Genomic DNA, 58,107 nt, shown 5'->3' with positions numbered 1-58,107 from the left:
GGCTTTTTAGTATGTGTAAGTAAACTATGAACTCTTGAATTATTTCTGAGTAATCCCTGACAAATCAGGGCCCCGCCCTATTTGGGCACGGGGAAGACTAGTTCTTGGAATCTTTTTCAGTCTTTAAAGCAGCAACTCAGGCAAAAGAGCATCGACTTGAGAAGGCATGATCTGAAGAAGCCAAGTTTCCCGGGCAAGACAGGAAGCAGCAGCTTCCAGCTACTTTTTGGGGGGCTTCCTGATGTGAACGTCCCCCCGAGAAAGTAACTCTACGAGAAGTATCACGGGTATCCCACAAGTTCAAAACTCCAAACCAACGAGAAAGGAGACAAACTCTGCTTGTGAAACCGTAAGACCCGCCGCTGGTTTTACTGGGGAAGACTCGGCCAACTTCTAACCAGTACCTTAGGAGGAAACGAGGATCTCCTCTCAACCTAGATGCAGTGGAGAGGCAGGGAAGGCGCTTTACGCGCTGGGGGCGGGAAGAGTCCCTGGACACCAGCAAGGGGGCGGGGGAAGGGTCCCTCCCGCCAGCAAGACCCTCAGGAGGGGGCGGGAAGGTGGGCAGGATGGCCCCGGGGCCGGAGGGAGGGTCCCGGGTCAGGTCCTGCACCGAGGCTGGGGGAAGGGGCGCAGAGGGCTTGGGCACGCTTGGGTCCCCGGCCCCCCCGGCCCCCCGCGGCCCCCCCGCGGCCGACCCACCGCCACTCACCCCCAGCAAGCACACTTTGAGCTCCCTCAGCGCCATGGCCCGGGAGCCAGGGGCGCGGGCCCGCCGCCGCCCTAAGTTGAGGGAGAGGCCGGGCCCAGCTCGAGCATCCCCCGGCGCCGCCGCCGCACGGCTCAGTCCCGGCCGCGGAGCGCGCAGAGGCGGCGGCCGTCCGCTCGCCAGCCTTCGGCCCGGCCCGTCCGCTGCCAGCTGCGCGGGGCCCGCCTCAGCAGCCGGGACGGTGCCTCGGCCTCTCGGGCGCCAATACCGCCGCCATCTTGGGACGCCGGCCGGGTCACCTGACCTCCCCGCCCACCTCGGCAGCCACCTTCGCCGCGAGGGCGGGGCCCGGCCGGCGCCGCGAGGCTGGCGGGGAGGGGCCGGCCTAGGGGGCGGGGTTCGGAGCCTGAGGCCCCGCCTCACACCCACCGGCCCCGCCCTCCCGCGCGGACCCCGCCTCCTGGCCCATCCCAAGATGGCGGGTGAGTGGGGTTGGTTCCCTGGGCGCAGAGGCGGACCCTTCCCCGCCCCCCCCCCCAGCCGAGACCACTCCTCAAGGCCCGGGGACCCCCGCCCGCCCCTGAGCCCGCCTGCCGCAGTCCTCTCCTTGCGTGTAACTCCTGTGTGTTTCTTGGTTTTCAGAAATCCCTCTGTACTTTGTGGACTTGCATGATGACTTAGATGATTGTAAGTAACAGTTGGGGCGCCCCTGCCCCTCCCTGGGAAGCTCTCACAGAATTCGGGGTGCACGGGACGCCCGGGGGGGAGCTACAGGCCAGGCCCTCCTTGCTGGGACAGAAGAGCGGGGCCCCCAACTGCCTGGATGCACTTGTGGCAGTCCCTCCTCACTGGGCGGGGCGGGCCAAGGACGGGGAGCCCTCCCCTCCTGGGGGAGGATTTTGGTCGTTGTTAGGAAACTTCTGACTTCCGGTCACTTTCTTTTTCTTCCTCCTCCTGCTCCCGCCGTGGCCGGGGAAGGGCAGGAGGGCTCCTCCCGAGTCCTGGTGATACAGGGCAGGAAGAGGCACGGCCCCGCGGGGCTGGGGGGACTTTGACCTGGGGTCTCCACTTTTTCTGTGGGACTTTTCAGAGTGAGGGGGGTTTTGGAGTTTGGGAGGTCCGGCCCTCCTTGTGGACTCCTCACGTGTTCTGGCCACAAGCCCAGCTCCATCTCTCATCCCAAGGAGCCCTTTGGGGCCGGCATTCCTTGGGTGGTTCTCCCTCACGTGTCCCTTCCTGCCCTCTCTTTTTCTTTGGGGTCACTTTAAGGACTGCTGGCTCGGGGAGGTGTCATCCCGTAAATGCAAATTCGCATTTGTGGTAAATGAAGCATTTCCTTTCCATTCGTTTCTTGAGCACCTACTTGTTCTGGGCCAGGTCGTGTACAGCGCCCTAGACCTACAAAGAGGAACCAGAAACAGGGGCAGCTTTCTAGGGGTTCACGGTCAGGCAGAGAGCAGACTTGTTCACAGAAAATGACCAAACCCTGGGGTGCTTGCTTGTGAAGGAGGCCTGTACAACCATCAAAACAGCTACCTTGATCAAGGCTTGCTCTCTTCTTTCCTTCCCCGTCTGCAGGTTCCTCATCAGAAGAGCTGATGTTTATCGAAAACTTGCCACGCGTCAGGCACAGTTTTAAACTCTTTGTAGGCACTGTCTCCTTTAGAAGGAAGCAACATTATTAAAGTAGGATGGCAGTTGAAGGGGTAGTAAAGCCAGTGGTTAGGAGCCAGGTGGCCAGAAGGTCAAGGAGGTCCTGTGTAGCTCTTCACTGGCCGTGTGATCTTGGATCAGTCACTGCACCACTTTGGGCCTTGGTGGCCTCATCTGCAAAAGGGGCACAATAGTGTTCCACCTCAAAGGTTTTAGTGAAGGTGAAGTGAATGAAAGGTTGAGTGTGAGGCCCTCTGTACGTAAACACTTGGTAAACATTAGCTGCCATTGCTGTTGTTATCAATGTGATCATATTTTTTTTTTTTTTTAAAGATTTTATTTATTTATTTGACAGAGAGAGATTACAAGTAGGCAGAGAGAGAGAGGAGGAAGCAGGCTTCCTCTGCTGAGCAGAGAGCCCGATGCGGGACTCGATCCCAGGACCCTGAGATCATGACCTGAGCCAAAGGCAGCGGCTTAACCCACTGAGCCACCCAGGCGCCCTCAATGTGATCATATTTATGTAACCCTGTTGAGCCAGGTCCTGTATGATCCTGGGTTTACAGAGTTAAGTGTTTCAGCCAATGGACATCCTTGAATGAAAGGAATGTAGCATTTCCATTGGTAAACATCAGTGAACTTCTATGCATAGATTGGGTATTTGGCCTGGTGGGAAAGGCAGATTGCTGGCTATTTTATTTATTTAACACATTACCCCAAAACTTAGTGGCTTAAACCAACAGCATTTTGTTATTATTATTTATTATTTTTTAAAGATTTTATTCATTTATTTAGAGAGAGAGGATGAGTGGGAAGAGGGGCAGAGGGAAAGGAAGAGAGAGAATCTCAAGCAGACTGGCAGAGAGCAGGGAGTCGGGAGTCTGAGGAGGGCTCGATCTCACGACCCTGAGATCATGACCTGAGCCAAAATCAAGAGTCAGACGCTTAACCGACTGAGCCATTGAGGTGCCCCCAAACAAACAGTATTTTATTGCTAACAATTCTATGGGTTGCCTGGGTGATAGAGAAGCTTCAAGTGTTCGCATTTGAACTCTGGGAAGGTGAGAAGGTCCAAGATGGCTTCATGCACAGGAGTTCTGATGGGACTGTTGGCCAGGACCTCAGTTCTTGTCCAAATACCTTTTCTACTTGGCTTGGTTGGGCTTCTCAAACTGTCATGGCAATTGGAGCTTTTTCCTGGTGGCTAGCTTTCTTCAGTCTTTTTTATATGTATGTACTAAAAGAGAGTAAGAGATTCTATAGGTAAAAATAATTGATTTTACTTTGGCCTTGTTTGAACAAGTATTGGGTGTTTGATACCCAACTACTGGGTATCTTCTCATAATAGAGAAGGCCTTAAATACTCTGTAGCAGACAGCTGAAGACTTGCCCCAACAAGGAAGGAAACCACCATTATGGCTCTGACTATACCCATGCCTTGGGATTGCATCTTTGGGAGTCTTGTGGGGCTTCCTGTTTGAGCAGGGGTGGGAGCTACGAGGTGCTCTACTTTACAATGTAATACAAATAATGACTTACAATATAATTGGTTTAATAGCTATAGTAGGAGGGCCTTCTCCCCACCCCTGCCAGACTCCTTGGGTCCCACTTTTACTCCTTATTGTGGTGGCATTTGGGAGGCATTATTATGCCATGATCAATAGCAAGAACCCTGAGGTCCTGTGACCCACTTCCTGCCTTTAGCTGTGTCTTATTAGACAAGCAGATCAATCCCTCACTCATTCTGTTCAGTTTCTTCATCTGGAAAGTTACATAAGAATAAGAGATGCCTCATAAAACAGGATTAGATGAGATAGTACACATACAACATTTTAGCTTAGTGCCTGGCATAAAGAATCTTAGAGTTAATTGAGTTTATTATTTTCCTCATCATTACTAGTGTGGGCTTTCATGTAGGATTTTCTGATTCAGTGTTTATGGCTGCTCCATGAGGTAGGTGAGGTTATTCCCATTATACAAATAATAAAACTGAGAATCAGAGAGCTTCAGTAACTTACCTAGTGTGGCTCAGAAATGATAGAACTAGCAGTCACACTCTTTCTTTTGACTCTTGTTTTCTTGTCTGCCACCCAGATCAGCCTCACCAATATTCTTAACCTAATGGTGGAGGTGTGGATGTCAGTTTGGGTGGTTTTAGGTCTCGTCTTCCGTGGGTGTTTTGTGTAAGTGATGTGATAACTGCTTCATTTAGGCTGTAAGTCGCTTTGGGCAGGGACACAGGTCATCCTTTTTATAACCCAATGTCCTGTTTGAGCTAGGTGTTTAATTAATGTTGTTACTCGTAACAATAATGGATTACAAGGCTTGTCTGATTTACTTTGTGATTCTTGATTAAATTTGGCTGACTTAAAAAAAAAAGCCTTAATGAATGTATGCCTTGTTTTTTTTTTTTTTTTTAAACCATTCAGAGTCTTCAGGCCATCGCAGCACAGAAAAGATTTAATTTTCGAGAATTAGATTGCTGAATTCCTTCTCTTGAGAGCAGAAAGTGTGTGGGGTAGCCTGGCGTATTGGTTCCCGTGGCAGATTGCTCTGGAAAGTAGAGCTGTGTGAATCTGTGCTTATGGGGCCTATGCGTTTGCTTATAGCAGGTGCGGCCTGAAGAGATGCTGCCCTTGGTGAGGTTTGCTTGGCCAGTTAGCATCTAAACATATGCTGGTGGTAGTTGAAAACAAGAATGAGGGTGATGTGTCGTGGATGAGAAGACACCTAAATGACCAATCACCAAAATACTCTGTGGTCATACTTGGGCTCTTAGCTGAACAAACCAGCTTTAATAAGACGGGATGGCAACAGTGGGGGAAATTGAGGTTGGCCTGGGTAGTAGATGTTAAGTTAAATGTTAAAAAGTCTTAGGAAATTAAAAAAAATAATAATTCTTAGGAACTTTGTCAGATGTGACAGTGGTAACCACAGCTTTGTTCAAAGGGGAGGGGCCTCATCTAACAGGAACAAACAAGCATTTATGGGTGAAGTGATTTGACGAGGGAGATCTGCTTTCAGATTTTGCAACAAACAATAAACAAGCACAAAGTTGGGAAGAAGGATGAATGGGGGGAAAGGCAGAATATTGAGACTTATTGAGGCTGGCTGTTGGGGACATGGGGATTTACAATACCGTTCTCTATTTTTGCATGTGCTTGGAAATTTCCGTAATACGGAGTGTTTGAGAAAGGAGGTAAAAGTTTCATATGTGATCCAGCATCTGTACAAAGAGTTGAAGAGCTGGATCCCAGTTCCGAAGTCCCTGCAGCATTACTGGAGGGTGCATCTAGCTTCCAAAGACAGACGGGTAGAATATGTTAGCATTTAGGGAATAAATCGTTTTCGAATGTTTCGTTTTTAAGAGGTATCTATGAAAGAAGTTGGAAGAGGGCATACTTCTGTTGATAAGAAAGCGTAGCTGCCAGCCAGTGATATCTGAACTTCCATAGAAAATAGGATTAGCTGGGATGGAGGAATACAGACTCTTCGGACCTTGAGCTGGAAGGGGCAGGGTATACGGTTAAGCTGGGATGAAAGACACCCTTTGAGCAGAAAGAATTCCATTTCACCTGCCTGCTTTGTTCCAAGTTTCTAAAAATATTCTGTTCATGGACCACAGCCAGGCTGTGTGCCCCCAAAGTGAAGAAGCTATATTAATTTGAGCCCCAAACCAAACCATTGAGCTTTTTCTCTGAACTGTTAAGATAAACTTGAATCGAAGATTGTCAATTAAAAACAACAACAACAATCTCTCTCCCCCCCTGAAGTGAACTAGCTTGACTAGGAACAGGAACTTGAGTATGCTAATACTTGGGAAATGGAAAAAAAATCCTGATATTGCATTATTCTCTAAATCAGAGATGGGCATATTCTCCCCGCTCCCCGCTTCGCATCGCTTCGTGGGCTAGAAGGGCTGATGCAGCCAGTCCAGTCTGCTGTTGTAGCCTGGAAGCACCCACAGACATATATAAATGAATGGGTATGGCTGTTTTCTAATAAAACTTTATTTACAAGCACAGGCAGTAGGCTGGATTTGGTCCATGGGCCATAGTTAGCCAACCCCTGTTCTAAATCAAACTTGACTTCATTCTGTCAGAGCCTCTAAGTTTGTCTATTAGCTGAGCCAACCTTATAGGCTGTCTTTCCTGCCGGGTTCAGTTTGAAGGGCTGAGCTTTTTGCTAGCATCACCTCTGTTTTGTTACGTAACCCTTGACATATTGGTCAAGGTTTGTGTCTCATTTATCCTGTAGTATGTTGGGGATGAAAACATGTATCTCTGTCCTCCCAGCAGGGTGAGGTGGCAAGGAATGAAAGAGTCAGAGTGGTGGACGCAGAAGCAACTTTGCTTCCCTTCTCCGATCATTATAATGTATTTTACTTTTGTTGCTCTGTGTTTTCCATTTCCTATAACACAAAACAGATGAACATCAGAGATTCCCTGAAGTTGTCTTTGTTTAAAAAGAGGGTTTTAGATGGCTTTCTACATCACAAATTAAGATCTTTTTATTTTATTTTATTTTATTTTTTTAAGATTTTATTTATTTATTTGACAGAGAGAAATCACAAGTAGATGGAGAGGCAGGCAGAGAGAGAGAGAGGGAAGCGGGCTCCCTGCTGAGCAGAGAGCCCGATGCGGGACTCGATCCCAGGACCCTGAGATCATGACCTGAGCCGAAGGCAGCAGTGGCTTAACCCACTGAGCCACTCAGGCACCCTTATTTTTATTTTTAATTAGTTAATTAATTAATTAATTATCTTAGGTAGGCTCCACGCCCAATGTGGGGCTTGAACTCATGACCCTGAGATTGAGTTGCCTGCTCTATTGACTGAGCCAGCCAGGCGCCCGACAAATAAATAAGGTATTTATTTATCTACTTATGATTCTTTAAAGATTTTATTTATTTGAGAGAGAGAGACCACGCACAACCGGGCTTGGGGCAGAGGGAGAGGGAGAAGCGGATTTCCCACTGAGCAGGGAGCCTGATGTGGGGCTCCATCCCAGGACCGACCTGAGCTGAAGGCAGTCGCTTAACTGACTGAGCCACCCAGGTGCCCCAGAGTAAGATCTTTTAAACAGAAAATTTGCAACAAAACCTAGGTAATAAAAAAAAGTGGTTTTGACACTCAATATACTTAATTCAAACCCTGATGGGAAAAAATTAAGATGAGGGCAAGTGGTTGCTTTACATGTTTGGAAAGTCATTCATCCGGTAACAGGTGTCTCTCCAGTCCCTTCCAAGGGCTGGACTGCAGGAGGTGCCGAGGACAGGGGGCTGAAGAAGCCCTGGGCTCCATCCCAGGATGCTCCTGCCTGGTGGGGAGGTGCATGCTAGAGGTGGTGCAGAAGGCAGCCCGCTTGGGGCTCCAGCAGGCGGGGCGGCAAGACAGAGCCACGCGGCTACCAGGGTTAGGAGGGGAGGTGGCCTTCGAGTTGGGTCAGGCCAAAGAAGGGGAGGGGCATGCCAGGGAGAGGGCCCACGTGTGCAGAAGTGGTTATGTGATGAGAAGGTTGGGGACTTGGGGGCAAGGGGTGTGCAGGGCCAAGGAGTGGGAGAGAGCGTGCAGGTAGATGGGGGGCCCACCCATGAAGAGTAAGCACCTGTCTTCCCATCGTGGGGTTTAGACTTCCCCCGAGAGGTGGTAGAGTCCGTCGATGTGTTGCTGGGACTTAGGTTTTAGGTAACCCAGGCAGTGGTACAGGAACTGCCGTTAGTTAGGGCTGATAAGTGCCGAGTTCTGCTGTGAGCGCTTCTAGTATTTAACTACAAATACCTTATGCAGCAGGTATTTTTAACTTTATTTGTGACCAAGCAAGGCTCCCAAGGGGCACAGAAAGTCTAAGGAACTTGCCCCGATCAACGCAGCTTGTGAAAGTCAAACCAGGGAGTCTGGCTGCAGAATTTGTACTTTGCCACCGTGCCTTGGCAGACTTGCTGTTCATTTTCTCCATCTGTTGGTGGACATGAGTAACAAATTATTCAGGTCCTACTAAGTTCCAGGCACCACACTGGGCCTTATGGACACAGAGGGGAGTGAAACAAATCTGATTTCGATTCTCACGGAGCTGTCAGTCCAGTGGCAGAGACCACCATTAAGAAGCCAACACAAATGAGCGAGTGGTGGGTGTGGTGCAGAATGTGGGACCGGTGAGTGTGATCCGAAGGGCCCGGCAGGGCTGTTGGTGGGATGGAGTTGCTGTTCTACCCGGTGGCCAGAGAAGGCTTCTCTGGAGCTCTGAGAAGTGCTCTAAGGTTTGACAAGATAGAGATGTTCCTCCACGGAGCTGGAGAAAGCCTCTGGGCCCAGCAGACATTAAGGGGCACAGACTCTGAGGATGGAGGGGCTCGTCGTTGTCCAGGACCCGTGCATTGGGAGCACAGTGAGTGCTGGACACAGAAGTTAGAGCAGTGGGGGGTGGGGGCTGGCTACCACATGTGGCCTTCAGCCCCTCACAGGATAAGGGGTTTGCCTTTTGTTCAGGGAGCCCATGGGGTGCCACTGGAGGATTCTAATCAGGGGAGTACTGGAGCTGAGTTACATTGTAGAGGGCCGACTGTGGAGAAACAAGCCAGGGATGGAAAGAGTGTTGTGATCCAGGGACCCAGGCAAAGGTCTCAGTGGAGGAGGAAGGCGGCAGAGCAGCAAGTGGGGCCCAGAGCTAGTCCCGGCGGGGAAGAGTCAGCTCAGAGACAGACCTGTGGCAGCACTTCTGCTTCCCGCCACCCAGGCTAGGCGAGGTTCCTCTCCTCCTCCTTCCCGAGCCCTGTGGCAGCATTTAAGCCAGGCGTGGCCAGAGACCTGCTCTGGTCCGTCAGACCCGGTCTTCCCCATCTTGGACCACCAGGGTCTTGCCTGCTGAGCGGCACGTGACAGACGCGCAGACGTGCGCACTGACTAAGCCCGGCAGTATGCAAGGAGGTCATGCTCTCCATCTGGACAGTTGCTTTTGCGGCATGTTTAGGAGATCCTGGGGGCACAGTCCAGGAGGCCACCGAAAAGCCCCCTTGTAGGGCTCTGGAGCAGAGTTAGGACTGGAGGGAGTCATTAGTGGTGGATGGAAGCCGAAGCCAGGAGAGTGGATAAGAGCAGCACGGGGCGGGGGCGGGGGGTGTGGGCAGGAGAAGAGGTGAAGGCTGGTGCCCCCGGCAGCAGAAGCTTCTAGTAGTGAGGCCTGGAGAACAAACATCCCAGAGGTGAGAAGGCAGGGGACCCTGGAAACCAAGGTTTTGTTTGGGGTGATTGTTCCTGCCCAAACTTGCCACTGAATGGTCAGGGAGAATGAGTCCTGAAGACAGGCCACGGGCTTTGGTAGTTAGGAGGTCTTCAGTGAGCTTTGTGAGGGCTCTTCTGTGGCAGTCGAGGAGCAGAAGCCAGACCAGGATTAGCTGGGAAGGCTTTAGGAGTTACGTGGACTACAGTCCACGAGCTCAGGGCTTGTTTATTGAGTACCTCCTGTATTCTGGGCACTGGCTGGTAATTGGATACTTTTGGGAACGGTCACTTCATGCAAGCCCACAGCAGAGGAAAGCAGACCCTTTCAAGGAGAAGCAGCTGGAAGGATTGAGGTCAATTGCTTTTCTTGGATAGAAGAGCCCAGAACACATTTGCATTATTTATATTTATTAACTCTGGAAACCTTAAAAAAAAAAGATTTGAATGGCTCAGTAATCTCTTCATGGTTATATGGCCAACAAGATGTGAACGTATTATTCTCAAAAAGGCATGGTCATAATAGCACCATTCTTTTTTGTTTGTTTCTATTTTTTATTTCTAAAAAATTTTTATTTATTTATTTATTTATTTGTTAGAGAGACAGAGAGAGCATAAGCAGGGGGAGTGGCAGACTCCTGCTGAGCAAGGAGCCCAATGTGGGACTTGATCTCAGGACTCTGGCCTCATGACTGAGCCGAAGGCAGATGCTCAAGCAACTGAGCCCACCCAGGCGCCCCTGTTTGTTTGTCTTTAATCTTTGAGCGCCTTTTATGGTCTTGGAGCCTTGTTAACTTTATCCATAGATGAAAACTTCAGACATATTGAGTAGTTAGGGGGAAAAATCAAGTAATAATTATGTATTGACTGTGTACTATTACCAGATATTGTATTATGGGCTCAGGGTAAATTCTCTTAGTACTTCTGTAATTAATCTTTTTTGTCTCCAAATGCTATCTATATCTATATCTAGATATAGATACATGTATATACACATATGTATATATGTATATATTGCGTGTATATCACATATGTATTTATATTTATTATATTTGCTATTTTAAAAATTTTTTATTGAAGTATAATTAACATACAGTGTAATATTAGTTTTAGTTGTATGATAAAACAATTGAACAATTCTATACATTACGTACTGCTTTTCATAATAATTGTATTCTTAATCCCCTTTATCTGTTTCACCCATGAAATAATAGCACTATTCTTCGTAGTTGAAAACTGGAGCCTAACCACATGTCCATTGTGAGTACAATGGATTATGAATTGTGGTTCCATTCACACAATGGAAAACTGTGCAGCTGTAATGGTGAATGATTTGCAAGTCTACCCAATAATGTGGATCAACTTCACAAATGTAATGATGAGTGAAAGATGCCAGACACAAAAGGGTACATACTGAGTGATTCTGTTTATATGAAGTAGAAGAACAAACAAAGCTGGTGTCATCCAGGCTGTTTGAAGGTCACCCTTGGGGTAGGATAGTGAGCAGAAGGGATCTTGAAGGGCTTTTGGAGATGCTGGTAAAATTCTCTTTGTTGAGCTGAATGTTAGCTACAACCGTGTGTTTGTTTGTGAAAATCTGTCAGGTGGGACAATTGTTATCTATACACTTTTCTGAACAGTGTTATGTTTTGATTTTCTGGAAGGTACTGATTTTTTAAAATCAAGTTACGGAGGAGAACATAACCATGGACTGAGGGGAGGGAGTTCGTGAAAAGGGAAAGATGACATACTGACTTTATTTTGTAAAGCTTTTAATTAATTAATTTAAGTAACCTCTGCACCCAACCTGGGGCTGAAACTCCTGACTGCAAGAGAGTCTCATGTTCTCCCGACTCAGCCAGCCAGGTGCCCCCTAAAGGGAAAGATGACAGCAGAAAGAGAGGGCAGAAGGCAGTGGGGGTTGGATTGTATGAGACCGGGTTGGAGCAGGATGCACCCATGGAAGAGTTTGCTGCTTTCCAGAAGGAGGAGGGCAGGGGGCCTGGGTGGTGCAGTTGATTAAGCTTCTGACTCTTGGTTTCAGCTGTCATGAGCTCAGTGTTGTGAGATCGAGTCCCCTGTCAGGCTCTGCGCTCAGAGTGGAGTCGACTTGAGAGTCTCTCCCTCTCTTCCTCCCCTGCTCGCACACATGTTCTCTCTCTCTCTCTCTCTACCTCCGTCTCTCCAATAAATAAATAAAATCATTTAAAAAAATAAATAAAGGAGGAGGGCAACCCTCCTAGCAGTTTGGGCAAGGTGGTCAATAAAGAAGGGACTTTATGTTGGTCATTGTCACTTGATGGTTTCAAATATTTGGAACAGTAGGAAAATGGAGACCCATGGGCACATATACTTACCCCAAAGATTGTTGGTTTTCTTTTACAGCCTTTTTCCCCTTTCAGATCTGCCTCAAGTCTGGCTGGAGAAGTCACTGCATATTTAAGTATTATCTTTGCGTTCGTTAATACTGTGTAGACTCTAGCACGGTCACTCCCATCTCCTCTAGCTCTGTCCCCAACCTGGTGAGTCGGCAAGAAAATTGAGATGTGTAATATCAAAATGGAGCACACGAACCGCTTTGAGCTGCAGAGTTCTTTCCTATCAGGTAACCGAGTAAATGTTTCCCGCTGACCGTCAGTGTAAAAGTCAGAGTCGTAAATAATGACAGGTTTTGGAAGCCATGATTAAAGCCACAAATCAAAGAGGAATTTCCATGTATGCATGGTGTAGAAAGGACGGCTGCTCATGAATTAAGTTGGTCTTTTCAGCCAGCCCATTGCGTAGTGCTGGTAATAACCATCAGTAGCCCTCAAAGATTTGCAATATAAAACATTATGCATTGGACGGATCTGCTCATACAAGAGCTAATAAATCAGCATGGGTCTTGTTAGAGAATGGCATTTATATAGAGCAAGTTAGCTTGTGCAACTTGCTGTTGAAATTTAGTTAAGTCAACAAGGACCTGCAGTGTGTGGGGATCAGATTCCCCCCAAAAGCCAGTGAAGAATCAAGACCATTCTTTATCTTTTAGATTGGCTAGGCTTGTCTAGTCTAGCTATTAGAAATAATCCCAATATAGGAATCTGCATTCATACTTACAAGCCCATTAGCAAGAGGAATGAAGCCACTTGAAATAACACACTAATGGATGGGTTACTGTTGTTCCCCCCAAATCGTGTAAGGCCTTACAAAGAGTTAGTAATTGTTCATTGAAGAGTGGCTAATGAGCAGCTCTATGAAATTGTTAATTATGTGAGTTCAATATTGATACATCCTTCTGGGTTTTTATAAAGTACGAATTTTGCAAATAGGGCTAAACTCCTTCTTGGACATCACCAACCAATATTCTGATGTTTTGAGATGGACATAGACAGAGCGGGCCACATCTATCATGTTCGCCCCACCAGTGTCCCCTAGTGCTGTGTCAGAGACAGAATATTGGATTGTATGGATAAGTGGGCTGGCCCAGGGTGGCATATCTCACATAGACTTATAGTGACAGGATGACATGTTGAATGGGGAATCGTAAATATTGGGTATGCCTGGAGAACGGATTCTTAATGAAAATGCTTGCTGGGATAGACATGCTCTAACGTCCTGCCTCCATCTCTACCTCTGTTCACGTCTGGGCCAATAACGGTAGCTCATTGGGTATGTTTTATTGTGTTTATTTTTTCTCACCTTTCCACTTAAAGCCAATTCGAGTGTGACTCTTCAGTCAGGTTGGTGGCTTTGTGTGAAATCTCTGACTTCCCCAAACTGCTCAAAGGCAGCAGACACTCGTGTACTTTACTCTGCTTTTCTCTTCTCTTCATCTGGAATGTTCTTTTTCCCTTTCCCAGATTCTTTCTCTCTTCCTTTGTGGTGAATTCCTACCTGCCGTTCAAGGCCCAGCTCAAACATCATTGTTGGAGGGAAGCATCCTGTCTCCCCCTCCCTCTTCCAGACAGAGCTGGTTTTTCCCCGGTTTGTTTATACCCGTATCCTATGGCTCTTGCCACCTGAGTATTGTGGGTTGTTATGTATGTGACGATCTTTGTTCCCTGGGGAGCTTTGGAGTCCCGGACCATGTTTTTCTTGTCTCTGGATCACCAATACTCTGTCGAATATTGAATGATGGTTTACTTTTGTCACTTGAAGTTAACCACAATGGGAGGAAAATATGTTTGAGGTGGGTTTGCTGTTAACATGCTTTCTGTTTTGGTACTAGATCATTTGATCTTTTTCTTAATGTAAAATGGACTGCAACATTTCTTTGTTTTTCTTAGATTATATGTACTTACTTTGAACCTGTAAAGCACATTCACCTACCAACATTAATTGAAACATTAATTCGTGCTTAGCCGTTTTAAGACAGATTGGTGTCTTGTGAAAAGCATCAACGCACAGGCGAGTGCTCGAGGATCCATTGTGTTTCCGCTAGAGCCTCCTCATCTCATTTATCTCATGCCCCAGATTGTTTTAAATGATGAATATACTGGCAGTGTTCATTATTTTTAGTAGATGACCCTTGAGTTAGCATAAAAGAGGATAAATCCTTTTTTTCCTCAGAGTCGTAGGTTCTAGAAATACGTTTTTCTGGCGGAACTTTAAATCAAGGAATAGGGTTTTATTTTATTTTTTGAAATTTTTATTTAGTTACCTATCCTCAGGTTAAAGGATTCTAGATTATGTGACTCTTTGTTAATTGATCAGGACCTTGTCAAAGAGGAACCAATCTCATCCTGGGTTGTATGGGCGCAGGGCTACTGCTGCAGAACCACTTTGGTTTTGGTTGGATGGTGGAGGTAAGCTGCATATCTTTTAGCTGATTAGCTGGGTTATTAAACTTGGCCTGTCCCTCCGCAGGGCAGGTGGAAGCCACAGCCTCTGCCTGGATTGTAGCAGAGCCTCTGGGATACTGGCCATACAGTTCAGGGAGTCATGGTGGCACGTGGATGCATGGCAGCCTGGGGGCAGGGTGCTGAGCATAAGATGATGGGAGAGGCCACCCATCCGGATGTAGCAAACTAGCAGTTCTTCCAAGCCATTCCCCTACTGGTCTTTGTTAGCTTTAAATTTTTACTCATTTTTGGTAAAGGGTCAGTGATGTTCTGTGTAAACTTGCCAGTGAACCTGATGTGTGGCAGAATCCCAGAGAGTGGCCATGGCTCAGAAGTCCGTCATGGCAGAGGTGGCAGATCAAGGCAGTCGGGGTCAGTCTTGGTTTTTAGATTTTAAACTGAGCCAAGAAGGCTTGAAGTTACTATTAGAAGCTGTTTTGATAAGAACACTTCACTTTTCTGCATTAAGCTTTCATGAATGGAGTGGGCAACTATTTATTTAAATATAAGAAAACAGAGAAAAAAATTGAACAGGAATTATTTATTTGCTACTTCATGTTTCATTTCTAACTTGAAAGCTTGAGATTCCTGATGCTTGTGGGTGACCTGGACTTGTTGGGTCTGAGAATAATCGACTGCTCATGATATCACCATGTAGACCTCAGTTCTTATTCCTGTGAACAGTTCACCAGACAACATGCCCTCTTAGCAGTGGCTAGAAATGTAAATTCTAGAAAATTCTTTATCAGAGCAGGAATCATTTTATGTGCTGCTGCCACTGTCGGGCACAGCAAGCTTGCTTGGCAGATCTTCATTATTCATTCATTTAGTTGTTCAGCAACTTCAGCTGAGTGCCTACTGTGTGCCAGGCATATCAATGAGTTAAAATTTTTGGTGGGGGGGGGTTGGATGGGGGAGTGAACCCAGCTGATAAACAGTAAACATAGGAAGTAAACACTTTATGTGTTATAAGGGGATAATTTCTCTGGAAAAATAGAAAAAGAGATCATGGCAGGGTGGGGTATAGGTGGGAGGCTAGCTTCAAAAGGAAACTAGGAGCAGATGAATGAGCAAATCTTAAAGAGGAGAAGGAGGGGACACCTGGGGGGCTCACTTGGTTAAGCAACTGCCTTCGGCTCAGGTCATGATCCCAGGGTACTGCATCAGGCTCCCTGCTCAGCCTGCTTTTCCCTCTGCCTGCTGCTCCCCTGCTTGTGCTTGCTCTTTCTCTGACAAATAAATAAATAAAATCTTAAAAAAAAAAAAAAAAAAAAAAAAGAAGAAGAGGAGAAAAGAGGTTGTCAGGGAGGACACTCTGGGGAGGAGAGTTCCAGGCAGGGGAGTCATCCTGCAGTACAAAGGCCCTTGGAGTGTTTGGGAAGTAGCAAGGAACCATGTGGCTGGAGGAGAGGGCAGTGAGGGGGAGAAGGAGTAGTGAGAGAGCTCAGAGAGGCAAAGGTGGGCCAGATCTTCCCTGCTGACCCCAGACCCGTCCCCTCCTGGGACCAGCGATTTAACATGGGCTGTTCAGGTGGTAACTCCTGATAGTCTTTCTCTTTTACAGTGTTTCTCAAGTGGGGACTTATGGCAGTGTCTGGAGATGTTTTTGATTGTCACAACTGTGGGAAAAGAAGCTCCTGGCAACTAGCGAGATGAGGCCAGGACTGTCACTGAAAATCTCTTGATGCACAGCCTCTGCCCCAGAATGAGTATGTCAGTTGTGCCGGGGCTGAGAACTCCTGCTCTGTTACTATGTAGTTTATCAGCTGTTGCTTGATTTAGTTTGTCTTGGAAGACTTAATGAAAAAAGCATTAAAACATCATGGGAAGAGGTTATTAACCACAGTACCTGGTCCAACGCCTTCACAAGTGACATTGAAGATACTGCTGGCTACTTTCATTCACTTTGTGGAAAAGGGAGCCAATCCTTGCTTGCATGTACATTTTAATAAACTCTGGTGCTTTCATGAAATAGTTTTAAAAAATCTAGTATATCATTTGTAGGTTAATAGTAATAATCTCAATGATAATCTCATTAATTTAGCCTCAGGTAGGATCTTCTAATTTTGAAAGGGGCCAGGATATTGATCCACACAAGAGAAAAAGTTTACCTATACCAAAAAAAGAAAAAAAATTTTTTTCAGTACTTGAAATAAAAGGCATTATTATTTGCACATGAATATGATGTCATTAGTGGAAATATTTTCCTTGGATTACACTAATCCATTATTTTTCAGAAGTCAGTCATTTCTGAGTTCAGTTTTTCTGTTTTTGCTTTATTTGTTTATCATCTATATTTTTCTTTGTATCAATAACTTCTTTTTTGGAAAACTTCAGGTTTGGAAAACCTGTATCAGTTCCTCAACATGAAACGTAACCAAAATATCGTAAGATAATAAAATAACCTTAAATTCTAGATAGACATAGCTGCCTGCCCAAGCTTCAGAGCGTGAGGTCTGTACTGTATGAAAAAGGAAGATGAGCCAGTTTTACTGACTTAATAGCACCTGAAGACAACTGTGTTGATGTCATTAGAGAATTGGGTGGGAAGAACTTGCCCACTTTGTGACTTAGTGATACTTACTTAATGTACCTTCCCTGAGCCACACTGGGGGGACATGATGTCCCAAGCTGTACTCTGAAGTCAGGTAGCCGCACGGACGGGGTCGGAGCTGCAGTCAGAGTGTGTGGGACCAACTTGGGGTGCTAGGGAGGCTAGTTCTCTGGCTCTGAGTAGCCACCAGCAGCATATTCATGCACACTGCCCCCAGACCCCAGGACCAGCCACATTTACGTAACATGCACCTTTGTTCTGTATAAGAGGAAATACATAGCTTCAGTTCTTTTAAGATTTTATTTATTTATTTGACAGAAGGAGATCACAAGTAGGCAGGGAAGCAGGCAGAGAGAGAGGGGGAAGCAGGCTCCCCGCTGAGCAGAGAGCCCGATGCGGGGCTCAATCTCAGGACCCTGGGACCATGACCTGAGCCGAAGGCAGAGGCTTTTAACCCATTGAACCACCCAGACGCCCCCATAGCTCCAGTTCTTAAAATGAAACAAAACAGAAATCCCTGCAGCTGAGATCTCTTACTGGTTCAGATGTGCTTTACACATCCTCACTCCCTCTGCCCGTCCTTACATATTTACTATGAATCCCCCGTTTCTTTCTACTATACTCATTGTTAGGATGATTGTGTACTTTTGATTAACTCATGCATTTTATACTGAATACTCCAGTTCCTTCCTTCCTTCCCTCCTTCTTGTATTTACCTGTTGTAGGGTAGTTTTTGACCTGCTTTCTTCCTTTTTGAAACTCAGATCTCTCACTTTTGCAAGCAGGAGTGAATGAATGTCCTGGTTGCTTTGTAACTCAGGTTGTGGGGGTGGCTGGCCGCCACGTCTCACGTTCGTTGTTGTGGAAACTAGATTTTCTCTGCTTTCTCAGGGGCTGCTGGACTCCTGAATTGAATCCTGGTAATCAAAGTCTCGGGAGACTGACTTCTACAGAAGCCAATATTTATTAAGTGTCTGCTGTGTGCCAGGCATTATATGACACGGTCCCAGGGTTTTAAAGGGTCCCCACGTCTAGCTGTGGAGACAGAAACCATCTACTTAGAGTTAATAATGCAGCACTTTATGTAAAACGGTGAAACCTGACCACTGTAGAGTTCCATTTATTACCCTTCTGCTTTATGTTATTGTTTTCATTATGTGGTGTATCTGCATATGCTAAAAATTCCGCAGTACAAAATGATCATTTTTGCTTTGCATCACTCCAGACTATCAGACCTATTTTTGAAGAAATTAAGAGGAGATACAGTTTTTTAAAAATTTACCCACATATTTACCATTTCCAGTGTTGGAGAGTCCCTTGGAAGATCCAGTTTCAAAGTGGGATCCTTTGTCCTTAGCCTGCGAGCACTTCTCCCCCCTTTTCCCAGAGTCTGTGTCGGCTGGCTCTGCTTGAAAGGGTGTGTGACAGATAAACTCTTTGTTCCTCTTCATGGTGATCCAGCATTGTCTTTAGTTCATCATTCTTCCCGAGGGCGTCTCAATGGCTGTCTCCTCCTGGATTGCCAGTTTCCCTGCAGTCCTTCCCAGGGGAGGCCTCCTGTGTTCTACGTTGGCTGTTCCTGGTGCGACGCTCCCTCGCTCCAGGCCTTCAAATCCTTCTCGGTGCGCAGTGGTCGCTTTTGTCTGCTGTTTTCAAGGTCATGGGCAGTTTGGCTTGGGTGTGTCTAGGTGTGGTTTTCTGCACGTGTTTCTTCTGGAGGTTTGCTAAGATCCTTGATAAGGTACACTTGTTTCTATCACCAAATTCGGGAAATTTGCTGTTATTTGATGACTCAGTTAAGTCTGCCCCTTGAATTTCTAAACCGCAGATATTGTTTGAGCTTCCGAGTTTTTATTCGGGTGTTTTAGTAGGTAGCATGTCATGCCAGGTGTACTTCCTTCGTGTCCATGAGCACTTTTTTTTTTTTTTTAAAGATTTTATTTATTCATTTGGCAGAGAGAGAGAGCAGGAGCAGGGGGAGCGGCAAACAGAGGCGGAGGGAGAAGCAGGCTTCCTGCCAAGCAGGGAACCTGACGTGGGGCTCAATCCCAGGACCCCAGGATCATGACCTGAGCCAAAGTCAGATACTTAACCACTGAGCCACCCAGGTGCCCGCATGAGCGCTTTCTAAGCGTTGCTTTTACATCCTTGTCTGTGTTTCTAGCATTTGGGTCCCTTCAGAGTCATTCTTTTTTAGCTTTCTTTGTTTATTGAGTAATTTTGGATTAAAACCTGAATATTGTGACTGTGATGCACGGTACAGTCTCTGGATTCTGTTACATGCCTCCAAAGAGTGTTTCTTTCTTTGTTTTGTTTCGATACTTTTCTTTTTTTTTTTTAAGATTTTATTTACTTAAGAGAGAAAACTATTTGGGGGAGGGGCACAGGGAGAGGGAGAAGCAGCCTCCTTGCTGAGCCGGGAGCCCAGTGTGAGGCTTCCTCCAGGGACACCAGGGTCACGACCTGAGCGGAAGGCGGATGCTTAATGGACTGAGTCACCCATGTGCCCGTGTTTCAGTAGCTCTTAAATGAGGTGCCATCATTAACTCTGTCCTGTGACAGGTAGTCTCCCAAATCTCAGCTCAGTTCTCTTAGCCTTGGCTGTGCTGTAGAGTTTGCCACAAATGTGTATGGCTTAGGAGTCAAGCTCGATTTCAGGCCAAGTTTAATAGAGGCTTCACCCTCTGTTGTTTCTCTTTCTAGAACCTCCCTACCCCACCCACACCACACACAGTTTGTAGTGGCTATGGTTGCCTTTCTGAAGCCTCGAAACAGAAACATCAGCAGTATTAGTAATATAATGTGCTCAGCGACTTAATCATAACAGCAGCTGATCTTTTCAAAGTTCTGGTGTTTCGGATGCTGTGTAACTTTATCTGACCATGTGATGTCCTTTTTTCTACAGGCAGCCATCATCTGAGGCAGGTGTCCATTTTTCCGGGGAGGGAACTGAGAATCAGAGAGGCGGATGTCTACCCAGAGTCCCATACCTGGTTAAGAAGCAGGTGGGATTGCAGAACTAGGTCTTTTGACTCAAGACCCCACACCTATTGGTTATAAGTAATACACCTCTAACATCTTTTAAGGAAGAGATCCGGGATTTAATTTGTAATCTTTCTCTGCTTTTTTGGTTTGTTTTTTTTGAGGGTTTTTTGATGCTTTTCTTTGCCATGGGTATTCTGCAGTGCACCCAAGGCTGGATTTGTTATTAATCCCTCATTCAGGGTTTGTACTTCTTCAAATTAAATATGCATTTTTCCCCATTCTGGAAAATTGTTAGCCATTATCTGTTTGAATATTGCCTTTTCCTATTTTCATTAATCCTGCTTTGAGAATTCTCACTGGACTTACCTCAGACGTCAGCCTTCCATTCTTCCTGTGCCTTAACTGCCGTCCCCATATTTTTCAGTTCCTTTTTCCTCTGTGCAGTGTTCTGGGTGATTTGTCAAATCAGTCTTCCAGCTCACTAACTCTCTCTTGAGCTGTGTCTAAACTGCTATTTAAGCCAGCTACTGAATTTTTAATTAAATTGTCTCTCTTTTTCATTTCTACGTGGCTTTTTCAAATGCGCCCTTTCTTCCCACTCATATTTTTATTTTGCTTTCATTTTGATATCTATGTTTTAAGTCCTACTAATTCTATGCATAATTATTTGATAATCTATTTTAGATTTTTCTAATATTTTTAATCCTAGGGATGTAAATTCTCATTTGCTGTGTCTGCTCTTTCTCTTGACGGTGTAACGGTATGTGTTTGGAATTTATCTTCCACAGGGATTGCTTTGTGAAATTGCATGCTTTTTGGATTGTGAAAGGCTCTTGTTTGCTTGTGCTAGGATGCCTGGAATTGCAGTACCTCTGGACGCTGGTCCTCCCGAGAGCTCGTAGTGGGGCTCCTGTGCTTGCAGGTGGTGTAAGTTGACTCAGCACTTGTAGTTCATGTAGGCCTGTGGTTCGATCTCTCAGGATTGACTTCCCCTCCCCCCACTCCCACTCTAACTGTAGTCCCTTTCCTCATCTGTTTTTGGGGGCTTGGTTTCAAATTCATGAGTGCCATTTATCCCCATGTGGCCTTTAGAGATCTTAGTGCCTAGGACCTATATGTAGGTCTTAAATGTTGATCATAGGGTGTTGTCTTATGCTAATTGTTCTCTCTTTGATTACCATTTTCCTTACTGGCTTTGAGGATGTCCTTTCTGCCTTTCCTGCCTTCCTGCGTTTTTAAAACATTTTATCTGAATTTCTATATTTTTTTATTTTTTCTGTGTTTATGGTGGAAAGGGGTTCCTTTCTCTTCACCTCTACCGTAAGTTTTTGAAAATCACAGTTACGGGGATTTTAATGTAGTTGTCAAAGTGCATGCTTCTATGGTCATCTATGCTAGGTTAAAGTAGTAATGATGGGGATAGGAAAAGGGGACTTATGTTAGAATAAAAATCAGAATATTGGTTTTTTTGCTTACTAAAATGAGATGAATATTTGCCTTGAAGGCTAAGGTATTCAGGCTCATAGATGAGCACTTCCCCACTGAACAACCTCTAGAGTAAGAACTTGACAGCACTTTTTTACCACCATTCAAGGGCAGATAGCACCATTCTGACCAATATGAATAGCCCAGCAATTTTAAGATACATTCCTGCATGCCTTTAAAATGAATTGAGACTTTACCTGAAGAACACACACGAGTCCCTGTGGTCTCATAAGTACTGTGCATTCTCTGGCTGTGAGTCGGAGTTCTCAAGGAGACTAAGATCTCAAGCTCACTTTATAAATACAGAATCAGAGCGAAGGGCGTTAGGTACTCTTAAAAATTCTTTTAATCAGCGGTGCCAGCAACTTGTCAGGTATTTTCATTCTAGCCTTTGTAAGGTGGGCTTGGGGAGAATAGAAGAATAGCCAGCCTTCTTCCAGCTTTCCTCCCTCCCATCTGTCCTCTCTTCCTCTCTCCCTCCCTTCCTCTCTTCCTTTTTCCTTTTTCCTTTCTTTCACCTGTACTAAAGTATAATTTATATGTAATAATATTCACTGAAGGGCAGTTTGTTAAAATGAGTCTTAACAAGTATGTTCTCTTGTGTGACCACAACCACACAACCACAACCAGGAAATGAAACATTTCCTGCACCTACCGGAAGTCATGTCTTGACCATTTGCCATCAGACCTTTCCCACCCCGATCTAGACAACCACCGAACTGCTGAATATTAGTATGTTTTTATCTTTTCTAGAATTTCATGTTGCCAGAATTATGCAGAATGAAATCTTATGTGTCCAGCTTCTTTCAGGTGATACAGTGCTCTTGAGGTGCCTCTGTATGGTTGCATATTAGTAGCTCATTCCCTTTTATTATTGAGAAGTATTCCTTTGTATGGATAGGCTACAATTTGTTTAGCCGCTTAGTTGATAGATATTTTGATTATTTCCAGTTTTTGGCTATTTATGAATAAAGCTGCTATGAACACACAAACACAAGTCTTAGTATAAACACACATATTTTCACTTCTCTTCTGTAAATGCCTAGGAGTGGGATTGCTGGCTTAGATGGTAAGTGTATATTTATTTTTTTTAAGTAACTGCCAAACCATTTTAGGAGCTGTACCATGTTGCATTTTTACCAGCAGCATATGAGAGATCTAGTTGCTCCTTGCCAACACATTTAATAGAGTCAGTTTAAAAAATTTTCTTAGCCTTCCTAGTGGGTGGGTAGTATTATCTCACTGTGGTTTTAATTGACATTTCCCTGATAACTAATGATGACTGATGATGTTGAACATCTTTCCTTGTGCTTAGCTGTCATTTGTGTATCTTCTGTGATGACATATCTATTCAAGTTTTTGTTTTCCTATTTTAAAGATTGAACTCTAAGAGTTCTTTCTATATTTTGGATATCAGATGTGTTTTATAAGTATTTTCTTCCAGTCTATGGCTTGGTATTCCGTTTCCTTTTTTTTTTAGGTTTTATTTTTAAGTAATCTCTACACCGAACATGGGGCTCAAACCCACAGCCCCGAGAGCAAGAGCCACACACCCCAATTGGTGTTCTGTTTCCTACCAATGTCTTTTGAAGAGCGAAAGTTCTCCGTTTTGTTCAAGTTGAATTCATGCGTATTTCCCATGCTTTTTGTACCCCCTCTAAGAAATCTTTGCCTAACTAAAGAACACAAAAGATTTTTCTCCTATGTTTTCTTCTAGAAGTTTTATCATTTTATGGTTTTTATGTCTATTATCTATTTTGAGTTAATTAAGGACAAAGGACATTTCCCCTCACCTTTGTATTCAGTTATTCTAGCTCTGTTTGCTGAATTAAATTACCTTGGCACCTTTGTGAAAAATGCATTGGGTTTAGATTTGTGGATCTATTTGAAGATTTTATTATTTATTTATTTTAGGTGGGATAGGGGGAGGAGTGGAGGGGGAAGGAGAGAGAGGGGGAAAGAATCTCAGGCAGACTCCGTGCTGAGTGCAGAGCTCGGCTTGGGGCTTGATCTCATGACTCTGAGATCAAGAGTCAGATGCTCAAATGACCCAGCACCCAGGCACCCTAGCAGTCAGACACTTTTACTTCCTTTTTTAAAAATTGTTAAAATCTTATTTGTTTTATTTTTAAAAAGATTTTATTTATTTATTTGTCAGAGAGAAATCACAAGTAGGCAGAGGGCAGGCCGAGAGAGGGAGAGAGAGAGAAAGAGAGAGAGAAGCAGGCTCCCTGCTGAGAGCCCCATGCGGGTCCATGACCTGAGCCGAAGGCAGAGGCTTTAACCCACCCAGGCGCCCCATCAGTCAGGCATTTTTTAAAGAGATTTTATAAAATGAGAAAAAAGTTGTCGTTTATATGGACCATTCCTAAGCCTCTTCTTTTATTCGAGTAGTTTCAGGTTTCTGTCTGGGCATCATTTTCTCCTGCTTATGGAACTTCCTTTTACATTTCTCATAGTACATGTGTGCTGGCAGTGAATTCTTTCCGCTTTTGTTTGTTTGAATAAGCCTATTTCCCTTTACAATTGAAAAAGATTTCTTCAAGTAAAGAATGCTGATTAGTGTTTTTTCTTGCAGCACTCTGAAGATATCATCATCTTCTTCCTTAATGATTTTGACATGAAGTCTATTATTAATATCTTTTTAAAATGTATTGTGTTTTTTTTCCTGACCACTTTTTAAATTTTTTTCTTGATCACTGATTTTTAGCAATAGATTGTGTTGTACTTCAATGTGATATTTCATTATGTGTATTCTGCTTGGGGTTTGTTGAGTTTCTGGAATCTGTAGGCTTATAGTTTAGGTCAAATTTAAAAATGTTCAGCTCTTCTAAAATTTTTGATGCTTTCTCCATCTCTCTTTTTGCCCTCTGCTTTTCTTCTGGGACTCGAGTTCTATGTATGTTATGGTGCTTGATAATGTCTCCAAAATAACTGATGCTCTATTCTATTTTTTTTTTCCTGTTTGTGCTTCATTTTAGATAGTTTCTATTGCTGTACCTTCAAGTTCTTTGATTTATTTCAGTTCTCTAATCTGTCATTTCTTTTAGTTTATGTTTTGATTCAGTTGTTATGTTTTTCATCTCTTGAATTAACATTGGGGTCTTTTTTATGTTTCCATTTCTTTCATCAACATACCCATGCATTTCTGGAACATATGGAGGTTTTTTTTTTTTTTTTTTTTTGATTGATTCACTTATTAAAGAGTGTGCACGTGTGTGTGTGTGCATCCTTGTAGGAGTGTGGGGGGGAAGGGGCAGGGAAGAGGGAGAGAGAAAATCTTAAGCAGACTCCATCCTGAGCATGGAGCCCAGTGTGGGGTTTGATCTCACCACCCCGAGATGATGCCCTGAGCCGACACCAAGAGTTAGATGCTTAACTGACTGAGCTACCCGGGCGCCCCGTAATTGTTGTTAAAGATCATTTTCTATTCCATCATCGCTGCTATTTTGGGGACTTGCTCAGTTTATTCATTTTTCCTGATTATGGTCATATTATTTTGCTGCTTTTCATGCATGGTAATATTTGATTAGATGCCAGACATTAAGAATTTTGGGGGTGTTAGATTTCACAGTACAAATTGTCTAAATCTGCTAATGTTGGATCTTATTATGGTATCTAGTTAACTTTTTTAGATTGGACTGGATTCTGGTGAGGCTTGATGTTAGCTCCATTGGGGGGTCTAGAGCAGGCTTTAGTCTAGGCTCATTTAGCCACTACTACAACAGTGCTGTGTGTCACAGGTAGGTAGAGACTGCTGCCCCATGCACGTGAGTGCCGGGAAGGACCTGCTGGCTCCTTTCTTGTGGTTCCTCCCCAGTCTCTGTAGTGTCTTCTCGTGTGTACACTGATCGGTACTCGCTGGAAGCTTCCGGGGGCCACTCTGTTGGCGTGTGCTGCTCCCTCCTTTGCAGACTTCAAGGATGTTGGCCCCCTTGCACTTCTGCTCTGGAACTCTAGAATCTCTCTGGGTGGTCAGAGGTGGCTGTCTCTGGGCCCCTTGTTTGTGTCCCTTTTCTGAGGGCCCTCGTCTGTGCTGCCTATTGTCTAGTGCCTGAAAACCTGTTTCATGGATGGTTTTCTGGTCTTCTAGATGTGTAAAATGTGAGGGTCTGTTACCATGTTGGCTGGAAACTGAAGTCTTTTGCCTTCTTCAGTTGCTCCAAGACCGTAGCCCTTCCCTTTGGGTGTGGTGTTCTTCGATTCCTTCAGCCTTCATCTTAGTAGACTTTCCTGCATGTTGGAAAGAGCACTGCCTGGAACGCAGAACACTTGGGTGCTAAGAATCCTGGGTCTGCTGCTGTCTTTGGGGACACGTCTGTTTAGCCGTCCACAAAATAAGGGAATGTGTCAAGGCTCCTTCTTTATAATTCTGTATTATAGCAGTCTTTTTCTTTGATTTTTTAAAAAAGATTTTATTTATTTATTTGACGGACGTGGGGGACACAAGCAGGGGGAGTGGAAGAGGGAGAAGCAGGCTCCCCACTGAGCAGAGAGCCTGATGTGGGGCTTGATCCCAGGACCCCAGGATCATGACCTGAGCTGAAGGCAGACACTTAACAACTGAGCCACCCAGACACTCTGGTATTTGTTTTCATTCAAGTTTCTTTTGGCGGCGTCTTTCCTCATTTTGCTACTTTTTTTTTTTTTTTTAAAGATTTTATTCATTTATTTGACAGAGAGAGATCACAAGTAGGCAGAGAGAGGAAGGGAAGCAGGTTCCCCACCGAGCAGAGAGGCTGATGTGGGGCTCTATCCCAGGACCCTGGGATCATGACCTGAGCCGAAAGCAAAGGCTTTAACCCACTGAACCACCCAGGTGCCCCTCGTTTTGCTACTTTTTATGGAGCACCTACTGCTTGGCAGGTCCTACACTGGGCATGCGAGGGTGACAGCGCTTTCACGGAGCTCCCAGAGCCACTGGGAGACACGCACGAAACAGTCACAAACCCGTTGCCGCTACTTTTGTGGGGATCGTTAGGACAGAAGGGCCCACAGCTCTGGGAGAGGCTGTAACAGGAGAGCGGCCGCCTCTTTAGGGCAGGGGCAGGGGTGGGGGTGGTAAGATGTGAGCGTGTCCCAGGCAGTGGCAGGGACATGTAGAAGATCATTGAGATGAAGGATTTTGGTGAATTCGAAGAGCTAAGGGAAGGTCACCGTGCCTGCAACTCAGATGGGCAGGGGGCGGGCTTTCTTTGAAAATGAGAATGCAGGTTTCCTCTGGCGACACAGCGTGGTGGTGTCTCGAGTCTGACTGTTGGAGTTGAGGTTCTGACCTGCTCCTCTCTAGCCCTGTGGCCCCTGGCAGCTTTCTCAGCTTCTGTCAGCCTCAGCTCTTTCACCAGAAACATGGGGACGATGTGGTTGTTGACAGAATGTCATGAACCGCTGCTTACACAGAGCTTTGAGCACAGTTCCCGGAAGTGACCGATGAACATTAGTTATTACCGGTGTCGTAATACCGGTGGTTTATGGCTCTTATTTCCGTGTACACAGTTAGTATAATGTTTTATAGTTAGCATAGTAGACTCATTAATATTCTCTATTAACAGTTATTCTTTTGTGAAACTAATTGCAAAGTTCTTTAGTTCTCCGGCAGGTTTTTTGAAGAATGCCTGCATATTTTTTGTTACTTTAAAACAGCAGTTCTTAACCTATGAGTACACAGGTGGACCTCGGAGGATCTTTTGAAACCCCAGATTCTTTTTTTTTTTAAAGATTTTATTTATTTATTTGGCAGAGAGAGATCACAAGTAGGCAGAGAGAGAGAGAGAGAGAGAAAGGGAAGCAGGCTCTCCGCTGAGCAGAGAGCCCGATGTGGGACTCGATTCCAGGTCCCTGAGATCATGACCTGAGCCGAAGGCAGCGGCTTAACCCACTGAGCCACCCAGGCGCAGTTTTGAGTATGCATATCTGTGGCCATTGTCAGGTTCCAAAATTATCTGTGATTCCCAAAAGTTTAGCAAACTGCTTTATTTTTTTAAAGATTTTATTTATTTATTTATTTATTTATTTATATTTGAGAGAGAGAGAGAGAGAGAACATAAGTAGTGGGGGGGCAGAAGGAGAGGGAGAGGACTAAGCAGACTCTTTGCTGAGTGGGGAGTCCGACGTGAGGCTTGATCCCAGGACCCTGAGATCATGACCTGAGCCAAAGGGAGACACTTAACTGACTGAGCCATCCAGGCACCCTGTGAACTCTGCTTTAAATTTAATGTTTTAAAGTCCACTGCAGGCTAGGTCCACACTGTTTGTAAATATCTGTGGGACGGAGGCTGTGTGTTTCTCCTGGGCCCTGAAATGCACCGAAAATAGCTCATACAAAGTGACTGTGGTTAGTGGGACTTGCCTGTGACTCAGTGGGGACCCATTCCTCCCTGGCAAGGATCCTGTAGAAATGATGTATTTGATTGCATCACACATCTATTTTCAACAAATGTATACTTCTTTATTAAAATTCTCTGGGTAACTGTTACACAGTGTAAATTTTTAATAAGCTCTAATTACTAGCGTAGAAGAATTTGTGGAGAAAAAAAATGTGGTTAGTGTTTCAAAGTAAATACCTCGGCACAAACGTGTCATTTCTTATTTTAAACTCTTATCAGTTACTGCCTAAATTAACAGTTTTTTCTCTCTGCCAGGTGGGAATCCTCTGCTTTTTTTGCATGACTAGTGCTCTTTACCCAGTTATTTCAGTGCAGGTGGTAGTAGGGAAGCATTTATGCCCCTGGAGCGTGGGTGGGTAAAGGGTGGTGGCCACGGTCAAGGTTGGACAGATTATGAGTGAGGGGATAAATCCTGCAGGTCTTGACATGCCCAGACTCCCTTGTTTCAGCGTTCTGATGGAGCATTCTGTATCATCCCTGATGAAAGAACATGGGAGTGTAGACAGGTTAAATCACTTACTGTGGTCACACAGCCAGTAAGTTGTGGTTGGGGGAGTCATTGTAGGGATGTTTGACTCCAGTGCCCATGAGTTCAGCCATGCCACTCCACTGCACTGGAGGGAGGGTCTTCCTGCCCTCAGCTGGGGGTGAGGGGAGGAGCAGGCTTCGGGGTGCTATGTCCAGTATGACCACAGGCTCATTTTTGGCCAGAGTGGGGAGTTGGAGGAAGCTGTTGGACATGCACGTTGCGGGGGGGAGGGAGGTCTGGTCGGGTGTTCTCCTGTGGTTTGATGGGCGTCAACATCACATGTTCAGGAAGCTACATGACCAGCACATTCAGGTCAAGACAAAATAAGGGATCGACTTTCTAGCATATTCTTGCTTATGAGGCCAGACTCCTGTTTTGCTTTTGATCATTTTACACCTGTTTGCATAGCACATCATGGAGGTTTCTCGTAGGGTCCTGACTTCCCTGGTAGAGGAGAGGTTCCGGACTATCCATGTTGACCCGAGGTGACTCACGCCAGATTGGTGGCACTGAAAGGACACTTAGGTTTTCTTTATGACTCTGGTCTTGTCATCCTTCTCTTGGGTTCTAAACCTACCTAGTTCATTGTAGATGAATTGTCAAGTTTGGGGACCCAGAGGCTCCCACGGGACAGGGCCATGAGGGTAGAAATCATGCTGTGAGGGCCTGCCCTTGGCTCAATTGTGACCTGATGAATGTGGTTTTTCCCCTCTTCCCCTTTAGATGGATTTGAAGACTATGGCCCAGATCGTGACAGCGTGAGGGTAACGGCCTTTCTGGACATCCCAGGCCAGGAAAACCTGCCTCCACTCGCTCGCCTGGAGAAGTACGCTTTCAGTGAGAACATCTTCAACCGGTGAGCGCCTCAGCCTTTCCCATCCTTACAGCCCTCTGCGGAGTCTGATTTAAGCTGACAGTGGTCGCCACTTCTCTGTGACAGCTTTGAGGACCCTTGTGGGTGAGGTGGAGTGGGGGCTGTTTCCAGGTGGCTGGGATTCTGTCTGAACGGCACCCTTTGATTAGGTTTTCCCATTACTCTTGTTACTGTCTTACTGATCACCTGGTGAGCCAGGAATAAAATGCTGATGAGAGTTAATGGGGTTTAAACAATTAGGATTGCTAACTGGGTTTCTTTCGCACGTGCTGTCCTCAGAAGAGGAAAATGTGTTGCCTAATTGACAAACCGTAGTCAGAGCATTGCTCATTCGTTCTGCTTCTTGACTGTCCTGTGCTCCGGGACTCTGATGCAGCCATCCTGCTGTGTTGTGTTGTCACTCCTCATGGGGCTGGCAGGACTCTACTCTAGCCTCAGACCGTGCGTCTTCAACGGGTGACCTTGACTCTTCCGTCAGGAAGAAAGCGGAAGCTAAGACATCTCTTTCCACTGACAGTCTGCCCCGACCCAAGTCTGAGGGCATTCTTCCCTCCTGCCTCAGAGAGCGAGGTGTGTCTCTTCTGGTCTCCATTCCTCCATCAGATATGCCTTCTGTCTTCTGCCTTTTCCGTCTTGCCTGTGACGCACTCCCTTTCCATCCACCCACAGCCCTGGTGTGTTTCTTGTCCTGAACTATCCTCCGGACTTGCCCACCTGCAGCCTTTCCTCGCATCTTTCCTTAAGTACACCATTCTATGTAAACTGGACGATGCTTGCTGAGTCTCTCCTCTGTATCTGCTTACTGTCTGTGTCTCTTGAACTGTAGAAGGCTCACGGGCCCTGCTGCTGAGTGAGTCCGCTTACTGTGCCAGTGTTACAGAGCGGGAAATCACGGTGCTCTGAGTGGTGTCTTTTGACGAGCAGTTATGAATTTAAATGTGGTTCATGGTTTCTCAACTTTTTCTTTTATGCTTAGTGCTTTCTTCTCATGTATAAGGAACGTTCTCTTCCCTTAAAACCATCAGGGTAGTTCCTTATGGGGCACCTGGCGCACTTAGTCGGTCAAGCATCTGAGTCTTGATCTCAGCTCAGGTCTTGACCTCAGGGTCCTGAGTTCAAACTCCGATTGGGCTCCATGCTGGGCGTGAGCCTACCTAAAAAGAAAAGGGAAAAAAAGGTATTGCCTTATATTGTCTTCTTGAAGTTTTATTGTTTGACCTTTCACATTTGGATCTGCAGTCCCCCTGGAATTGCTTTCTTTGTGTATGATGTGAGGTAGGGGTCAAGTTTCGTTTCCTTCCATGTGTTATGCACTTGACCCAGTGCGATTTATTGAAAATACTACCTTTTATCTGTGCTCTGCTTTACCACCTTGGTCTTAAAGCAAGTGTCCATATCTGGACATCCTAGTCTGCTTCCTGGGTCTGCTTATCTGTCGTTGTGCCTGGACCACCCTGTCCTCATTACTGTAACTTTATCGTCAAAATCTAGGAATCGGATAGAGTGAGTCCTCCCACTTTGTTGTTCTTCAAGATTATCTTGGCTGTTCTTGACTCTGCATTTCGAAATGCATTTTAGCACCAGTTCTTCAATTTTTGGGGGGAAAAAACCTGCTGGATTTTCATTGGAATCGCATTGCATCTATAAATCAATTTGTAAAGTATTGACAGACACCTTTACAATATTTAGTTTTCTAATCCTTCCATTTCTTAAAAGATTTGCTTTAATTTCTCGGGGTCTGTGTGTGTGTGTTTCCTGTTGTAGAGATTTTCTGTACCTTTTTCAATTTAGCTCTAGGTATTTGATCTTCCACATGAATGTAAATGGTACCATTTTTTAAGAATTTAAATTCTATTTGCTGCTGATAATGTGAAAATGGAATTGATTTTTATATTTTGACTTTGTCTCCATTGATTATACTGAGTTCACTTATTAATTTTAATAACTTCCCCGGTTCTTGGGTTTTCTGCGTACTGTATGATGTTGTGTTTTGATTTCTTCTTTTCCTATCATGTTTTACATTTTTAGTAGCTACATCTTACCAGCTTAGGAAGAGTTATATTTCAAACTTGTTAAGAGATTATTTTTATATCTTTTTAATTAAAGTTTTTAATTTTTTCAAAGATTTCATTTATTCATTTGAGAGAGAGTGAGTGAGAGAGTATGCATAAGCAAGGGCAGGGGCAGAGGGCCTAGCAGCAGATGTGGGGCTTGATCCCCGGACCCGAGATGTGACCTTAGCTGAAGGCAGATGCTTATGTGACGGAGCCACCCAGGTGCCCCTTAATTTAAAACAATTTAAAAAATTTTTGAGTAATCTCTATGTCCAGTGCGGGGCTTGAACTCACAACCCCGAGATCCAGGGACTCATGCTCTACCAACTTAGCCAGTCAGGGGCCCCCTTTTTAAACTTTTAAAATAACTTCACACTTAAAAGTTTCAAGAGTAGTAGAATTCCTGTCCGTTTTTTACTCAGATTCAGCCGTTGTCAACCTTTTGCCATGTTCGAATTAACATTTACTCTCTCTCTATTTTCACATTTTTTTCTGAGCCATTTGAGAGTAAGTGTAGCTATCACGTTGCTTTCTCTGTGGTGACTCTCGTGTGCGTTTGTCTAACGGGGACATTGCCGTTCGCTTACAGACTCACAGTATAGTGCTCAGAGTCTGGAAATTGAACTTTGATTCAATACTGTTACCTAATATCTAGAATTTTAATAAAGATTTTATTTATTCCATTTGATAGCACGAGAGAGCATGTGAGTCGGGGGAGGGGCAAAAGGCAAGATTCCGAAGCTGACCCTGCACTGATTGTGGAGCCCGATGCTGAGCTTGATCCCAGGACCCGGAGATTGTGACCTGAGCTGAAGCCAAGAGTCAGATGCTTAACTGACTGAGCCACCCAGGGGCCCTTTAAAGGGGCCCTTTAATCAGATTGTCCAGCGGTCTCAAGAGTTCCTCTAAGTCAGGGTTTTTGTTTGTTTGGTTGGTTTTCAGGTGCAGAATTAACCCAGCGTCATGGGCTGCATTTGATGGTAATGTTTCTTTAGGCTCATTCAGTCTCTAACAGTTTCTTAGCCTTTCTTTGCCTCTCATGATGTTCTTGACAGTTTTGAAGAGCACAGGTGATTTATTACATAGGATAAACTAAGAGTTTTTAAAAATCCTCAACGAGGTCTAAATTTTATATAATGCTTCTTTTACATCTCTTGGGATTATTAGATGCCTTTTCTCCTTTACTGTCTCCTTTTTTTCAACTTTAAAACTTTTTAAAAGTTATAAAATATACCCCGTACAGATAACTGGATATAACGTGTAAGGAGGGTTGTTTTTGTTTTGTTTCGTTTTCAGATTTTATGTATGTATTTGTCAGAGTGAGAGAGCACACGCAGGGGAACAGTAGAAGGAGAGGGAGAAGCAGGCGCCCTGCTGAGCTGGGAGCCTGATCCCAGGACCCTGGGATCATGACCTGAGCTGAAGTCAGATGCTTAGCCATCTGTGCCACTCCGGCGTGCCAGGTGTAAGGAGTTTTTGTGAGGCACTTGCCCACGTGGCCGTTACTGAGGTCATTCTGGACGTGTGCCCTCCCCACCCTCCTGACCACCACTCCCTCCCTGCCTCGTGGTGACTGCCTTTGGATGCTGATGTTCATCACATCCTTAATTTTGTTTCTGGTCTTAGCACCTAAGGATCTACTTCCAAACAGAATAAGTTAATACTATTAATTTCGAGTTTCTGAACTCTAACTATGTGAAACCATATGGGGTATGTTACTTTGTGGTTTTCCATGTAGTTTTGAGTTTGTTCATTTTGTAACAGTGTTGTTTGAATATACTGACGTTTTCTCTGTTGGAGTAACTCACGTTTTCTCACTCTTATTAAAAACTCTGCTATGAACAATTCAGTATATATATCTGGGCACACATCAGTCCACATGTCTGCCAGGCACGTAGCCAGGTGAGCCTTCCTGTGTGATGAGTAATGCTTGTCTTCTACTTCAGGAGACAGTGCCAGTTTCCAAAGTGATCGCACTGGTGCACACTGGTGCACTCCCACCTTTCCCCAACATTTTATCTGCCAATTGGTATTGTCAGATTTTAAGATACTAGCCAGTCTGGTTGTGTGGTAGTATATGTAACGGTACTGCTTTGTGATTTTAATTCACATCTTTATGAATTTGAACACCTTCTCATATGTTTGTTGGGCATCTGTATTTCTTTCTTTCTTTTTTATTTTTTAAGATTTTATTTATTTATTTGACAGAGAGAAATATCACAAGTAGGCAGAGAGAGGGGGAAGCAGACTCCCTGTTGAGCAGAGAGCCCGATGTGGGGCTTGATCCCAGGACCCTGAGATCATGACCTGAGCTGAAGGCAGAGGCTTAACCCACTGAGCTACCCTGGCATCTGTATTTCTTCTTTGTATTTCCTTTTTTTCTTTTTTTTGTGAAGTGCCCATTTAAATCTTTCTTTGGTATGGGAAAGTTGGATTCTTTTTTTTTATTATTGACTTGTAGGAACTCTTTGTATATTCTGGCTTTCAAACCTTGGTGAATTACGTATGGCAAACATCTTCCCTCGTCCTGTGGCCTGTGTTTCATCTCTCTTTACAGTGTTCTTTGGTGACCGGAAGCTGTTCATTTTGATGTAAATATATCAACATTTTACTTTATCCTTCGTGCACTTTGGAACTTCTCTAAAATGTCTTCCTCTACCTCAAGATCATAAGTATACTGTTTTATATTGCTTTAAAAGCTTTATCTTTTTTTTTTTTCTTTCACATTTAGGTCTACAATCCATCTGAAAGTAATTTTTGTTCATTGTAAGAAAGCAAGGGGTCCAGCTTCATTTTCTCAATTGTCACAATACCACTTATCTAAACTATGTCTTTTCCCCATTACTCTGGGGTACCACCTCTGTTCTAATCTCCAGCCTATAATACTCCTTGTCTGGACTGTCTCTTCTTCCAATATTCTGTCTTCCCCTTAGCCACTGCCACACTGTCTTGCTTACCTGAGTGAGCAAGATTTGCCCTCTGTTTTTCTTTGATGTGATTTATTATTCTTGGTCCTTTGTATTTTCATATAAATTTTAAAATCTGTTCATCAGATTCTAATAAAACAAAACAAAAAACTATTAGGATTTTTAAAAACAGCCTCTTTCTTTCTTTCTTTCTTTCTTTCTTTCTTTCTTTCTTTCTTTCTTTCTTTCTTTCAGGGTTTTATTTATTTGAGAGAGAGAGCCCTAGAGAGAGAACAAACACAAGGAGGGGGGGAGCAGGAGAGGGAGAAGCAGGCTCCCCACTAAGCAGGGAACCCTACGTGGGGCTCCATCCCAGGATCCTGGGATCCTGACCCTGAGCTGAAGGCCAACACTTAACCAGCTGAGCCACCCAGATGCTCCCGCCTATTTAGGATTTTGCTTGGGTTTGCACTGAATGAATAGGTTGGTTTGGAGAGTATTGCCCTCTTTACAATATTTAGACTTCCAATCCATAAACATGGTATATCTTTCTATTTGTGTAGGTTTTCTTTAATATCCCAGTAAAAGTTGGTCATTTTCTCTGTAGAAGTTTTGTGCTTTTTTGCTGGTGTATTTGAAAGCATATCCAAAACAGGATATCATTTTATCCAGCTAAAGACTTAAATCTGGGGCATCTGGGTGGCTCAGTGGGTTAAAGCCTCTGCCTTCGGCTCAGGTCATGACCCCCAGAGTCTTGGGATCGAGCCCCGCATAAGGCTCTCTGCTCAGCAGGGAGCCTGCTTCCTCCTCTCTCTCTGTCTGACTCTCTGCCTACTTGTGATCTCTGGCTGTCAAATAAATAAATAAAATCTTTAAAAAAAAAAAAAGACTTAAATCTAACTGCAGTATCATTATCAGATTCAACCCAATTAATAATAATGCCTTCCAGTCTACCACTCTGTGTTAAATTTTCCCTAACTGCCTCAGATATGCCTTTTTTTGGTTGATTTGTTTGAATCATGATCCAAATAAGATCCACACATTTCATTAGGGATATGTGTCTCTTAAGTTTTCTTTTTGTTTATAGTTTTTTTTCCCTTTTGATCTTAAATCTCTTTTAATCCCTAATTGATTCTTCCTCTCATCTTTTCTCTATATTGTCTGTTTGTTGAAGGGGTCACTAATATTGTAGAATTTTCTACACTCTGGACTCGGTGGCCATTATTCTCATGGCGTGATTTAACATAATCCTTTGTTCTTTGTATTTTCTGTAAACTGAAAGTTACACTCGGAGACTTGATTAGATTCTGCTTCAATTTTTTTTTTTTTAAACAATACTTCTTGTGTTGTTTTGTATGGTTCTCATCACAAAACATCAGGAAACAATGTCTGGGTCTCCCACTTTTGGAGGTGTTCATACTGAGCAGTGGGCGCAGGTGTTGGATTCTTTCATTATAAAAATTCCCCACCAGCCTTTCTTCTCATGACTTTAGTGGTCACAAATCATCATTGCTTACATCCGTTATGTCATTATGTTTTGGAAAATGGCAATTCTCTTTTTATTGTCTGTGCAATCTGTAGTATTGCCCCATTTTCTACTCTGTTATTGGTGATTGGTGTCTTTTCTTTGGTTTCCCCCTGAATAATTCTTACCAGAGGATTATCGAGTACATTAGTTCTGTTAAAGAGTCAAGTTTTGGCTTAGATATTCTCTGCTCTGTGTTTATTTTCTAGTTCAGTAATTTCTGCTCTTAATTTGTATTATTTCCTTTTTTTGATGGGAAATCAGTTGCATTCTTTTTCTTCTTGTGAGGTATGTTTAACTATTTTTTTGGCCTTTTAAAATCATCTGCATTTTATTTTTTAAATTTTTTTTTAATTTTTTTAAAGATTTATTTATTTATTTATTTAGACAGAGAGAGAGAGATTACAGGTAGGCAGAGAGGCAGGCAGATTGAGAGGGAAGCAGGCTCCCTGCTGAGCAGAGAGCCTGATGCGGGGCTGATCCCAGGACCCTGAGATCATGACATGAGCTGAAGGCAGAGGCTTAACCCACTGAGCCACCCAGGTGCCCCAACATTTGCATTTTAAATTGTAAGATTGCTGTTAAGTCTGTGAGTACTTCTGTGTTAAGTACATCTCCACATTCTGATATTAATATTTTTATTACCTTTCAGTATAAAGTATTATTAATGTCTATAATGATTTCTCCTTTGACCAATGAGTTATTTAGAAGTAGTTTTTTTAATTTCTAAATATTGGGGCATTTGCCAGTTACCTTTCTGTTATTTTAATCTGAGTTTAAGTCTTCTGTGGTCAGAGAACATACTTTGTATTATTTCTCTTCTTTTTAATTTTTTGGAATTGTTTTATGGAAGTGAATGTTCCAGGCACAATTGGAGGGAATGTGTATCTGGTATTTTTGGGTAGGGTATCTTACAAATGTCAATTAAGACATTTGTAACATGAGAACATTGTTCTGAGAACATTGTTCGGCTCTTCTGTTTTCTTGTTTTTTGTCTACTTGTTCTGTCACTGAGAGAGGAATGTTGGAATCTCCAACTATAATTTTGGATTTTTCTATTTTTCAATTCTAACAGTTTATTTTGTATATTTTGAACTTGGGTGCATATATGTTTAGTATTTTTCTGTTTTCTTGAACGAATTGATCTGTCTGTATCTGTGTAATGTCCCTCTTTGTCCCTAGTACCGTTCCTTTTTTGAAGCTTGCTGTCTGAATTTAATATACATACTCAGTTTTCTTTTGATTACTGATTGTAATCTGTCTATACTTTTACTTTTAATCTGCCCATGTCACATTTAAAATGTGGTTATTATAGAAGGCACAGAATTGGGTCTTGCTTTATTTACCCTTGCACAATCTCTGCCTTTTCATTTTAATGTCTGTATCATGCATGTTTGAAGTGACTGTTGATCTGGTTTGGTTTGCATCTACCATCTTGCTGTTTGTTTTCTATTGACTCAACTCTTCTTGCTATTTTTATTTCATGGTTACTCATATTATTCATTGTTTCATTATTATTTCACTGTTATTCATATTACTCATTATTTCATTATTTGAAAGAAAGGAATCACTTTTTTTGTCCCATGGACTTTGTTTTTCTTTTTTAGGATTCGGTGTATCTTCACTATGGCTTATTAGTTATGTCCCCTTTAAAAAAGTGTTATTGTTCTAGGGATTACAATATGCTTCTCTAATTTATTACAACATATATTCAAATGAGAAGATGCCACTGTGCGTACAGCACAGGGTACAGTGTGAGAACGTGCCAGGAGTGCAGAGCACGCTTCCGTGGACTTCTGTGGCCTCTTCCCCATCTTCTGTGCTGTTGTATTTCTGCATTTTACTTCCACGAACGTTATACATCCCACGGTACCTTGTTACTTTATCTCCTGAAGATACGCAGCTATCTTTTAAAGCGATTAAAATGACAGAAATGTTTTTTATATTTACCATCATTTATACCATTTTCGTGCTTTTTATTTCTTTTTGCAAAATGTCCGTTTTCACCCAGCATCCTTTTGCTGTGAGGACTTCTTTAACAGTTCTTGATAGCAAAGACTGCTCTCTGTGAGTTTTCACACTTCTGTCTGAAACGATCTTTATTTCACTTTCATTTTTAAAAATTTAATTAATAAACTTTAATTTTGAGAGCGATTTTGGGTTTCAAGAAAAATGGAGCAGAAGTACAGAGCGTTCCACTATTCCTTAACTGCCCAGGCTTGCCCGCCTCTTCCAAGAGACCTTCAGCATATTAATCACACTTGTCTTAAAGCACTTGTCTGCTCGTTCCCCCGTCTAGGTCCGATGTCCTCCCCCGCCTCGTCCTTCTGCCGCTTCCTGCTCATCCTCACACCTCGCTTCCCCACATTTTCTCTCTCTTAAGTCTCTGGTCACTGTTCGTCATCTTCAATTTTCTTGCCTACGTCACGCTCTAAACTGTGCTCTTCAGGGCAGGCTCTGGAACTTGCTCATCTCTCGCCCTGAGTCTAGGGCTACTTAATTGGGCTAAACTCATGATAATGACTGCGCGAGTGGGAAGGAAGGGAGGGACAAAGACATGAGGGCGAACTTCGGTGGGAAGATTTCCAGGGAACGTTGCCATGTAAAATTGAACTATCCTCTTTATACTTGAAAAAGTTCACAAAATAACCCATACTTGAAACATTTAGCAATTTCAGAATTTAGCTAGTGAGAGTTTCCTTTCTTCCTGCCCTATAGTCTAGGGTAATACGTGCTTCCAGACTTTTCCCTGCATGAGTGTATGTATATATGACCCCATGTATTGCACCTATATGCATCAGTATAATTTGCGTTAAGAAATGGGCTCATACTGCATAGAAAATTCTTCACAATGTTTTTTCATTTACATGAATTTTCAGGAGCATCTTTCTAAGAGCGTATCTACAGGTGCTTCTCTGTAGAACAGTTACACGGATGTAATTTATTGAAGCCCCCCTGTTGGGTAGACATTTTGATTGCGGTTCCTGGCTTATATTGTAGTGCTGATGGCTGACAGGCCATGGGGCTTACCGTGGACCAGGGACCATGCTATGAGCTTCCCGCCCGTGATCTCCTGTGGCCTTTCTAATGCTTTTCTCAGGCACGCGCAGCCGCAATCCCTTCTTTCTTCTCATTAGCATAGCCGACAATGAGAAGTACTGAAGCTGATGCTTCTGGACTCTGCTTATCCACTGTGGCCTCTCCAGGACATTTCAGGAAGCAGCCAGGTGTTCCAGAGTGTGGGTGCCAAAGCAGCGATTTGTTTGTGTGTTCAGCTCTCTCCCATTCTGTATTCAGTGCGGGGGATTCGTCCCTCCCTGCTTCAGGGGCCCTCTCTTAGCCCTCTCCCCACTTCCCTTTAAGAGGGCAGGTCCCTGGTGACCACTTGAGGCTGGATGCAGATCTGTCTATCCATTCTCTGGCCCTACCAGCAGATTGGGGATCTTAGTTGCTTGATTTCCCAGGGGAGGCCGACCTGAATGTGGTCCAGTGAAATGTAATCAGGGACTTTATAGTGTCTGTTTCCGTCTTTCCCAAACGTCCTGGCTGCCACATCTCGACCTTTCATCCCAGGGGTGGTATAAGTCTCTCCGTGGACAGGCTTGGGTTGATGGATTTCTTCCTGTGGTGTGCTGGGCCGAAAAGACTACCTTTCTGAATTCCACATTTCTAGTCTTCCTGCAAATCAAGGTGGGTTTTTTCCTTCAGCCGATTCTGATGCATAGCCAGAAATGATTCGTCATGTCCCTGGGTTGTCAGAGGCTCAGAGGAGCAGACGGAGGCAGGCAGGGCCTCCTCTCCATTTGTTCCCAGAAGCCTTTCAGGAGTGCTGCCCGCCCCCCCACCCACCATTGTGCCCTGAGGCCTCCAGGCCACCACTCTAAGCCACTGCTGATCGCTCTGATTTTCCCCCTCATTAATGTCTTTGTTTAAAACAGCTTTACTGAGGCATATTTTTCATGCGGTGAAATTCACCCATCTAAAGCATCCAGTGAGATGAGTTTCGGTAGACGTGGACAGCCACGAGGCTCTCAGCCGCAGTCACATTTGAACTTGCTGTAGTTCCCTTGTTCCCTTGTTCATCCCTTTGCCAGCAGCCCCTTGCTCCCTCCTCACTGTGGACCAGGCAACCATCGATTTGTTTCTGGAGGCTAATGTTTTGCATCTTCTAGAATTTCATATAAATGGAATCCTCTGGTATGTTGTCTTTTCTCTGTGGCTTCTTTTTCTTAGTAAAATACATTTGAAAGTGCATCCCCGTTGTTACCCGTAGGGTTCCCTTTTAGTGCTGAGTCATATTCCATTTTCTGTGTAGTTGGAGACCTATGTCTGTGCTCCCCAGTCGAGGTACATGGAGTCCTTTTCCATTTCGTGGCTGTTGTGCATCATGCTAATATGAACATTTGTGTACCAGTCTGTGTGTGGACAAAAGTTTCATTCCACTTGGGTAGATACCTAAGAGGGAATTGCTCGGTTGAATGATAAATGTATACTTAGCTTCCTGAGAAACTGCCAGCTGTTTTCTAAATTACGGTGCTATTTTGCATTCCTGCCAACAATGTCTGTGGGTTCCTGTTGTCTGATCTTTGCTAGCATAGGTATTATTATTATCATTTTAGTTATTTTTTCTTTTTTAAGATTTTATTTTAATTAGGCTCCATGCCCAACGTGGGGCTCTAACTCATGACTCTGAGATCAAAAGTCAGATGCTCCACCTACTGAGCCAGCCAGGTGCCCCATAATTTTAGTTCTTCTAGTGGGTATAGTAGTACCTCTTCTTGACTTCTTATTTATTCTTTTGATCTTTGGTTTTCTTTTGTCTTTAAAGTTTATTTTGAAGCAATTTTAGATTGATAGAAGAGTTGCAAAGCTAATACAGAGGTTTCCCTTTGCACTTTTAATCTTCTAATGAGATGGTTCCCAACCAGGGTTGATTTTGCTCCCAGTGGACCTGTGGCAATGTCTAGAGACATTTTTAGTTGTCCTGTTATGGGGTGAGGGGCAACCAGGGGAATTTTCTGACATCTAGTGGGTAGAGGCCATTCGAGATTGAGGTAGCCATCAGGATGCCTCTTTGGACCTTTTCCTTTTGCAGTTTTGGTCACTTGATCCCCTGCCACTGTCATGGGGCCTCTGTTCTGAGTCTATCTGGGCCTGAAGAATCAATCAGAAATGGAGAAAAAGGGTTTTCTCTAGTTCCAAGTGGACAGTTTCAACCTCCAGTGACCATCAGGCTGGAGGGTATGAGTCTGGTTCCTGTAGGATGGTGACTGGCGTTGTCCCGACCATCTCTGGGTGTTCCCTGATGGCCTCTCCTCCCCTGGACGGAAGTTGCTGACTTTCCTTTGTTCCCTGATTTCATTACCTGCTCTTGACATGATGCTTGTAATTAGCACAGTGGCGGTCCGTGTTGCCGATGTGACTGTGGATCATGTCCTGTCTTCACAGTCAGATTGTTGCCAGAGGGCTGCTTGATGTCCTCCGGGACTTCAGTAACAATGAGGAGGACTTCTTAACAGTAATGGAGATCGCGGTCCGACTGGCAGAAGACGCAGGTTTGTACGAGGGTTGTATACTTTTATTTTTTACTTGTGTATTTCCAAGAAATTATGTATAACCAATGTTAGTGAGTTAAAAAGAAGACCTGGGGGGGTTCATCAATACTTTTTAAGCAGTGTCTAAGCATGAATGGCTTTTGTCATGAAGAATGGGTGTCTTATTTGGGATCAAATTATCCTTAGTTTTAGAAAATTAGAATGACTAATGGCCGTGAATGCTATCTATGCCGGCAGTTAAGGCCTTTGTAGTTCATGAGTTTTGCCAGCCTGTTGGTTGCTAAGAAATACCAAATCAAAAGAAGTCTTTTGGATTAGAACAAGCCCAGTCATTAGTTTCCTCACCTATGATCTTTGTAGGCTAATCTTGATTTTTCTTTCTCTTTCTACCTCTCCATGATTACTGTCCTGGGAGAGAAGCGCACTGCTGTGCGGAAGACAGGAAGATGTCCTTCTCCTGCTCCCCTCCCCCACACACGGGGGGGGGGGAGGAAGGGGGAGATGAGCGTTTTGGGGGCTGCTTGTACAGAGCTGCCTGCCGCCCTCACACACCCGCCCCCCCCCGCCCCGATTTGTAATGATTGGTGAATAGCTTCAGAAAGTTTTGGGATTCTTATGCTTGCTTTAGAATTTGATCATTTTAACTGAAAATAGAAAAATAAGCCTTCCGCATAGCTCCCGTATTCATTTAAAATATTCATATGAATATGACACAATGCTTTTAGAAGGCCCGAGTGGATGTTTTGAGTCCTTAAATGGATTCTCTTTGTAAATGAGTCACCATTTACAGTGCTGAAGCAATTATATATTTGTGTTAAATTTAATGTGGTGTATTGGAGCTAGAGCCACTCTTTTGTTTAATGCTTTGCCTTAGAAATAATTGGGATGCGTGGATTGTGGGGGAGTGCATTTATGAAAGAATTATTTATAATGTATACATTCTGGCTGGAATTTAAATAAGCACAACCCATAGGTCTGGCATATATGCCATTAGTTGTAATGGCTTTTGGACGCTGGCCCAGCACGCAGACTTCTTGCTCCCTCCTCGATTTATATATGGCTTGTTATAATAGAGTTGTCATTCTCTCTTCCTTTTATGTTTTTATATTGCCAGATAGCTTATTAGCTTTTTAAGCCTGTCTGTAGCATAAATACTCTAAATGGGAAATGATTTTTAAACTGCATTTGTCTAATTTCCTTGATGAAGTATTTTAGTAAGAAAAGCTAGAAACTATCCCTCTATACTCTGTAAGGTGCTTGGCTTATTCTCATATAATTCTTTTCCGATTTTTTATTGCTGCAGAGCCCACGGTGCGGACCGAGCTGATGGAGCAGATTCCTCCTATTGCTGTTTTTTTACAAGAAAGCAGATCAGATTTTCCAGTGGTCCTCTCTGAGTATCTCACCCCGATTGTAGTGAGGTACCTCACGGATCCCAACAACCAGGTGTGAAAAACTGGGGCCTGAAGATCTGTGCAGCAAATTCCTTTTAGTCTTATTTTAGCTGAGATCCATAATTCCGAGAACAGCTTCTCAGAGTTAAGTGATTCGAGAACAAAAGATCTGTTTGTGCCGGGTTCCTCAGTTATGCAGGCAGACAGACAGCATTCACTCTTAGTATCATGAGAGATTTCTTTCTTATTTTTTTAACCTTTTCTTATGGAAATTTTCAAACACAGGGCAGTAGAGAGACTGTTAGAATGAGTGTCCATGTCCGAATGAATACACCCGGAGTCGACAGTCATTAACATTCGACCAGTTTGTTTTCATTTATCTTGAGCTCATCCAACCCGGATAAAAGCATTTCCCAGATACCATGTCTTTGTAGCTGTAAATGCTTTAGTATTTCTCTCAGAGAAGTACAGACACTTTTTAAAATACATAATAGCAATCCCAGTAGCCCAAGGATAAAAATTATCAATAGATCCTTAGTATCATTTAATCTTGAGTCATTGTTGGAATTTTTCCAGATTTCTCAGAAATCTGGTTCTTTACAGGCAGTCTCTTTAAATCAGAATGCACATGAGGTCCACATACTGGATTTGGTTGATGTACCTTTTAAATCTCTCTTAGTTTATAATTGTTCATCCCTCCGTTTACTCCCTTGCTCTAGGAAACTAGGTCATTACTCTGTAGGAGGCCCCGCATTTGGGATCTGGCCGATCACATCCCTGTAGTGTGGTTTGAAATGTTCCTCTGTTCCCAGTACTTCCTCTGAACTGCTAGTTAAGTCTAGAGGCATGGTCAAGTTCAGAGTTTTGTGTAGTATAGTGAGAATCCTTTTTTGGTGCTGTTGTGTTTTCTTGTTGCATCAGATCAGGAAGCATAAAAGCTGTGTGAGGGGCTGGGTTGTGTTTGGGTTGTGTCAGCCTTATCTGTTGAGTACAGAATTTCTCGACAAGAGTTTGTATTGGTATTTCCAAAATCACATGGAGGATTGTAGAGCTTTTACTTAATTTGATTTTATATTCATAACTTTTTGTTTTTACATAGTATAAATCTTGCTTCATAAGGGCATTAATGTGTCTCTGTGTGTGTGTCCAAAATGAAAGTACCAGTATGATTGCTGACAATATGATTACTAAGAGTACAGCAGGATAACTGAATATAGTTTGGGATTTCTTTAATGTTCTTTCTGTTTTTGGGCTGTCTCCCACTAGAGATGCACAGTCATTAACATTAATATTAATGAGATTGTGTTTCAAAGTCACTTGTATTAACCCTTCTCTTTGTGCCTAAGCTGCCAACTTGATCCACAGTGAGACTCATTTATTTTTTATTTTTAGGAATTGCTTTAGCTTTTACATTTTGATTTAATTTAGACTTATAATTATTTAAAATGTTTTCACATAATTCCAAGTCAAAACTGTTAAAGTACATTCAGAAAAATCTGACTTCCAGGGAGCCCGGGGGGTTCAGCGGGTTAAGTGTCTGGCTCTTGGTTTCAGCTCAGGTCAGGGTCTCAGGACTGTGAGACTGAGCCCCGTGGTGGGCCCTGCGTGCTCTGTGCAGAGTGTGCTTGAGACTCTTTCTCTCTCCCTCTCCCTCTCCCTCCCCTAAAATAAGTAGATGCAATCTTTTAAAAAAGAAAAGAAAAGAAAAATCTGACTTCCATCCCTGCCTCCCCTGTCTGTTCCCTCCCTCCCCTAATCTATAGATCGCCATTTTTTCCGGGTTTGGGATTCTTCTTCCCTTTAAAAAATATGCATGGATAACTTGAAGCGTACGCACATGTCCTTGTGTCCCGCACCCCCTGTCACTTTCTCGGGTTCAAGTGGCGCACTGCTCATGCTGCCGTCCCTCGCTTTACGCACTGTCCAGGGTGTTCTGTGGATCAGTCCGAAGCAGGCATGGCAAAGCTTCCTCATCCCTTTCCCCAGCAGCAGGGTACTCGCCAGGGAGAGGCAGCGAGGCTCGCTCATAGACATTTGGTTATTTCTACTCTTTTGTCACTTTAAAATCGTTGCCACAAGTAGCCTTTGCAGCCTTTCCATTTGTGTGAGTTACTGCGGGAATGGATTTGCACAAAGGCAAACCTTGTATTTATAATTTTTTTTTCTTTTTAGAGAGAGAGAGAGAGAGAATGGGAGAGAGCACGATGCAGGGGGAGGAGAAAAGGGAGAGGGAGAGCGAGAGAATCCCAAGCAGGCTCCACAGCCAGCACGGAGTGGGACGTGGGGCCCAATTTCACGACCCTGAGTTCATGACTGGAGCTGAAATCAAGATTTGAATGTTTGACTGAGCTACCCGGTTGCCCCTATATTTATAATTTTTAATGATATGCCAAGTTTTCATTATTGTTTCTGAGAAGTTCGCAGTTGCAGCTTATCTCTCTCAATCGAGTGTTTTTAAAGAGCAAATGCTGTAAGTGTTACCCCATGACATGATTGAATGTAGCGCTCAGATGAGGAGGAAAGTCCTTCTGTTTCTGCTCTCCTAATGCCAGTATTTAGATTATTTTTGCATTTTCTTCCTCACGTGCTTCCGTTTTGCCCTGCGCGCGTCTAATCATAATGGGATGCGGTTTCTCCCATTCACTCATTTACTCTTCGGCTTCTGAATGCCTGTTACCAACCAAGTGTGGTGCTTTGTGCCGGGGATAAAGACATGAGTAGGACAGATTTCCTGCCCCAGAAAGCTCACTGGCGTGCAGTAGACATTGTACATCTTCATAATCTTCGTATTTTTACTTGTGTTGAATGCTCCACTTCCGTTCAGCCTTTCGGGGCAGTGGATGCACTGAGCATTATAACGGGTGCGGTTATGTTCTTCCACTGGCTGTTCTTTTTCCTTTGGATATGTTTTTGAAGATGAGATTGCACTGGGTCAAAGAACTTGACATTTCCTTGACCTTTTACATATATCATTGCCATTTATTTGGTTCCAGAAGGGGAGAGGCTGGAACTGTGATTTGGGCCCTGGGCTCTCTCCTGTCTCTCCTTGCTCTGCCACCACCCTGAGCCTTCTGGTCCCAGGGGCCCGTGGCTCCCACCTACCCTTGTGCTCCTGCCTTCATTTCCTTTTCCGCTTTGGCTGCCCCACACTCAGCCTTCCCTTTCTGGCAGCCTCCCCATCCGCACCCCTGATTTTTGTCCTTTTGACGGTGCCTCCGCCACTCTGCCTCCACCTGCCGGCCCAGTCACAGCCCACAGACTCCCACATCCCGGAGGCCAGGTTGGTGGGGAGGGGGGCTCGGGGGCTGCTGCCACCGCAGATTTACGGATTCTGATTGCAGCCGGACTCGCAGGGTTGCCTGCCGACCCTTCCATCCGTCCCTCCTCAGCTGGTCTTACATTACCCAGGGCGGCTCTTGCAGACCTTTGCCACTGTCATCCAGCCTCTCCGTCTTGGCCTGTCGTGCACCAAACCGGTGACCTTGCCTTTTGCTTCAGTGAGAAAATAGAGGCCTTCTGTCTTCATCCGCTCTCTCAACAAGTGCATCCGCCGCATACTCCCTTCGGTTCCCTGGAGCCCAGCCAGGGGCCATCAGTATCCTCCCTTCTCCTGCCCCCAACGCCCAGCTGGACCTTGCCAGGTGTCCTTTGTTTCCATAATAAACAGAACTCTTCTCCATTCCTGTCACCTTTAAACACAGAAATATGGCAGAGCCCGATCTTCCTTCAGACTCTAATGCCTTCAGACAGAGCTGACTCCTTTGTGGGCCGCCTATCCCGGTCCTGCTCTGAGGCCACCACATCTGTGCCTTCTGCCCATGTTGGCGGTCTTGCTCCTTCCAGATGCCTCTCCTCTCCTCCTGCCCATCTCTCCTCCCTTTAGCTGAGGCCAGCCCTTCCAGACCTCCTCCTTGTGGGGGTGCCCAGGGTCCCCGAGGAGGTCGGATGCCGCATTCAGCCAAGGCTCAGATTCTTTTGCCTGTGGGAGTGGTTCTGTCAGGTCGGCCAAGCAGCTGCGGCGCTGGCCTCCCCGTGTCAGTCATCAGTGCTCTTCAGGGCCGGCGCGCCTCACAGGGACTCACGGTGGGTAAGAGACCACAGCATCGGGCACCATAGTGACAACATGACCATGGTTGCTGGTACTGCTAACAGCTTGGAGCTCGCAGGGTGTGACCTTCCCGGCTCCAGGATTAGCGAGGATTTTCTTGTTTACTCTCCTTAAGTGCCCTGTGAAGTGTGGGCATGCACGTTCGCTCCCCTTTGTTTGGGAGACGCGGGGCCGAGGTGCAGGTGTGTGTGTTGGGGCACCATGAGCTACGCGGGGGCCCGGCAGGCCGCCCCGGTGTCCCGGGCTCATGTGGTGAATGTGTTGGGACCACCTAGGCTCTTCTGGATGTCATGCCTAGTACTTTCCCGTGTTAGACTCCGAGCACTGACCCTAGGAGCTGTGTCTTACTTGACACATGATGATCTCTGTGACCGAGCCCGGGGCCTGGCACCTGCTCGTGTTCTAGGAGCGCACTGTGGAACCGAGGCAGCCGTCGTCTGTCCCATTTGCCGGTGAGACCACGTTTCTGCAGATGTCCTGAGCTGCTTGCCTTCGGTCTCACAGGACACGGGGGTCCCAGCCCCTCTTCAGGGCGACGCCTTCCTTTCCGTCTTCTTTCCTATCCTCTTATCTCGAGGCTTATTTTTCCGAGTCCCTCTCATTGGCTTTTCTCTTTCGATTTTCATCATGCCTCCATCTCCCTCAACCCTCTGGGCCCGGGCCTCCAACCCCTCTGGCCCCGCCGCTCCCCTCCCTGTTGCCAGGCTTCTTGAGGAAGGTCGCTCTGCAGCTTCTGGTGGGCGTGGGCTCCCGGTGCAGGGTCCCAGCCAGGCGGCGGCTCACCGCACAGCAGCCAGCGGCCCCCTGGAGCCACCGAGAGGTGTCCCGCCGTGGGCTCTACTCTTCTCACTGTGAGATCTGGTGGTTGTTTTTTTCTTCAGAGATAGTTTTGATTTTTAAAACACCATGAAATGTTTTCATCACACTGGAGGATTATGAAATGAACACCCATATACCTACTACACTCACTCAAGAAATGTTAAACTTTTGTAATACACCAATTTAATTTTTTCTGAATGGGCTGCAGATCCGGTTAAGACTGTGCCGTGCCCTCGCCACGCGGTTCTGCTCCCTCTCTCCCCTGCTGTAGGAGAGCGTGACACCGAGCCCCCGCGTGTCCTTCCCATCCAGAGTTTTATAGTCCCACCACTTGTGTAAGTGACCCTGAATAAGAGTGTCTCGTTTTAGGTGCTTTAAAACCTTATATAAATGGTGTCAGACCGTACTTTCCATTCTGCCGCGTGCTTTGATCCCTCTCTTTTTAAGATCTATCTACATCGATCCCGAGAGCTCACGGTCATTCATTTTAACTGTGTGATGGTATTGCATTTATACGCTTTCCACAATTTATTTGTCTATACAGTGACTTCTTTTTTTGCCTTTACTTGATTTTTTTTTTTGCACTATTTGTCACCATTAATGACTTTTGGGTCTTTGAAGAAACCTTTCTTGGCTGCATCCTAGACATTTAGTGTCTCTCTCCCAGCGATAGGATGCACAGGTGCCGGGGATGTGTTCTCTGTTCGTCCTGGAACTCAGCATCAGGTCCGTGTGCGTTGGGATCGTCTTACCTCTTACGTCGCTCTCTTGGTAACTAGTCCTATGATTTTAGTCATGGTAAATCAGGATTCATCTGGGGGAGACGGGACCCCACACACTGTTCTTTTTTTTTAAGGTTTTATTTGTTTGTGCAAGAGCTTGAGAACGGGGAGGGAGGAGCAGGAGCCCCACTGAGCAGGGAGCCTGGACACGGGGCTCAATCCCGGGACACAGGAGTCATGACCTGAGCTGAAGGCAGATGCTTCACTGACTGGGCCCCCCAGGGACCCCTACCCCGCACACTGTTCTGAGCCTTTTATGTCTGTAGTTTGTGTCACTCCACAGCTGCCCTGGCAGGTGGGACTGTCGCCTTGCTCGTCTATAGACACAAAGCCTAGCCTCAGCCCTCCGCCGCTGGCCCTGGAGCCCCCACTAGTGACTGCAGGACGCAGATGGGGTGCATCCTGGAAACACGGCAGGGTCTCCTGTGGGCAACCCAAGTGTCCCCCCCCTTCCCTTACTGCTGGTGTGTTCTTCCTCAGGCTCCAGCCCAGGCCCAGGTCCTTGCCTGCCCTTCAGGATGTGGTCTGGTCCCCACACCCCCACCCCGTCCCAACCTTTTTTTTTTTTTTAAGTGCCAGGATTCCTTTGGTTTTCTCATCTGCTCCTGGAGGCCTGAGCAGAGCCACATGCCCAAGGCTGTCCCCAGACCCTGGAGCTCATGAGTTGGCCCCGCTCACTGGCCGCTCTCCGGAGGCCTCCCGTGGCGTCCTGTTGGGCCCCCAACTCAGACACCCACCCCAGGCCTTCAGTCTTCCTTCTCCTTTTCTTGTGTCTGGTGATTGGTAGCCTAAGGCTAAGAGCCCAGGGTCATGTTTGGTTTTCCAGGACCGTCTCTAATGATGAGCTCAGTTCTCTTTGGCAGCATCTCTCAAGGCTTCCCTCTCCTTAATGGGCCGCATCCCCGGAACCTTTGCCTCGGCCAGAGCCTCTCTGCCCAGGAGCCCCTCGCCTGCTCTCGCAGCTTTCAGAGCCACTTGAGGCTTCTAAACTGTCACCCTCACAAAAGCTGTGTGTGCTTTTGTCACGCCTCTGCTTTCCAACCCTTGAGGCTCCCCCATGCCCTGGAGTAAGCCCCCGAGGCCCTAGCCCTGCCCCACCCCAGCTGGCCCTTCAGCCTCCCCTGGGTCACCTGAGGCAATGTCCCCTGACTTGTCCCAGGTTTCCAGAGCTCATCTCGTATCTTTGGGCCCATCGTCCTCTCCCCTTTCATGGCTTGCTGCAACAGTTCCCAGGGACAGCCAGAACCAAGCACCACAAGCTGGGGGGCTTCGAACAGGAGACATTTATTCTCTCCCGGATGTGGAGGCTGGAAGTCCAAGATCAAGGTCTCATCTGGGTCACACTCATTCTGGAGGCTTCAGGGGAGAATCTGTTCCTCGCCCCTGCCAGCTTCTGGAGGTGTGGGCCCGCTTGGCTTCCAGCTGCGGTGCCCTAGCCTCTGCCTCTGTTCTCCTGTGGCCTCTTCCTCTTCTGTCTGTCTTCTCCCCTTGCCTTTCTCGTAGAAGGACACTTAGAAGATTGTCCTTAGGGTCACCCTGGTAATCCCGTGGATGAGCTCCAGGTCCTTAACATGACCCCAGTCACATCACAGAGACCCTTTTGCCATAGAAGTCACATTCAGAGGTTCTGAAGATTGGAGGTACACAGAACGTGTGGGGTCTGCCCTTCACCCTGCCGTCCTCAGCAGGCTTCTGACTGCCTTTGACATTCTGCTCCACGTCCTCTGCTGAGGACCGCCCCCCCTTACGGCTTTGCCCTCACTGTGCTGTCGCCCACTGGTGTCCTCAGCTGCCACCTGGGATTGGGTCACGCGGCAAGGCGGCCGATGAATCTGGCCCTCTTAGGCTCTGCTTCTCGCATGTTCTTTGCTCCTGCATGTGCCGGAAAGCTCAGTAAGTATCTGACATCTCCTAGTTATTGGGGACTTTGGTTGGACACTGCACCGCATCCTGTGACCCCAGCCTGGTGATGCCGCTGGGGCGTCACCTCTCCCTGCCTGCCCCTTCCGCCGAGGCTGTTGTGGCGGCTACCTGGCTGACCTGCCTTTCATTGCCTCTAGTTGACTGGGAGCACCACTACCGCCACGAGCTTTCTAAAGTGCCGTTTTCATCTTGTCGCTTGTTTGGAAGCTTCCCTGTCCGAGTGCCTCTGAGGCTGCTTCTGGAACTGTCGTCTGCTCACCTGCCACTCTGCGTGCTCTGCCGGGGCCCGGGGCTCTTGCCGGCCTCAGTGTCATCTCCCACCCCTTGCTCTGTGGGTGGCTGTTTCCTGTGTTCTCCCTCCCAGATGGGTTCTCTGTCCAGCTTCTTGGTGTCCCTCTGAGTACTGGTGCTTGCTCGCTCCTCCTCTCTGGACCGAGGAGGCTTCTGAGGCCCGCCTCACTGGGCCTCGTGTCTGGGCCTCACTGCGCCTCGTGTCTGGGCCCTGCCCTGCGGCCTTCTGTGGTCGTGTGTGCGGGCATCTGTGCGGAAATCCGGGGTTTGGGCCGTGAGGCAAAGTGGGGGCACTGTTGGAGGACAGGTGGGGACATGACCTGAAAGGGGCCCCAGGGAAGAGGAGTTCGGCCCAAGAGGAGAGGGAGGGTAGGAGCCAGCCTGGCAGAGAGAGCCCTGTTCTCTGAGGCCTCGGGGGAGGAAGTTCAAGGGGAGGGCGGGGCGCCCTGTGCGGTTCACGTGTGTCCGGAGGCGGCCCGGCTTGGCCCTGCCCTCGGGGAGCTCATCTGGCTCCGGAGAGCACTTCAGCTCGGTGTTTCACCTTTTGCCTTCTTTTCCTCTTCTAGGTTAGAAAATCAAGTCAGGAAGTGCTCTTGATTCTTCTGGAACAAGATCTAATTTCCCAGCACGATATTGAAAACAAAGTGTGTCCAGTCCTGCTGGCGCTCTCTGCCCCGGATGGTGATGATGAGTATAAGGCAGAAGCTGCGAACGTAAGTCTGTCGGGGGGTGGGGTGACAGCTCTGCACCTCGGTGGACTGTCCCATAGCTTGGGGTGAGCGTGACTTGCGATATCACAGGTGCTTGGTGTCGGCCGGCACTTTCCCTAAACAAGGCGGCCGACAGTGTGGCCTTGGTCCGAGAACATTCACAGTTCGGATCTGAGCGTGTGTTGGACGTGCTTATCCTTAGATCACCAGTTGTTTTAAGACGGCAAAGTTGTCGAAATCAGAGTGGTTGAGGCTGAGGTGAGGCAAGATGCAGAGATTTGTAGGGAAATCAGTCTTTGGACCCACTGGGATCACAGACCTTGTTTTCCCAAAGTACGGAACCCAGTCTAGTGTGGGCGAGGGTTTAGCTTGTGTTTGGGCTGTTCAAGAAAGTCCAGTAGACATGGCTGACTGTGTGTAGTTCAGGACAAGGTGGTGCTTTGTAGGTCTGTGAGCGGATAAGAGGGTCCATTTTGAAGAGTGCCAGCATGGCCGGAATGTCCACGGCTGTTTAGGATGTGCCCTGTGGCAGCGTCTGCTCATACCAGTTAAAGGACTGGTACAGATACTAAATTTCTTCTTCGTTCAACAGTTATTTTGTGGTATCCTTGGGTTTGTAAGATTCTGTGCCCATCATAAAGTGACTATAGAGTCAAGGGATTTCTACTTGCTTCTAGAACCCTCATTTACAAAGTAACTGCTAATGAGCCCGTGGGAGCTTTCTCCTGTCAGCCCAAACACAGACTCCTCTCCTCACTTGTCCTCAGGCCTTCTCCTTTGTGGCACCAGGAAGGTCATCCTCGGCCGTCTTGTGTTCTGTGGCTGCTTCCCTCCACTGACCCATGCAGACGGCGCTGCACAGAATAGCCGCCTCTGTTTCTCTTAAAGCAGTAATGACTCAGGATTATAACAGCCTTTTAGGAAAATCATACGTAAGGATTAAAAAAAATCATAGGCCTTCATTATGAGTACAGTAAGACCTAGGAGAGGATTGTTTCCTTGGTTGGAAAAGAATGACGTTGGAGAAAGGAATTCTTTTTCAAAGTCAGGAAACAGCACATGGAGCTGAAAAATTGTATTATAGCATCAGAGCCTTTGATAATTATTCTTCATTTATGTAAAAGTTTTTCTCAACTATGAGTTACAGGGTTGGCTTTTTAAACTAATTTAAGTTTTTGCATATTCCATATGTTTCTAAGATGAATCAGGCTGAAGAATAATTGATTTTAAAATTCAAATTCTCCAGGGTTCTTTTATAAATTTCAAGTTTCCCTATAAGAAATTACATTTATTTTGCAAAATGAACCTGGATAATATCATTTAGTTGGAATATTTGGCAGTTGAGCAGTGAACTTTGCCAGCTAGATCTTCTTTGTTGGAGCGTTGGTTAGGCAAGTTTCCAAGGTTACAACCGTCAACCAAGTATCTTATCCCTCAAGACCGATAATACTGTGAAAAATAATGCTCGAGATGTTTTTGCATGAGTTTTGTTTTGTTTCCAGCCGCTCCGTTCTTGCCGGCAATATGCCTTCTCTCCTCCTCCTCCTGCCTGTTCTTTTTCTTCTTCTGGTGAAAATGTTTGGAAAATATAGCAAGCCTTCATAAAGCTATCTCCACAAATCACCTACAGAACAAATTAGTTCACATAAATTAAGTGAGTGGCTGATATCATTACTCGAATGTGTAAGCTTTCCAGTGTGGCTGCCAAGAACGATGAATCTCGAACCCTCCTCAGGCCGCGGTACGCCCAGGTTTCAGGGTTTTTCTGGAGGAGCGCCACTTCTCTCCCTACAGATCCCTGTCAGAAGCAGGATTTGGGGTGCCTTGTCAGGCCCCTGCATGCTTTGGTCAGATTTGGAAGCTGTCCTGTGTTCCTTTCCTGGAGCCCTGAGGCCAAGGGGGAGGAGTCGTGGACGGGTCTCACTCCTTAGGGACCCAGTGTCGAGGAGCTCAGAGGGTGCTGTTTGCGTTAGCTAGAAATGACAGGATGGTTGGGGGTGGGTTTCTATCCTCAAAGAGAAGTGGCCCACATGTGTGGTTTGGAGAGCTCCCCAAGGAGGGCAGGGTTCCCAGCTGGTCTGCGGGTGACCTCCAGACACTGCAGGCACCTCCATGTACCGGCGAGGAGGATGATGGGGAAGGAGAGAAGCCAGTCTTGCTGCTTGTTTTGGGCTCTCTTCCAGCCACATGGTGTGAATGTTGCTGTAGCCTGCCGACTGTCCGTAAACACGCGCCCGCCCGGAACAGTGCGGCTCCAAAGGAATTGCCTTTCGCTCAGAGGAGCCTGCATGCCTTCCTAGGCAGGATGTGTGTCTGTGCTCGCACCTTTGCATTCTTGTTGGGGGTTCCAGTCAGCTGAATCTGGTGCCAGCACCCTGAGCTCATACTTAATTAGGGAAATCAAAGGTAGCCAAGTAGACGTGGCCTGGGCATTTTTAAATAGAGTTGTGCCATGTAAGTTACAGGCTGGTGTCTTACATCCTGCTTCCTCACAGACATGCGCATTTCGGTTTGTGAAATCTTTCTGCAGATGGCAGGCAACGTCCGGGACTCCCTCCTTTGTGCGTTCGGAAGGCTCGCTTCGTATCTGTCTCCTGTCATTTAGCAATCGAATTGTGCACTTGACTTGTTTATTTCTCCTTCCAAAGCGCGAGCTTCTAAACACAGGTGTCTCTCCGCCACCGGCACCCAGCACAGTGCCAGGCCCAGAGTCAGTACTAAATAAATGTTAGTTGTTGAATGAATGAATCGGTAAAAACTGGAAGCGCTGCATCCTGTAATTATATCTAGACGGCGTAAACAGGCCACCAGAGACCAATTATAATTCCTCTTGCTTGCAGGAAGGCCATTAGCATTCCGAGATTATAACTAATTGTCAGAAGCCTATTTTTCTCTCTCAACACGTTTTCACATTAAGGCTTCCTCATTTTTTGTCGTCATTCCTATTTTTAAGCTCATTTTTATTTGTGCATTTATTTAAAAAGAACGTCGTGGGTATGTGTTGTGAAAGAGTAGTCCAGTCGGCCATTCTTACACTCCAGGCGACTGAGGGAAGGCGGTCGTTCCATGCAGGCAGTTCCCAGGGCCACGGGGATGTCATTGCTTGTCCCTCGGTGTGCTGGCTGGCTTTTAATGATTCGGGGTTTGTTTTATGCGGGTAGTAATAAGGTCATGTGGGTGTGGCCGACGGAGAGGGGCAGCTGGAGACACCGGGCGCTCTTCGGTTGCCCGTTTCCCTGGATACGGGAGCTGCGAGCTCGTTTATTGTGGTCGCCACCGGGTATGGCTCTGCCTCGAGTCAGGTCAGAGAGAGGCGTCCAAGCTCGGAAGGGGCAAGCCTTTCCTTGCTGTGGGGTTAGAGTCCCCTCCCCTTGCTCCCCACCCTCCCCCACCAGTCAGGGTGCTTCTCCCTCTCGTGTGCCGTGTGCAGAGTCCAAGCAGAGTCGTGGGGAGCTGCTGACCCGGGACCTTGTCCTGCTGGGGCCGTGGGTGCAGCGGGCAGAGCAGACACAGAGCCGGGAGTCCTTCTCCACCTCCTCCTTCCGGCTTCTTTTCTTTTGTGGAGGGGGTAGTGGGAGAAGTCTTTAGAAATTTGGGGGATGATTTTTCATTTGGTTTTAATTTCGAGCTTGTAGGAGATGTTCAGGAGCGAACTCTTGAAGTCTCGTGTACCGTCTCCTCACGCGCTCCCATAGTCTCTTACGGTCTCTCCTTACACACGTGTGTGCACACACACAGACGCACACACATCTGTGTGTATGTATTTCTCTGTGAGCCACTTGAGGGGAAATTGGAGGCATTATGCCCTTTTAGGCCCCCATTTTCCAGTGTGTATTTCCTAGAAAACAAGGACAAACCCCATAGCACATTGATCAGAATTGGACTTCGATAGGGGGCTGGCATCGCCTTCACAGTTCATGCGCAGATGTTGGCATCTGTCCGGGCCCTGGGCCACGGCCACATGATGCACGGAGCCATCACAACGCTTCTGTCTCCTTGTTTCTAGAACAGATCCTGAGCCTAAAATTTTGTAACGTTAACATGTTGGAAGAGCACAGGCCAGTTCTTGGGTAGAGTGTCTCCCAGTTTGGGTTTGTCCTATGTTTCCTCATGATTGGATTCAGGCTCAGTGTCTCTGACAAGAAAGGTGAAGACACGAGTTCTCATGTGTCACGGCGGGAGGCCCAAGACTTCAGCGTGTTCTGCCTCTGGCCCTCGTTAACTTGTGGCTCAGGAGATAGAGGTGGTGTCCACCCAGTTCCTGTGTCCTCTTTTGCCCCAGACGTGAGGAGGGAAGTCACTTGGAGCCCGGGTGCTGTCATCAGACTGCCACCTGCGAGTGTGGTGCCCGTTGGTTGTTCACGTTGATCTTCTCCCGTGAAGAGCGCTCCCTTCTCCATTATTAGCTTACGTTTTGTTGTTGATTTTCATATCTGTATTCAAGAGGACTATTGTAGGCAATTTTGTTTTCCTATTACGTTTTTGTCAGATTTTAGAATCTGGGTTATTTGGGCCTTAAAAAACGAGTTGGGAAACATTCCCCGCTCTTCTATTTTCTGAGAGATTTTGTTCAAAATTGGTGTTGTTTTTTCCCTTATGTGTTTGTTAGAATTCACCAGTAAAACCTGTGGTCCTAGGGTTTTCTTTATGAGATGGTTTTTGATAGCAAATCCAATTTAGGTATGGCAATATTCAGATTTGTTATTTCATCTGTGTCATTGGGTAAGTTGTGTATTTTAAGGAATTTGTTAATTCCCTTTAAAAAATTTTTATTTATTTATTTGACAGAGAGATAGAGCACAAGCAGTCAGAGAGGCAGGCAGAGGGAGAGGGAGAAGCAGGCTCACTGCTGAGCACGAACTTGATGCAGGGCTTGATCCCAGGACCCTGGTATCAGGATCTGAGCCAAAGGCAGACACTTAACCGACCGAGTCACCCAGGCACCCCCAAGGAATTTATTAATTTCATCTAAGTTGTTAAATATATTGGACTAATAATGTTGCTTATAATATTTCCTTATCCCTTTTGGGGAGCTGGGTGGCTCAGTCAGTTAAGTGTCTACCTTTGGCTCAGGTCATGATCCTGGGATCTTGGGATAGAGCCCCGATCCGGCTCCCTGCACAGTGGGGATCCCCTCCCCACCCCTGCTCAGCACTCTCTCTCTCTCAAATAAATATATAAAGTCTTTAAGAAGATACTTCCTTATCCCTTTCATACTGAAAGATCTGTAGTATTTTCCTGTTTCATTTATGATGCTGGAAATTTGTGTTTTCTCCCCCCTTTTTCTTTCTCGATCAGTCTTGCTAGGGCTTTATCAATTTTATTGACACTTTCTTTTTTTGGTTTTGTTGATTTCATTATTATTTTCTTTTTCATTTATATCTACTGTTTATTGTTTCCTTCCTTCTATTTACTTCGATTCAGTGTGCTTATATTATTCTAGCTTATTAAAGAGGAAACACTGTTTTAAAGTCCATCTTTTCCCTTTTAAGCATGTAAAGGTTTTATGTGTATATCTTTGTGCTATATTGACCCTTTTATTAAGGGATTACCTCTGATAGTAATCTGCACACAAAATCTGTTGACAGTGTTCTGCTTTCATTACCATGGACGTGGGCCTTGCTTTTGTATCCAGTTGGACAGTTTTTGCTTTTTTAATTGGAGTCTTTATTCTGTTTATGTTAAATATAATTATTGATTGTATTTGGACTTAATTCTGCCATGTTGGCATTTTTTCCCCTATTTCTCTCCTCTGTTTTCGTTCCTCTGTTCTTTCCTGCCTTCTTTTGGACTAGTGGAGTATTTCTGTAGTACTCGACTCTAATTCCTCGGTAGGATTTTCAAGAACCGTAGCCCCTGCCACAACGTCATCCACTCGCTCCTTCTTCTCTCTGCTGTTGTTTTCATACACATGATGACACATACTCCCATTAGGGAACTGGTAATACAATATTATAAATTCTGATTCAAACAATTGAAGAAATTAAGAAAGGAGAAAACATATACTCACACTTTGACCATTTGGGTGCTCTTCTTTTCTTTCTTGGACTGGAGTTTCTGTCTGGTATCATACTTTGAGCCTGAAGAACTTCAGTACTTTTTTTAGCTTGATTGGCTGAGGATGAGCTTTCTGTTTTTATCCAAAAATGCCTTTATTTTGCCCTCACCTTTGGCTAACAGTTTTACTGGATATTGACTTGTGGGTTGATTGGTTTGTTTTTATTTTTCTGGCATTTCTTTAACATCTCGTCCTGTCGTCTTCTGGAGAAGTCAGCTGCCATTCATACGGTACTGCGTTTATAGCATCCTTTTTTAATCTGACTGCTAGTAAGATTCTTCTCTCCATCTTGGCAGAATGAGCACGCATCCTGCTTTGCATTTAGCAAACTCGTTAGATTTGTGTGTTGATGCTCTTCATCTGATGTCGGAAGTTTGGGGCCCGTGTTCCTCTGCGTACTTTTTTTTCTGGACCATTCTCTTTCTCCTTTCAGCCTAGGGCTCCGATCATACAAAGCTGGGGTGCTTCCTTTTGCCCCACAGGTCTTTGAGGTTCTTTTTGTTGTTTTAGTCATTTTTCTCTCTGATGTTCAGATTTGATCATTTTTATTGATCTGTCTTTAAGTTCAGTGACTCTTGTCATCTCTGACCTGCTGGTAGGTCTACCCATTAGGTTTTTAATTTCAGTTATTGTATCTTTCAACTCTAGAATTTCCACTCTGACCTTTTTTTAGTGTCTGTATCTCTGTAATATAGAGAGTCATTATATGTTCTTTATGCTTGCATTTTCCTCTTAATCCTTGTTATATTTACAGTAGCTTTTTAAAAG

At 45.4% G+C, this 58,107-nt stretch overlaps 1 protein-coding gene across 1 annotated transcript; it reads left to right on the top strand.

Annotated features, from left to right (window-relative positions):
• Positions 1 to 1,138: 1,138 nt before the first annotated feature.
• LOC309858453 (putative serine/threonine-protein phosphatase 4 regulatory subunit 1-like) lies at positions 1,139 to 51,365 on the top strand. The gene is made up of 6 exons (XM_082751140.1): positions 1,139 to 1,191; positions 1,352 to 1,396; positions 29,064 to 29,196; positions 41,148 to 41,254; positions 42,558 to 42,700; positions 51,138 to 51,365. Exons 1-6 carry the CDS (start codon positions 1,185 to 1,187, stop codon positions 51,348 to 51,350), a joined length of 648 nt encoding a protein of 215 aa, XP_082607266.1. The 5' UTR covers positions 1,139 to 1,184; the 3' UTR covers positions 51,351 to 51,365.
• The last annotated feature ends 6,742 nt before the right edge of the window (positions 51,366 to 58,107 follow it).

The sequence above is a fragment of the Mustela nivalis genome (assembly GCF_964662115.1).
Source record: "Mustela nivalis genome assembly, contig: HAP1_SCAFFOLD_2510, whole genome shotgun sequence".
Taxonomy (NCBI): domain Eukaryota; kingdom Metazoa; phylum Chordata; class Mammalia; order Carnivora; family Mustelidae; genus Mustela; species Mustela nivalis.
Note: the sequence above shows the minus strand (reverse complement) of the source record. Positions and strands in the feature narration are given on the sequence as shown.

Excerpts from the sequence above, each read along its gene's own strand:
- LOC309858453 (XM_082751140.1), top strand. Across the intron at positions 1,397-29,063 it reads GCATGATGACTTAGATGATT|ATGGATTTGAAGACTATGGC; the intron begins GTAAGTAACAGT and ends CTTCCCCTTTAG. Across the intron at positions 29,197-41,147 it reads AGTGAGAACATCTTCAACCG|TCAGATTGTTGCCAGAGGGC; the intron begins GTGAGCGCCTCA and ends CTGTCTTCACAG.